The 71,394-nt window shown below is 30.2% G+C and overlaps 9 protein-coding genes across 11 annotated transcripts in view; 3 read left to right on the forward strand and 6 right to left on the reverse strand.

The window, feature by feature from the left end:
• Nucleotides 1–7,302: 7,302 nt before the first annotated feature.
• Nucleotides 7,303–10,066, reverse strand: LOC107016278 (omega-hydroxypalmitate O-feruloyl transferase). The gene is made up of 2 exons (XM_015216771.2): nt 9,592–10,066; nt 7,303–8,394 (listed from the first exon to the last, which is right to left on the reverse strand). The coding sequence occupies exons 1-2, from the start codon at nt 10,018–10,020 to the stop codon at nt 7,444–7,446; spliced, it is 1,380 nt and encodes a 459-aa protein (XP_015072257.1). The 5' UTR covers nt 10,021–10,066; the 3' UTR covers nt 7,303–7,443.
• A 4,684-nt stretch (nt 10,067–14,750) lies between these two features.
• On the forward strand, nt 14,751–21,531 carry LOC107017974 (mitogen-activated protein kinase homolog NTF3). The gene is made up of 3 exons (XM_015218291.2): nt 14,751–15,303; nt 16,295–16,721; nt 20,565–21,531. Exons 2-3 carry the CDS (start codon nt 16,299–16,301, stop codon nt 21,258–21,260), a joined length of 1,119 nt encoding a protein of 372 aa, XP_015073777.1. The 5' UTR covers nt 14,751–15,303; nt 16,295–16,298; the 3' UTR covers nt 21,261–21,531.
• A 9,971-nt stretch (nt 21,532–31,502) lies between these two features.
• Nucleotides 31,503–32,857, forward strand: LOC107018332 (bZIP transcription factor 11-like). The gene has a single exon (XM_015218793.2). It carries the CDS (start codon nt 32,165–32,167, stop codon nt 32,603–32,605), a length of 441 nt encoding a protein of 146 aa, XP_015074279.1. The 5' UTR covers nt 31,503–32,164; the 3' UTR covers nt 32,606–32,857.
• A 6,683-nt stretch (nt 32,858–39,540) lies between these two features.
• On the forward strand, nt 39,541–41,528 carry LOC107015878 (transmembrane protein 136). Its single transcript, XM_015216299.2, has 5 exons — nt 39,541–39,812; nt 39,918–40,058; nt 40,644–40,763; nt 41,005–41,100; nt 41,223–41,528. Exons 1-5 carry the CDS (start codon nt 39,594–39,596, stop codon nt 41,337–41,339), a joined length of 693 nt encoding a protein of 230 aa, XP_015071785.1. The 5' UTR covers nt 39,541–39,593; the 3' UTR covers nt 41,340–41,528.
• Nucleotides 41,529–45,323: 3,795 nt separating this feature from the next.
• LOC107015877 (peroxidase 9) lies at nt 45,324–47,446 on the reverse strand. Its single transcript, XM_015216298.2, has 4 exons — nt 47,175–47,446; nt 46,719–46,910; nt 45,976–46,141; nt 45,324–45,872 (listed from the first exon to the last, which is right to left on the reverse strand). The coding sequence occupies exons 1-4, from the start codon at nt 47,397–47,399 to the stop codon at nt 45,460–45,462; spliced, it is 996 nt and encodes a 331-aa protein (XP_015071784.1). The 5' UTR covers nt 47,400–47,446; the 3' UTR covers nt 45,324–45,459.
• A 960-nt stretch (nt 47,447–48,406) lies between these two features.
• On the reverse strand, nt 48,407–54,658 carry LOC107018011 (GTPase HflX). Its single transcript, XM_015218345.2, has 13 exons — nt 54,242–54,658; nt 53,446–53,588; nt 52,950–53,066; nt 52,574–52,688; nt 52,361–52,498; nt 51,379–51,474; nt 51,182–51,295; nt 50,909–50,977; nt 50,704–50,774; nt 50,527–50,620; nt 49,859–49,987; nt 49,639–49,728; nt 48,407–49,107 (listed from the first exon to the last, which is right to left on the reverse strand). The coding sequence occupies exons 1-13, from the start codon at nt 54,614–54,616 to the stop codon at nt 49,015–49,017; spliced, it is 1,644 nt and encodes a 547-aa protein (XP_015073831.1). The 5' UTR covers nt 54,617–54,658; the 3' UTR covers nt 48,407–49,014.
• A 332-nt stretch (nt 54,659–54,990) lies between these two features.
• Nucleotides 54,991–57,291, reverse strand: LOC107016351 (BEL1-like homeodomain protein 11). Its single transcript, XM_015216843.2, has 5 exons — nt 56,386–57,291; nt 55,855–56,234; nt 55,708–55,768; nt 55,482–55,626; nt 54,991–55,252 (listed from the first exon to the last, which is right to left on the reverse strand). The coding sequence occupies exons 1-4, from the start codon at nt 57,073–57,075 to the stop codon at nt 55,483–55,485; spliced, it is 1,275 nt and encodes a 424-aa protein (XP_015072329.1). The 5' UTR covers nt 57,076–57,291; the 3' UTR covers nt 54,991–55,252; nt 55,482.
• A 1,964-nt stretch (nt 57,292–59,255) lies between these two features.
• LOC107018193 (BEL1-like homeodomain protein 3) lies at nt 59,256–63,972 on the reverse strand. 3 transcript variants are annotated; one of them, XM_015218610.2, is made up of 6 exons: nt 63,866–63,972; nt 63,242–63,291; nt 61,746–62,758; nt 60,612–60,979; nt 60,458–60,518; nt 59,526–60,173 (listed from the first exon to the last, which is right to left on the reverse strand). In XM_015218610.2, exons 3-6 carry the CDS (start codon nt 62,652–62,654, stop codon nt 59,526–59,528), a joined length of 1,986 nt encoding a protein of 661 aa, XP_015074096.1. In that variant the 5' UTR covers nt 62,655–62,758; nt 63,242–63,291; nt 63,866–63,972. The 3 variants fall into 3 exon arrangements, with proteins under 3 accessions (XP_015074094.1, XP_015074096.1, XP_015074095.1); XM_015218609.2 differs by having other exon boundaries at nt 63,502–63,954; XM_015218608.2 differs by having other exon boundaries at nt 59,256–60,173; nt 63,242–63,954.
• Nucleotides 63,973–66,677: 2,705 nt separating this feature from the next.
• LOC107015799 (ribosomal RNA small subunit methyltransferase I) overlaps nt 66,678–71,394 on the reverse strand; it is a 5,689-nt gene continuing 972 nt past the window's right edge. Inside the window, exons 3-9 of the mRNA XM_015216211.1 lie at nt 70,914–71,010; nt 70,708–70,836; nt 70,338–70,446; nt 70,097–70,241; nt 69,659–69,701; nt 68,745–68,918; nt 66,678–67,326 (exon numbers count right to left, since the gene is read on the reverse strand). Of these exons, the coding sequence (XP_015071697.1) occupies nt 67,225–67,326; nt 68,745–68,918; nt 69,659–69,701; nt 70,097–70,241; nt 70,338–70,446; nt 70,708–70,836; nt 70,914–71,010 (799 nt within the window). The 3' untranslated portion in view covers nt 66,678–67,224. The remainder of the gene's footprint in view (nt 67,327–68,744; nt 68,919–69,658; nt 69,702–70,096; nt 70,242–70,337; nt 70,447–70,707; nt 70,837–70,913; nt 71,011–71,394) is intronic.

Below are 71,394 nucleotides of genomic sequence, written 5' to 3' on the forward strand. Positions count from 1 at the left end.
ATTAATAATTTGGACGGTTCAAAATGTAGGATTAGTAACCTCACCCAAATTTTGGTTGGTCATTTTCATATAATAATTTTTCCACCACTAACTATATATAAAGAAAGCAATATGATCGCATACAAAATTTTAATACTATTTTATAAGTCATTTAAGTTCGATTAAATATATAACGAGAAATTCACACAAAATGATTTCAAAACTATAGTATATAAGAAGAGTTAAATAAAAGAGATTTGACATATTTTTGAAGATGAGATTGTTGCAAATTAAGAAGGAAAAAATGTTGTCGAGTAAATTGTCTAGTGGTGTCAAAAGCCTGAAACCCTGCGGAAATATACTGTTGTTCTCTGTGGATTATTTTCCTGTTGTAGCTACACATTAACATATTGCACGCACTAAGGTACTACGATGGGCGAAAAATTATATTTTGATGAATAGATTTATCAAATATAATATACTTTATAAATGAAGTCATTGTACCGGAATGTCATGAAGTTGCCCTCGTAGAAGTTGAATAAGTGGTTATAAAAAATTGTTTCGAACAATATCACCTTAAAAGTGGAGTGTATTTAATTTGAAGTCAATCTTTTACATAATTAGGATGATTTCCTTTCTAAATACGATGAGTAAAAGGACATTTGAATTCTTGTAATCGACTATTTTCTTTTTGTCTTCATAAGTGTCTATTATCTATTTTAAAATCTGATAAAATTTGAATACGTGTCGGGAAGTTTCATATTGGAGGAAAAGCAAAGACGATTTGTACTCGAAAAAACTTCTGGTTAAAGATGAGAGAATATTTTTACAATCATTATTCACTTCACCACAACCCCGTTGGTATACTCGACTATTTCCATGTTTGGTTATGCATGATTGAATAATGAAAAGTTTCTCTGTTGGCTATGATTTGTGAAATGGGCCTTTCTTAACTTATTAATAGAAACTTACATAAATATACTATAATAAAAAAATATTTATTATTTATAGCAATGATATTTTTTTTTATTTGATCACTTTTAATTTATTTATAATACAAGTTTAATACATATACAAAGATAAATTTAATATTCAAATATAATACAAATTTTAATGATGGATAATGCATTTGTCACACGTACTTATAATACAATGTGACAGTTTTTTACCAAACAAACAAAATATATTTCAAAAACAATTATAATTCAAATATATTGCATACATAATTCACTTTTAATACATATTAAATATTTATCACAATATTGCTATAAATGGTAATAAACAAAAAGTATCGCTAAAACCAGTAATTATTTTTAAAAATGTATTAAGTCATGTAATTTTTCCTTTCTTAATTTCAACAAGGGAAGATTCGATATAATCCTTTACAATTTGATTTTTTTTTAAATGACCTTGCAGAATATTGGTACATAAAAAGCAAAAATTACAATGGATTAATATGCTAAATTTGCTCTTCCACCTGGTTAAAATTTTTAAGTTGGCTAATTTGGAATCGTTAAATTTACTTTAAATTGATTTTAAAACCGGATTATAATGCAAAAAAAATAGAAATTGTCGGATTTAGCATACAATGGACATCACAGTCATAAGATCCTATTTAGAATTTAACCACTTGTAAAAATATATTTAAAATTTAGCCAAATATTCGTCGTCCTCCTTTTCGGGTCCAATGACGAATGGACTTGAATAAACCTAAAACTAAAGGTAATGGTAATAGGAAACTTACGTAACAAAATATTTTCCGTTTATAGTAACAATATTTTTTTTCACTTAATCAGTATTAATTCATTTATAATAAAAGTTTAATACATTACAAATCACATATAATACAAGTTTTAATGATGTACGATAAATTTATCACACATTATAATACAATGTGTCAAATTTTAACTAAACAAATATAATATATTTCAAAAAACAATTATAATTCATATATATTGCATACATAATTCACTTTTAATTCATATTGCAGATTTATCATAATATTGCTATAAATGGTAATGAATTGTTAAAATCAGTAATTATTTATTAAAATGTACCAATTTATGTAATTTTTCCTTGGTAATATCTGCGAACTGAACTATTATGGGCTTTGTTTTATAAAGCCCATTTTATGCTATGATCTAAAACCCATGGGCCGAGGAATACAACAGCCCACAAATGGTCTTTCTTTAGACTCCTATGAAGTCCACAGAAAACGGGCCTAGATAACAAATCTCAAGGCCCAATCAAGCCCTCTTTAGGGTTACTTCAAAGACAAAATGATAGAGTATTCATTTGTTTTACAAGATTTGTCAAAAAAAAGAAAAAACAATAATTCTTCTTAGATCTTAATAAGTTTCTCAAGCAACTTCTACATTTTCTCTTTTTTTTTAATATAACCCTTTCACTTTTACTCATTGAATGTTAAGATTATAATTTCATTGAAATACATATAAGATGATCGAAACATCGATATCGAAGAAAACAATTCTCATTCATGTGCTTGGAAATTTGAATTTTATAGCGATACTTTGTCTACCAATCAAATATGTATGAGTACCAAAGATAGAAAGGTTAGGACCAGAGTTAGTTTTCCCAATCTCAAAGTAAAAGGTAAAAATGATTACTATAATATAAATTCTAAACTCAGTGATATATAATTTAAAAAATTTATGTAATATATTTTAATTATTCAATCGAGTATCTGCTATCTTCTGTCGATAAAATTGAAATGCAAGGAATGTCAAATCACACTAAAAAAAATGAGAGCATGCGTGAATGTCAGCACAATAAGCCATACGTTTTGGAATCCTAGATTTTGACAAATGTATAATTTATGAGTATCTTTCATGTGGATCTAAAAAGTAAGTCTAGTTGTGGACTCGTGGCCTAGTAGATATGATATTATATTCTATTATATTATATAGTATAATATACATCATGCTCATTATAATGCATTTTAAAACTATATAGTATAATTCATTGTGACATTTTTCTTTTATATATATATCTCACAATTGTACTAGCATAATATTCCTTTTAAAATAACTTCCCACCCACTATTGAAACACTAGACTCCCATGCATCATTGTTTTCTACTTTTTCTCATCATGCCATTGACTTTTTAACTCAAATCTAATTGGTTTTCCCTTAATTAACTAAGCAAAAAGATTAGAAGGAATTTTATCTTTGATTAGCCAATTATAAAAGAGCATTGATTCTTTTGACATCTTGAACATAAAAGCATATCTTTTTGGACAAGATAATTTGTTCGTTTTGCATAATTTGGGTGAAACATCTTGAAATATTTTGAGGATTAAAACTATGATTAAGTTGATTGGTTTATTCAATGGGTTAAGATTTTGGCTAATTTTCTTTTAACCAATCAATGACATTACAAGCGTCTAATTTTCCAAATCATTCATTATTAAGGGTCAAGGGATCATGATATTTCTAATCAATTGAATCCACTATAGTTTGTAAATATAGTTATGTAGTTGGTTGTACAATCAAATATATAATAAATGTATACAATAAAATTATGTATGATCATATAGGCTTGCTGCTGCAATTTTTTTTTTCATTTTGCTTTGAGTCGTGCATTTTTATTTTTTTTTAGTCGAGAATCTTTAAGAAACAATATTTTTATTTTATTTCATGGTATGAACAACGTTTTTCAAACTTCACTTATGAAATTACATTAAATTTGGTGTTGATGATGATAATTTTGTTGGGAAGTTATTGTATCCTTTTTCTTTTAGTATATACTTCATTTATATGGAGATTAGGTATACTTAATATTACATAATTAAATTATTGTTAAAATTTTAAAATTAAAAGAAAAAACAGGTATAGGAATTTATATCTTTCAAGGTGCATAGTTGTCAATTTTGGAAGCTTACTTTTATATTCATAATATTTATACTTATCATTTATGTAATTGTTGAATATGATATAATAGCACTCAACAACAAAGTAATCATGCTTATTTAATTATTGTTATATAAGAGTATAATTGGAACTATATATAATTAATTAAAACTCAATAATCTTTTTATGAACAATTGATCATTGACCAAATATAATGATTCAGCTTGCCACTCAATTCTTTTCCATTCATGCCATTGACATAGTTAAGATTTGAAAAGATAAATTTGAAACATTAATTATAATAAAAGAAAGGCAACTTGTATAAGTGGTGCATCTTAATTATTTTCCAATTAATTCCCTCAATTTTTTTTAAATGGCAGAGATGCATTATATTTACAAGCTACTTTAAAATTAATGATAATGATAATGAATAGGACTATTATATTAATATATCTTCGAGTATTCACACGTTAGTGATAAGTCATAGTACTAAATGTTCTATAATAAATTAAGAATTTAAATCGAAAAAAATAATAATCAAAAGTACTCTTAATAATTATATTCTTAACACGTTCTTTATAAAAACTCAAGTTGTTAGAAAAAATGCTCTTATTTATTTGATTATATTCTCAATATGCTCTTTCTATTCTTTACGTGAATTTAAGTTAATTATATTCTATTAATATGAGTGAAGGTAACATTCAAATTGAGAACTTTTTTTTTACTCTGACATCAAATTAAAATACATAATTATTTTACTTTTAAAATTTTAAACTGTAGATAAGAATACACGTTTTATTTACTCAATTATATTGTCCAAACACTGCACACATTACTTCAAATGTTCTATCAATAAGGACACATCTTTTATTTCGTGTTTGTAAATTGATAGGCCATGTCCATATAAGAACCACTTTTATGCAAAAAATAGTAATAAAATAATAGAGCAAAATAACATAAAATTGTAGTACTAAAATAATAGAGCAAAAAATTTACATAAAATTGTAGTAGTACTAAAATAATAGAGCAAAAAGTAAGGGAAAAAAATATCATTTCCAAAATAATTGACTATGTAGGACAAATTGTTTTCACCTTTTATGCGTAAAACAAGAATCTTGTTACACACTAACTGGAAAAATATACGCCCTGTCTAGCGGAGCTTTGTGTCTCTAAGGTTTTCCCTTTACATAAAAATAGGGAAAATGCTCGAATATGTTATTGAATTTTAAGCTTTCATTTAAGCTATCACTTAAAAGTTTGATTCTTTTATGTCATTATTAAAGAATATGGCAGATTTTGTAAATTCATTTTTGACACGTGACCAATTATAATTCAGTCACATGATCAATTTTTTAAATAAAAAAATCATTATTCTAAAAAAAATTAATTCAATTTTTATTCAGAATTTTAATTTATTTATTTAAAAAATTGATGACGTGGCCAAACTATAATTGACCAAGTCGTCTATTTTTAAAGAGATAATGCACAAGTACCCCTCAATCTATGCCCGAAATCTCAAATAGACACTTATACTATACTAAGGTCCTGTTACCACCCTAAACTTATTTTATTAATAATTTTTTACCCTTTTTCAGCCTACTGGCACTATCTTGTGGGGCAATGCTAGTTGACTCTTTTTTTTTCAAGTTAGTACCGCGTAAGCCGAAAAGGATAGAAAATTACTTATAAAATAAGTTCAGGGGGTAATAGGACCTTAGTAAAGTTAAAGTGTGTCTGTGAGATTTCGGGCATAGCTTGAGGGGGTACTTGTGCATTTTCGCATTTTTTAAATAAGAAAATAAAAAAAATCAATTCAATTTTTTTTAGAATTATGATTTTTTTTATTAAAACAATTGATGACTTTGCCGAATTATAATTGGTCACGTGTCAAAAATGGTTTTATAAAATCATCATTAAAAATAATGGCATGAATGAGCCTTTTCTTTAACGGTAATGGCATAAATGAGTCAAACTTTTAACTGATGGCATAAATGAGTCATTTCTGAAAGTTCGATGACATATTTGAGCCTTTTCCCATAAAAATATATCTAAAATATTTCAATTTTTAAAACTTTTTTATTGATCTATCAGGTGTATGCTTTTTTACGTAAAGTATCATAAATTTTTTTTAAAATACATTTTAATTGTCAGTTGATCACTTTTCTAATTCAAATAGAAAACTCGTATAACCAAACTTATAATTTATTTATGAAATTAATAAAAACTTTAGATATATTTTCGATCTTTTAAGTATTGTTTTCTTGGATAACTTATTTATAAAGTTACAAAATATACCTTGTTTCCTAAACGATCTTATATACCTTGTTCCATTCCACAAGGAAATATATGTTAGTACTATATATATAAAATAATCAAGAAAGAAATAGCATCATCGAAAGTTTAATAGGTCACAAATGACCCTCATCTATGCCTCGCATAATTCACACTAAGTTTTTGGTATGAGTAAGTAAATTAAAAAAATACTATCCAAAAAAATATATAATTAATTTAGCAAAATATTACTAGGGGTGGATGAGAGTAGCGGTGAGCAAAAATTGAATTGACCAATAAATCGAACGAAAAAAATATTATTGTGTAATTGGTTTTTAATGGGTTTATAAAAAAATTTATTGGGTTATTAGTTCGATAACGATTTTTATTATTAGGTAAATCGATAACTCAATAAGACGATAATAATTTATTATTTTACCTTTCATAATTATTAAATATTAATAATTTAATGTATAATAGACACTATAACTATATCAAATTATTAGTACTTTACCAACTTCACACTAGGTTGTTTTACTAGTTTTTACTGTATACTCAAAACCTAAAGATTAAAGTAATGGGTTCACAATGTAGCTATTTCATTTTAGTTTAGTTTTAGTTTTAGTCTATTGGACTATTTATTTTAGTTTAGTTTGTAATTGTAGGTTGTAGCTTTTGCAAGTTTGTAAAGGTCCGTAATTTATGATTAACATAAAAAATTTCATACTATATTTTAATTGCAACATGTAATATAGCCTTCGTACTATATTTTCTCTTATTGATGCAATTTCTCATTATATTTTTTGTTTCACTATATCAAAACATTTAGAAAAGTGAGAAGACATATAATATTTTATGGACATTTTCTTATTGGGTAAATCGAACCGATAATAATAATAAAAACGATAAACCGAAAGTCGATAAAAAATATCGTATTGATTTGTTATTGGGTTAGTATATTTAAAAATAAAAATCAATAAACTAAACCGATAATATATAAAATCGAACTGAACCAACAGACGCACACCCTAGATGAGAGTTTGATAGCGGAGTTTCAGGTTGTTGGGCGAATAAAGATAAAATAATAAACTTAAAATATCATTTATAAAACTTATTTTTATTAGAAAAGTCAAATTTTCTCTAATACATAAAAGTATTGGCGAAATATTTTGACCAATTAAATTTGAAAAAAATTTAAAATATTATTGCATTCACAATTTCTTGTAATACACATTACATGAAAACACATACAAAAAAACAAAACAAAAAAAGGAAAATCAAAATTAGAAACTAAAATATACTTCTTTTCCTAAATAATTAAATTCAAGCAGAAATCATTTTTTGATTTTCATATTGAAGATGTCCTTTGATAATATCTCCATTAACATCATTTACCTCCCAAAGTTCCTTCATATAATATTCAAATTTCTTCACAACATTTTCTGGCACAGAAACCAATACTCTAATTCCATCAATTTCACCCAATGACGGTAAAAACAAGCAGTAAATATCACTTGTTAATGGACCCATTTGAATTGGTTTACCTTCTCCAAAATTTACCTCTTCTAAGCTCAATCTTGACCACTGTGAAATTACCAAACTAGTCGATAAATCCGTTTTTACAGTTTTATCCTCTAATAAATCGACGATTGATTTTACCGTATCGTTCGTTAATTCAGACTTAGCATGTTGCACTAATTTTACCGTGTCTTGTAAGTTACCATTCACCACTTGCTTAACTGGTGCCTCGGCGCACCCTAGCACAAATCCATTCCCATAATACCCTTGTGGTAATTCTGGTTTTACCGTCTTCCTAATGTTAACGGAAAATAATAATTTCACGTTAACAGAAGACGGTAAATCCAATGATTTTACCCAACACCGCCACGTGTGAGATGCTAGGACTTCGAAGCTCGTGGATTTTACCGAGGGAGAACATTGTCTTTTCAAGTGTAGAATTTGGGACTCTGAAAAGGTAATAGAAGTAGGGGTAACAGGTTGTGATTGTAAATATTGGTGAAGGTTGAGGTCAAATTGGGGATTTTGATCATCAAGGGGTATTTTCGTAAATGCAGGATGTATAGAGGTTATTTGTGTCGGATCATGGGGTTTTAACACGTCGCGAGAGTGGAACGGTTTGATTGATAAACTGACTGTGGGGTCCACGGTATAGTGGGCCCATGCATGTAAAAATTGAGCGGTCCCGATGCCGTCACAGAGACAATGGTTGATTGCGGTGCAGAGGATCATGCCCCCACAACGGAGATTTGTTACCTGTAACGGGAAACAAATGTGGTTACGAAGGGGTATTTTTGTCATTTCAACATAAAAATATTAAGCTAAAATAAAATTAAAAAAAAACAAATAAAATAAAGTAAAAGAAACAAAAGGGAGAAAGCCATTGAATGAGGGAGTAGGGTCATGACTTTAAGTCATTTTCCATGGTGCATTTAAAGAATTATTCATTAAAATATAATTTTTCAATATAGTTTAGATTTATAATACAATATAATTTTTCGATAATAAAGATTTGTGTGTTCCCTCTTTGCTTCTACTAGCAATGCTACTCAAAATACAAAGGTAATTATATCGTTACTTCACACATGAACCCTAACACGAATCAATTGTTAAACGTTATATATATAGCTAATCATCTTTGAAAAGTAAGGTTTTAGTATGAATTCGATAAAATATAGTAGTTTTTAGTCAAATTTTATATGTGTTGAAAATTTAATTTATTTAAATCTTTTTAAAATTCAGAACATGTATTTAAAATCTTACTTTCAATTTTGACGTGTCTTCACATGTTATGTTTGTCATTCGATACTATCATTCGAAATATTAATTTAGATACACTTATTAAAGTGAGCATAAAAATATATTAGTAATTTAAGCGCATAATGGGGTATATATGTTTCACTGTTTTTCCTAGTTAATACTATTTGAATATACAAAGAACTTGACCAAAGTTAATTATCAAATCAAATTAAAGCATGTAAACCTTTATATTAGTGTTAATGGGTAAGATTAGAAGAAAATGTGAGATGATGGTGAAAAGGGAACCATACATGTTGTCTTGGGAACATCACTCACAAGAAAGTCATATTGAAATACAAATTTAACCTTTAGCCATATTCTTAATGTTACATCTTTAAGTAATGTTCACTTGTTGTAATTAAAAACGTGAAAACTCTAACTAGCTAAGTTGAATCAAGTAACTGTATCGAGATATTTCAAAAACTAAATGAAAAAAAAAATCTACTAATTTATAAACATAGATATAGTGCAAAAATTCAGAGTAGAATCACGCAAGTATGTTGATAGTGTACTTCATGCTCGTAAGGAAAGAAAGAAGAGTGATATTAATAATATTTGTACTCTATATTATTTTTAATGTATAAATATTATATTTCATTTTTTTTGTTAGGTAATATGATTATCAACGTATAGAACTTAAACTCAGAAACTTACCTGCACAACTAGAGGAGGAATATCCAAGAAACTTTGAGCTTCATCTTTATATAATAATTTTCTCCAAGATTTATCAGGTTTATTAGAAACAACAAGAAGTTCATCAGCACTTAAATCCAAAAATGCTTCAGCAAAAATAGCACCTTTTCCATTACAATCCACTTGAAGTTTATGATTATTTTGTGGACATTTTAATAATCTCCCTGCTAAAGGATAATAATCCACTAAAACTCTTGATAGTGAATATTTAAGTTTTTCCAAATTTATGGACTTAGTAAAAATATAAAGATACTTAATTGAAAATCTAAGGAACATTTGATCATCAAGATTTGATAAATAAAGGGTGTGATTTGGTGTTGGACTAATTGGACTTATGAAAGTAGGCTCTTTTGAATAAACACAATCTGGTAGATCTATTGAGCCTAACATGTTTTTTTTAAAAAAAAAAGTATATGGAGAAATAGTTCTAATTGGAATGACTAAGGTTTTTGGAGAAGAAGTAAAGGATATATAGAGCTTTATAAAATGGAACTATAGTTAAAGATCTATGGTTGGATATGGTTGTTGGGGTTTGGGTGGTTTAGAGGGTGGCACTACGTAAAAAATAATTTTTAGCGGCAATTAATTAACAGTAATAGCTTAATTTTTACTAAAAATATATTTTAGCTTTCTTAATATTCTTTATAAATGTCCCTAAAGAATATAGCGACACTGGATTCAATGACATTTAATTAATGCTAGTTAAAGTTTTATATTGTTAAAGACTTTAGAGACTTATACAAAGAGTGACAATTGTCACTAAAAATATATATTTAGCGGTAATTAAAAATTAAATGCCACTAATAACATTTTTGTCGTAAAAGAGAGGGGAGTATATATAAGAGATTCCCCAAGAGTAAGACTACAACATAAAGAAAAAATAAATGAAGCTCTCATTAGTCTTGCTATGTGAGTTGAACCCTTTTGAAATTTTTTACTATTGTTTGCATACTTTTATGGAATTTACATGTGCTTCCCATATCCCCCACCCCCACCACACCTTTTCTATCTTCATCACATAAGGTTAAAAAAAAAAAAAAACTTATATACAATATTTTTCATGGTTTGTCCCTTTTTTGAGATATGTTTGGTAAAGTTCCTATTTATGTTTTAACTTATAGACCTTTTTAGATTTTAGTTTAAATATATATATATTTTGAGTAAATTGAATATCTAAATGAGAAGGCGTTAGATAATAATTTAAAAGTTTACAAGTTATTCGTAAACGTTCATTACAAGAAGATATTACTTTAATATATTATTTGTAAAGTTGAGTAATTATACGAATAAATATTAGATTCAAATTTGACATTATCACAAAGGGTGATTGCAAGGGCTATATTTGCACTTTTTTTTTTGGAAAAAAAAATAATCTAAATGGTGACCTAAAAATAGAGATTTGCTTAGTGAGCCATGTCAAATATAGAGTATATTTAAACTCAACATAATCCACTAAGAAGTAGGTACTTGTAAATTCAAATTATACCAACTTAGAATATTGCACATAATAATTAAATATAAAAATTTGTGGCTATATATGTCCTAATTGTTATGTATATGATTTATGAGTCATATATATTTATCCATAGTTGAATTATGTAATGAGTGAGCAATCTAGGTTTCTACATATATGATGGCTAGCTAGTGACTTTGCTGATGGAGTGCAAATCTAATGTGTAAACCACAAGTTATACATATATGTTATACTTTAATTAAAAAATATTATATTGTAGCATGCTATTAGTCAAAATTACTATCGAAAAAAATTATAGGATAATAAATATTTTTTTCTTTTTAATCAAAGATTTAAAGTTTCAATTCTGAATATAAAATTATTTCTATCTCTAAATAAAATTTTTCGATATAAATTCAGATTAGTTGAATTTTAGCCTGATTAATACGACGAACACATTTTCATGATGAGTTCATGTTGTGTTCGATTAATTATTTATTAGGTCTTCCCCTTTCGGTCCTTTTTTCTTCCTTATTTTTGTCAAATTTAAAATAAAGTATCTTTTTATTTTTTAAATTACATGAAGTGGCAAAAGGAATTTTATCCTAGTTCAATAGTCAATATTATCTGTTGGCTAAGCTTACACAAATTTATTTAATCTCTCTCTCTCCAAAAAGTTTTCCCACTACATTTTTTTTATGATTTGTTATCGCATAGACATATTTAAAATTTAAAATTTATGAGTTTTAGAATTTTGAAATAACACATACAATTTTTAGTCCTGGTGTCTATGATATCATTGTTATATTAATATCCACTTTAAAAAATAAATACGTGACAAGTTAATTCCAAATAAGAACAAAGAAGAAAATCTCCAGAGGGAAAACATAGGCACAAATCTTTAATGATATTGACCTCACCTGATTTAATATTTAATTTCTGTTTTATTCAGAAAAAAAAATCCTTTTTTTTTTGGTGGTATAAGATGCAAGAAGGAACTAGAAACTATATGAAAAGACATTATAATTTCAATATGTTTGACTACATTAGATAATACCAAAGTAGTGCATTCATGAAAGGAAAAAAAAAAAGAAATACTCCTTAATTATAACATATTGTTCTTGACCACAATGATTAATATCACAAAAAGATGTGGTGCATCGAATAGGATCACAATTTTTTTAATCAGAGATTTTGAGTTTGGGTCTTACATATAAAAAAATATTTTTAAAAAAATAAATTTTCACGTCATATTCAATTCAATAACTCACAACACAAAATATCTACATTCATTTTTTATTTTATTCGTATACAAAATTTTTCTAGTATGTTACCCATGTATATTCAGTATATAATTACTATATAATCAAGAGCTCCCTATAACCAGTGTCCAAATTAATTAATACATTAAATATACAGTTATTCACTATTAAAAATAAAAGTTTTTCTATGTTATGATAAATGCTTTTTTCACTCATTTTTTATTGAACCAATTGAAAACGCATAGTGAAAATCAAATTGTCCTTGAAATAGTGAGAAATTTCCTAATTTTTTTCTTATTTTTTCATTTCTCATTACTTCAATCAAAATATCAATATAACTAGCTTGAACAGAAACATTAGTAGTGACTTCTTTTGTTTTAATTTATGTGGCAACAATTTAACTCAAAACAAAAACAACTTTTAGAAATATATACTCGTACTAAATTACTAGTCTTAGACATTTGTGCGGCAACGAATTGATTCATTAACAATAAAAAATAAATTTTAAAGTCAAATTCTTTTCAATATAAAGAACATAATATATTTTTTCTGAAACGAACTAAAATAAAAAATATGTTACATAAATTGAAACAGAAAACGGGATGTAAGATAATAGCAGCCACAAGGCCCACGAAAAACAGAAAATGATGACAAAAATAAGGTACTACTGTTGAATATGCCAGTATATGAGCTCAAAAGAAATGGTCCAATTTTCCAACTTGCTACTACTTTTTTGAAAAGAAAATAACCCTTTTTATTTTAATTTTTACTTTAGAGGTAAAAAATAATAATATTAATAATAACAAAAAGAATAACCTCTTTTTTCTAAGTTCAAAGCTTGGGAATATTGGAATAAGATATGATTTTGACTAAACTTCCATTAAGAATTTGATATATTCTGAATTGGTTCACTCATCTTTCTCCAAAATATTCTGAACTATAAAGAGAGGATCAATATGTCTCTTCAACTATATTAAAATTCATACTATAGCTTAAAAAAGTATATAGCACCAAATCAATTAATATCCCTTTATGATATATCAACAAATATACAAAATTTTATATGCTAATTCCTAGTCCTAGTGCTAAGTGCTAACTAGTGCCAAAGTCCAAGCTATATAACCCATTAATCCAAGGTTTAAGGCCCATATAATTGGGCTTTGGGTGAGGGCTCAACTAGAACTCATTAGCCTGCCTAGGCCCATTTTGAACTTCAAATTTTAGTAATATATAATGGTATATATTACACTCTTGACGTGATATGATATTGTCTGTTTTGAGTCAAGTCTCACGGTTTTCAACCAAAAAAACTGACACCATTAAGAGCAGCTAACACCTTATTAATAGCTTTTTTCTTATTTTTCTTCTTGATTTATATCGAGACTTTAGTTTACGCAACCCGAATAACGATACGGTTTATTTTATGAATAAATTTTCTATAGGGTGATAACAATTGTGTTATGTTTGACAGGAGTGTGATACCTACTCTATGGCCAACTGAGGAAATCCAAATGATAGAATTTGACACACTTTATGAGTTTAAAGCCCATTTGTAAATTGACTAGTGGGCTTGCTTTACTAACGCATATGGGCCTTGTTGACACTTTATAGGGCCTCAAAAGCCCAAAATAACTAGCTAGATGGGGAAGTAAAATCAATCCTTGTTCATACATAGGCTTCTCGGGTACGAAATGGGCCACTTCAAATAGACAAGAAGAGTGTCGAACTATTTCATTAGCTCATGTTTGATCATAAATTTTAAAGTTGAAACTTAAAATTTAAATTTTTGAGATTTTTGAAATTTTATTTGAACGTGTATGTTTACTTGAAAGTTTTTTTTGAGTGGAAGTCTAATCAAATTTCAGAGCCAAATAAATAATTGAATATAAATTTTTTAAAATCTAATCTTAAATCTATGATCAAAATCCTAGCTTAGAGTGAGGGATATAAATGATTTGATCTTAATTCCATGATCAAAATTACTCATATCTGTTTTATTCTTTTAAGTTTAATATATGATTATGAAGATTAAAATGCTACTTTTGTTACCATGTATATACTATCATTCAAAATTGAGGGTTCTAAACAAAAATATATTTATCTTATTTTCTCTTATTTCCAACTTATTTTGCCTTTTATTAAGGAAGACCTGTCTTTTTTATTTCAACAAGTATATATAATATAGTTCTTCAATTTTTTTTTAAAAATAGAGCACTTCCACTCCATTTTAACAAAATTAATTCATTTATAAACGGAGTTGGCCACTTACTTTTCACATGATTCACTATTTTTATTAACAAAAATAAATTCTAAATTTGTCGCTTATCTTTGGAAGCATGTTTATAAAGTATCTCTTAAAAATACAAAAACTAATAATCTGAAATTATATGCTATTTTTAAAGTATAGTTTACTTCATCACTCTGTATGAGACAATTTACACTCTGATCACGACAAGATAACGGATCAACAGTTAGTGTGTGTGTGAGAGAGAAATAGAATATACCAAAAATCTTTTTTTTTTTTGGGTTGACACAGATATTTATAATATGTTATCATCAATTTTCCCTGAAATTTATGAGGAAAACAAAGAAATGTGAGATTAATTAATCTGGATCTTTCTCGATCTGATTGTTGTTTAGGTATTTTCAGAACGAATCTACTTTCTAGGTGACCTTTTTAGGGTTTATTTTCAGCCAGAGTACTTGTTTTGCTCGACCCGACTTGAATGTAAATGGGGTTTTATTTGTAAAGCTGAAGCTGAAGTGAACAGGGATTTCCTAAAAAGTTTGGATTTTGATGAGATGGGGTTTTCTTGAAAAGGGGTTCTATTTAGTTTCTGAAGCTGAATTGGGTAGAAATTTTGTAAAATGTTTGGATTTTTATGAGATGGGGTTGTTGAAGATGAGCTTTTTGCAGTGAAGAGTGAGTTTGGGTATAAGCAGAGTATAAATTTAAAGGTGAGTTTTTTTTTTTATATATATAGTTTCTTTGTTTCCATTTTTGTTTTGTGAGATCAGTGAAATTATGCATCATGAATTTTCAATTATTTGCTATATAAAGCTTTCTTTGTTCTTTTGAGTGTACTTTATTTAGTTTACTTGATATAGAGAATTTGATATGGTCAGCAACATTTACTTTCTTGTTTATCTTTATGTAGAAAGCTTCTATCTCTGTCATAATTGATCCACTTTGATTACAATAACATACCTTGGGTGAAGGGGGAGTAGTGTGTGCAGACCTTAATCCTACCTTGGGAGATATAGAGAGGTTATTTTCGATAGACCCTCGGCTCAAAATGGTCCAATTTGATTCAGCAGAAACAGAACTACTTCAGAAAAAATGTTGTTGGAATTGGAAATTATTCCTTGAGTTAATGGAAGTGTTGAAGTGTGACATTAATCAATAAGGTGTCTTTGAGGAAAGAACTTTTAACGATTTTGCTGGTATTGAATTGATTGAACTACCTTATCTACAAGCTAAAGTTGTTAAAGAGGAGACAGTTTTATTAGTTTAGGTCTGCAATAGGTTGTGCTCTGCTATCAGGGAAATCTATTAGTGGGGAATGATTTTAAGGATTGTTATTTGCAAATTGTATATTCCAGTTCAAACACAATTGCTCATTTGAATAAGCATATAGATGATGTGTAGTGCTTAGGCGCATTTCAAACTATTGTGAGCAAAGTCGGGCTTGTGAAGCATGGTAGGCTTCAGAATTAGGGAGGTTGCGGTGCAAAGTTTTCGACCAACCAGTAAAATTTAGTTCGTTTGAGTTGGATTGTTTATCTAGAACTTCAGTTTGCTCGCAAATTTTTGTTATCAGGTTGTATGCGCATTTTTTTTTGGAGTTTATAAGTGATTAATATTTTTGTAACAGAATACTGTATATCATTTATTTCCTAAAAGATTATGCGTAAAATAGTTTCCTAACTTACTATGGCATAATTTCAGGAATATGGCAACTCCAGTTGAGCCACCAAATGGGATAAGGTCCCCAGGGAAGCATTACTATTCTATGTGGCAATCCCTTTTTGAAATTGATACTAAATATGTACCTATTAAGCCTATTGGGCGAGGGGCATATGGAATTGTTTGTTCTTCTGTTAACAGGGAATCCAATGAGAAGGTTGCAATCAAGAAAATAAACAATGCTTTTGAGAATCGTGTTGATGCTCTCAGGACATTGCGTGAACTAAAGCTCCTTCGCCATCTTAGACATGAAAATGTGATTGCTCTGAAAGATGTTATGATGCCAATCCACAGGCGAAGTTTCAAAGATGTTTATCTGGTATATGAACTAATGGATACAGATTTACATCAAATAGTCAAATCCTCTCAAACACTCACGAATGATCATTGCCAGTATTTCCTATTCCAGGTACTTCCGATGGAGAGCGCTATCTATGCTCACAAACAATTGTATGATAGTTAGCAGCTCCATTATGCAGTTGTCTCTTTGGTTCTGTTTTTTTTTTTAAAAAAAAAGAAAACTAAATTTGACTACTCTCTTCTCTCTTAAACATAAATTCCTGTTCTGACCTCTATGCTTGAAGGGAATATTCTTTCATCGATCATCAACGTGATTGTCTTCGTCCTACAATTATAGTGAGTTATACCATAACGAGGGTACAATTCATAGACCTTGACTTTTGTGTTCTGACTTGCACAATAGTGATACATTTTACGCTTCAGTCATCCAAGGAAGGCGGTGGTTTTAGTAGGAGTATAGTAATATGGTTACTGCTGTGCATCCAAGGGTATGGCCTAGTGGTCAATGAAGTGCGAGAAGAACCATGAGGTCTTAGGTTCAAATCTAAGCAGAGACAAAAACACTAGGTGATTTTTTCAGGTGCTGGTGGGAGGTAGCATGTGTCCCTTGGAAATAATATTTTTTAGTGATGCGAGCCAAATCCACTCAATGGATGCTATTTGGCTGCCTCCTGATCTTCTTTCCTTTGTTTATCTTTTATGATCTTCTGTACTTAATAGCTCTACCATCTAATCAGTTGCATAAATTACCAAGTGGCCTTTCAGATTAGTAGAAGAGAGCGCCAACATCTTTCCTGTTTTTATGTGAATATTGTGCATTTTTATGTTCTAAATCATTTGGTCAGTGAATGTTGTCCATGTAAATGACAATCATGGAGGCGCTATCTTCTCTGCTTGGAAATCCAATGTCAATATCATAGTAAATTAGTGATGCGCATTTTGTCTTAAATAAAATTTTGATTCTTTGAAGGCTGTCTACTGAAGAAGGGGAAAGATAACTTCCATCCATTGCTAGTAAGGTGTATGTTTTGTTAGATTGTGGTCATCCTAGTTTTTAAGTTGTTTTCAACATCTGTAAAGGTGCATCTATCTTGTTTTTAAGTAAGCTGGTTGTTGTCTAGGTCCATATATAGGCATCTATGTACATTACATGTTCTTTGTGCTCCTTACCAAAATGATTTAAAAAATTACATGACTTGTTGTTTCAATGTCCATGTTCAAGCACAGTAGAAGCTCAAGATTTACATAGCATCTATGTATTTACGAAGTATGCTCATTTCCTACTGTTTTCAATCAACAGTGGAGCTGCTGTGAAAAATGATTCTGTACTATTCTCCTTCCTGTTTACTATATATTTATGAAACTTTGTCAAGTGATAAAGTGAAAAATACCGAAATAACACAAAGTAGGCTAACTTCCTCAATTCATTCAACCATAGAATGATATATAGCAATAATTGCCAGCTGAAGGGGGATAAAGTTTGAACAAGAATGAAGTATGACCCATGTATCATCATTCTACCATCCCTTTTTTGACTTGGTCTTTTCAATATTCAGAACGACAAATTGAAACACTTGATAGTTGATACCATGCTTTATATTCAGTATAACAGCGTTAGTAAAAATTTAGCCTGGAGAGTACCTTTTTTTGCAGATTATGAAACGATCTGATTAAACTTATGCATAGAACATGGTTCTCAAGTTTAATCTTGATATTGCGTGAGCAGGCTTTATAACTTTTTTCTTGGAAGGTTTTGCATTATTACTGAAATTTAAGCAGATATCTGCAGTTAGTGCAAGAGATAATGCTTTATACAGGTTCCGGTCTCATTTAGTCTCTACTTTGGTGGAATAGGCAATATCAAATCATCCTTCGATAGGAAGTAGTAGGAAGCGGAATCATGTTTGTGATCACACATATATAGCTGCTGTGAGTTATGAGTCTACTTCAATACATAAAGTTGGCTCTAGTTGCTAAACTAGCACTTCTCGTCTCTTATTAAAGAATAATAATGTAACAAGAACTAGACATTTGCCCAGATTAGTTGGGTTGACTATGTCATATTATTGTTAGATAAATCAAAAATCATTCTGGATCGAACCCTTGCCATTTGGATGAGATTGTTTTGAGAACTGGTGCTGAACCTGGATGCTATGGTTGGTTATGTCACTAATGAATATTTTTAATAATATAAAACGAAATACTATAGCATGCACTAAATTGTCTTCGTCATATGAGAACTTCTCAATATCTTTGTTGAATTTGATAAATGGCTGCATTCAGACACTACTTATATCAACATGAGCCTTGATATGTAACTAGTGGTTGTGTATCAGATTATTCCTATCTTCTAAAACAGGAGGTTATGACATGTTTTCTGCTCTCTACAAGCCCATCAAACTCTTTGATACTTACGTTCTACTCCTTTATAGTTTCTACCCCCTGCATGTCATCCTTTCCTTCCTCAAAATACCTACTCTCTCCATCGGACAGCAAGCTAAGTATTATGGTACAACTTGCACTTTGAATCTTGATGTTAGGTTCACTAAAAGACGTATATTTTATTTTTAATGAAGTCTAGAAGTTGTATATTTGGAAATCACTTTTTCCATTCTTATGTAAACCAATCCATTGTACAGCTTAATTCTTATAAAAGTATATTGATGCACATTTTGTTTTGGGAATTTAGTTGTCTTTCTCATTGTATATGCCTGGAAGATTATTTCACTTGTTGTGGTCTTGTGGATGGTAAAAAGAATAAAGGAAAATTCGAATCTACATCTTATCTGAAGTGATACGCATCTTGCAGCATCTTTTTTCAATACTGGAAAGAATTAGTTCCTTAATAACATGTCTCTGTGAAGAACATCGTGGAACTATGAACCTATATGCAGACATACCTTTTCCTTTTCTTGCTTTGGGTTAAAATATGTTTGAAATCTGTGTGACAGCATGAACTTACTACTTGAATCAATTCAGCCTATAGTATCTCTCTGTTTTTTCAGTTATCCTAATATTTCCATTTTCTTTCTAAATGAAATGAAATTATTATAGTTGGCCATCAATTTAAGAATTCGTAAAGTTGTTATCTTGATGAGCTCTTATTTTCAGCTTGTGCTAGTTTTTCAGATGCTCATATCCTCATCCAGGTCAAAATTAAGCCACCACTTTAAAATCGGCATATTATCCGTGTTTCCCAGTTTCTCTCTTCAAGACAAGACTGTGCTGAAGTGTTGTGCAGCTTCACTTTAGGAGTTTTTCCTCCTCCACACCTTCAAGAAGTCAAGACACGTCCTTATGTTGCTTGGACTCTTCAATAATGCTGCCCCAACTGTGTCGGATCCTCCAAAATGCATTACTTTGGAGGATCCGACATGCACCTGTTGGCATCTTTGAAGAGTCCAAGAAACATACTCCTACATTGATCATGATTTCCTTGTTGGTTGATCCATCAACTCGTGCAAATTAGTCTAATCCATTTTCTAGAATGCTGTCTTTGCCCCTTTTCCAAAATCCACCATTAACAAGCTTGGGACCTCGGTTTAGTTGGTTATGGTTTTCCCGTGTCTAATTTGGTTTCTGTTTATAGAATAGAATTTTGCTAGTTATCCAGAAGTGTGACACATCTTTATGGGAAATGGCTTTACCCTTCATATTTTGTCCCCGCACGCCTAAAATGTCATGTAATGGACGTCATTATCTGATGACGCCTAAACATACTGTGTAATGGACATCGTCATCTGATGGTGATTTCTAGACTAAGGATGCTTTCCTTTTTCTTTAAAAATCACGTAAAGGAGGAATGCTCAAACTGCTACTTCTAAGAACTGAAAAAAGGAGCTAAAAAGATAATAAAACTAAACAGAAGTGAGATATCTAATTTGCATGCATACTGTACAGACTTGCTGATTTAACTGTTTTCACTGCTGAAGCCGATCTGATTTGTGTGCAGTTGCTTCGAGGTCTAAAGTATCTCCATTCAGCGAATATTCTTCATCGTGACTTGAAGCCCGGGAACCTGCTCATCAACGCTAACTGTGATCTGAAAATATGTGATTTCGGGCTTGCACGTACAAGCAGTGGCAAGGACCAGTTTATGACTGAATATGTTGTTACACGCTGGTACAGGGCGCCGGAACTTCTCCTTTGTTGTGACAACTACGGGACATCCATTGATGTATGGTCTGTTGGTTGCATTTTTGCGGAGCTCTTAGGGAGGAAACCTGTCTTTCCAGGTACGGAATGCCTTAACCAACTGAAATTGATTATCAACATCCTTGGTAGCCAAAGGGAAGAAGATTTAGAATTTATCGACAATCCAAAGGCGAGGAAGTACATCAAATCACTTCCATACTCTCCTGGAACACCATTTTCCCGCCTCTATCCCCAAGCTCATCCATTGGCGATTGATCTCCTGCAGAGGATGCTTGTGTTTGACCCTTCCAAAAGAATTAGTGTTATGGAAGCACTTCAACACCCATACATGTCTCCTTTGTATGATCCGAACACTGATCCCCCAGCGCAGGTTCCTATCAATCTTGACATAGACGAGGACTTGGGAGAAGAGACGATAAGGGACATGATGTGGACGGAAATACTTCATTACCATCCTGAAGCTGCCACAGCTGCTATGGAAGAAGTTATGTGAGCTTATGTTAGAGCTTTTTGTAACTTATCTTTTTCCCCTGCTTTCAATAAATATCGAGTCTTGATTCATCGACAGTTTGAGCTGCGATGCATAAAAAGAACTGCTCAACTACATAAGCTTGAACTTTTTGAGCATGTACTTCTTCTTAATCTGTATATAGGTGTGGTTTTGTACGTCTAATTAAGGACCTTTACTCTTCATGAATGTACTGACAGTTTAATTGTTGTACCACTGCTTGTAATGTCTATCAGAAGCTGTATCTCTACCTTTACATCGTAGAGGGTAAGGCTACGTATAGGCCACCCTCAGATTTTATTTGTAGAATTACACTAGATATGCTATTGTTGTTATTGGTACCGACTGCTTGTGATGATTGTTGATGCTTTCTAGTGGTAACAATCTAAGATGAGGTTTATGTAATATGCTATATGAAGCCACTAAGCATCTTGAAAAAGGAAATTAAAGTTAAAACGCCGTATGATAGGTGGTAACCATCTTGTAATGGTATGTGGATAAATAACATACTTCGATCGATGGGGTATCGTTGATCGGAGTATTTAGCCTAGATGCATACAGTATTCCATGTGTCTCATGCTACTGGAGACAGAAAATAAGATATGTAATCTGCTACTACGATTGAACTATGTTGATATAGTTAAATGTTTTTACATTAACTTGTAAAAGTAAATTCCATTTTCCTTCTCAAATAATTGAACACCAACCAAGTGATTACTTAATTATGTATTATTAAGTCCAAATACCAAGTACAATACTAAAACAAACTATATTCCAAATCTAAAGAAATGCTCCAAGTGATTGCTTCTTGGTCTTAGTCCCATGTTAAAAATTAAACAAAGGTCCATACCATCCCCACATGGAAATAAAGTGTAGAATTTCCCCACATACTTACACGGTTCGGTATTCATATCGAAACTCAATTAATTTTGATTTGTGCTTTATAGGGCTCGATCATTTCTAAGTGTGACACTCTCAATATTTTTTTTCTTTTCATTTTTAAGGCTCGAACTTGAGACTTCCGATTAAATGCGGAGGAATTTTAATCATTTTGTTACGATCCATGTCGGTTAGTGTAGAATTATTGGGTCCATTTTGCATGATTAATTGAGTGAATTTGGGTTTTAATATTGTCTAATTAGCCCCACATGTTCCCCATCAAACCACACCTATAACATGTATATGAATAAAATTATCCTGATTTTGCGGTCTATATATATTCACCAATTTTCTTTAACTTACTTTTGCCTCATCAGTCCATGTGCATATTAAAAAAATATTTTATACTATTGTTTTACTTGTTTTTGAAGTGATTTTTTTTTTTAGGTTGGAGATCGATAAGAGTATATACTTATAACTTATGAAAGCACGTTAATTTTGTTGATTTTTTTTTTTAATTTTCAATACTAATTTTGATAGATCCTTTTTTTTATTATTTCTCATCCTACATTTAGAGTTTATATTGAAATTTCGATTATATCCGATACATCATCTAGCTAGGATTTATAAGTGAAGAATGGGTTGACATTGATGGAACTAGTGTAATAATAACGAAATTTTAATGTAACTTTTGTTGACAAATTGAATTGACTGACCGTACAATCAACTTGTCAAGTTTGTCACGTGTATACACATGTTGCTAATTATTTTTCTAAATTTTCTACTTTCGTTCATTTTTTTTTTAACGAAATTCATCTTGAAAAATATCTCAATTTACATCATTAGCAATTTCGAAATTTAAATTGTGAAACATGTGAAACTTTAAAAGTTAAACATTCACTCAATCATCTATTCGAACTCTTCTGAAAAAATGATCATTTTTTAAGATTCTTTTGATAATTTAAATTGATGAAAAATATTATTGATCGAATATGAGCTTAGGTAATACGTCGAAGAAAAAATTGACGTTACTTTAGACTTTAGTATTAGAATATTCTTAAATTGTAATGTTTGTGAGATTTTTCAAATATTCTCCATATAGTAGTAGGTGAAATTATGTATAGCTAGCAATGGTTGCTGTATATTAATTCATTGAATTTAGTCATAGTAAGACATGTCATTATTTTAAAAAAATCAATTTGTTCACGCACAATGACGGCTCCAGACAGACAAAAATATTAAAGTATATTATCATAAACAAAAAAGTAAAAAAAAAAGTCTAAATTTTTGCTATATTTTTGTCTGATAGAATTAAGGATCAAATTGATCTATTAATTGAGAGGGAAGCTTCCTAGCTAAAAGTTTGAGTTAATGGGAAGGGCTTGTAAAAATATCACTATTTGAGTCAAAGTTTTTTTTGTAAAAAGAAAAAATTAAAAAAAAAAAGTTAGTGTATAGATGTCGATAGAAGTATTGAAAATATCTTTGAATTTGACGCAAATTATTAGTTTCCTTTTTAAAGTATTGACATTTTTACACATATTCAACTACTTAACTGGCTAAATTAACTAAAGTTAATACAATTCTGACACTCTCCATCTGCTAAATGCCATAACAAGTGATCTCGAACTCTTGTAATAACATAAAACTCTTAATAAAAAGGTGAGTAAAGTGTTGAAAACACTCCTAAACTTAGTGATGTATTTTACTCATGTTGCAAGATTGGAGTTATATATAAATTCAATTAGTAAAATTTTTTTTAAGATAATCAACATTTTAGAGATGAAACCAATTACTATTTTATGTCGAATTTAAAAATATTTTCAAATACTTTTTATCTCATTAAGTTAAATTGATTTATAACTAGCTTGCTATGTGATAGTTTGAAAAATAGAGTAATAATTTTTCACAAGCTGTGAAAACAAAGTTAATAATATAAATATTTTATATTCATGTAACTTAAATCTTTTTCTTTTCTTTTCATATTTAGACAAGTGACTACAGTATTAAAGTTGAAAAAATGATTTATGTGGATTCTTTGTCAGCTTCTAGTTTGGAGGCTTCTTTGATATTATCACACGTGCTTCCATTTTACACTATTAAAAAAAATAAACTATGAGTAATAAACTCTGTTTAAGCTATGTAAATCAGATTAATTTTAATCACTTTATGTTTAGTGGGTTAACTCTTTTTTTCTTTGAATATGACAGAAACAAGGTAATGGGGAATGAACCTAGTCCTTAGTCAATAGATGGATTATTATTTGTCGTATTTTTTTTTTATCTATAATTAATTTTAAAAATTTCGATTTGTTTAACATATAATTAAATATTATTTTATTAAAATGTTTATAATCTTTGAAAATAATAAATTACTAAGGATAAAATGAAAAAAATCTATTATATTTTGAATTTCTGAAATGATAGATGATTTAAAAAATTTATAATAAATAATTTGAGATAACATATACATATATAGTCAATGTTTATCTCATTTTCATGGGTCGTACAATATTGACGAAATTTCTGAAAAATGAAAAGGAATTTATATTGGCAGTCATTATTTAGTAGTCAACCTTTGTATTTTTCTTTGTAAAAGCAAAAATTATTTTATCTGAGAATAACGTAACTGAAAGATATAAATATTATTTAGACTTTGAAATAGCATCTAGAACGAGCTCTCCTCATTATTATATTTGCAAATTATCCATTATTTCAAGTAAGTGGAGCTAATGCATAACTTCTTTTTATAATTAATAGACTCTTATAACCATTAGACATATGCTTAATTGAGGGTTCTTAAGTACATAATAATGTGATGAAATTGTTGTTCCATAAACAACTCAAGGTCACTTGTAATTTTTTTATGATTACGGAGTTTAAAAAAGATTTTGTGCTACTTCAATTGATTTTATGAGATATTTTATCTCTCACTAAGAGGCGGATCCACAATTATATGTTGAGGGTGCATGTGCACCTGTTAACTTTGAAAAAATTATGTATATATATATGTATATTGATCATGAGAAACTGACAAAAAATACGATATAACTAACGGTGCACCATGAAGACTAGTATGTAGCTGAACAATAAATTTCATTGCTAAAGCCACTTAGCGATGAATTAGCAATTAGTTTTTGTTAGCAACGAACAAAATAGCAACAGACTAGCAACGACGTTTATTGCTAAATGCAGTGTTTTTAAGTAGTGATATTCATTAATCAGACCATTAAAACAATAACTAATCTGTTAAGATAGATTGAATTTAAAGTTTAAATTACATACATCGATAGATATATTAATCTTTTATATTATCAATATATACATTGTATTAATATCCAAATTCAGAAATATAAATTAAAATAGGAAAAAGCAGAAGAAGTAAAAGATCGATTTGTCTTGACAGATGACAATGTGCTAACAACAGTAACTCAACGAGTACAAAAGCTAGCTCCTAACAGTCTTGAAGAACTTTTAGGTACATAAAAAAGTAAAATAAAAATATTATTTTTTATATATAATAATAATAATAAAAAGAGAAAGATTCCTTCTTAATTAAGATAATTACATGACTAGTTAAAATATCTTCAACGTTGTGATGGCTACTCCACTTATTTCTCATGCTTTGTAATTTATTTATTTATTGGTCGTGTTTTCCATTAATTCACGGGCTCAGCACTTATACTATTAATATAATTAATATAAACGTATAAATATATTAAGATTGCGATATAGTGGTAAGTTAATATTTTAATCAGATGTCTCAAGTTTCAATTTAAATAATCTCAAATAAATCATGCAACGCAATTCAAATAAAAAATTATAATTAAAAACTTAACCTTCTCATTTAAAAGTAAGAAACAAGAGTTCTTCAAAATTCAATAATTTCAATTCATAGTTGATATATTTGTTGAAAAATTCATTGAATAGATACTTATAACAAATTTCAAGAATTTCATATTTATCTTCAAATATTAAATTCTCGGAAATTAAATTATTAAAAAAATAAATATTAATAAGTTTGTTAGTTTTTATGTTACCTTTTTTTTATGATGCATACGTAATGCCTTACGTGTGTCTCAACTCTCAAACATATATAGACCTAATTGCCATATATTTAAATTTGGAATGTGTGAAGTGTCTTTTACGTTGTTACCTTATTTAGTTTTGTGTTTTGGCGAATATTTATTTCATTATTATTAATATAATGTTTGATTAAACCGATCTACATTTAATTATAATTAAAACTGTAAATAGAGGATCAGTTTTCGTCATAGGAATCATTCAGGAGAAAGAAAAAAAACTAACATACATTATTGTTACTTTATATCACTTTATCAAACTTAATTTACATAATTTGATCTAAATACACGATATATATCACCAATAGTTCATCCCATTCAAAATAATAATAATAATATCACATTCAGTGAAATTTGACAAAATAAAATTTGAAGAAGATATAACATATGTATATCATCATATCGTGGAGGTAGAGATACTATTTTTAAGAAAGCAAAAAAAAGTGTGACAATTTCACTATTGATGAGTGCGCAAAAATAAGAGAAAAAACATAAAGTTATAATATCTTAGATGCTTCAAGTTGCAGAGAAGAAGCAAAACCAAAAATAATACTCTATCCTTTTCACAAATATTTGATCTGATTTAACTTGGCATGGAGGTTAAGAGTATAAAGAAGACTTTTGAATTTTATGATCTTAAAATTATAGTTAGGTTAAATTTACATATTTTTTCTTTAATCTTGTGATTTAAACATGTCACGTGAAAAACTTAAATTAAAATATTAACAAAAAAAAGGTTTTTTTTTTTTTGAAACAGAATAAAAAGAAAAGAAGGTTATTTTTTTTAAACCGACTAAGTAATAATAATATAATAAATGATGAGAAAGAAAGTGAAAGTTTATAAAAGTTACGATATATCTTTTGGGGACCCCCCTATTTACGAAATAGTGCTTTTTAGGCCCATGTGAAATCCGTATAAGTACCATATTTATACTAATGTTACTATTGGAGGGATCAATTTGCAAAAAATGTACACTTGAAACCCAATATTTCTCTCTCTTATTATCTTTTCAGGTAGGTCCTTTATTGACCCCACAAACCGACCATTTTGTACTTGCTCTACAAAAAGCAATTACTACTCCCCACCCCCCTACCCTATGTGTTTTAAATTTTGTTGAAGAATTAATCGGTAATAGTGGCAAAACTAGAATTTTTAATAAAGAATTTGATATTTAAAAAACTTGACACACAAATTAATTGAAGGATTTTAATATTTATAATATATATAACAAATAATTTCAATCATATATAGATAGTAAAATTTTCCGTCGAAGGAGATTCAGATGAACCCCTAGTAGAAGGCTGACTCCGCCCCTGATTAGTAATATATGCGAATCAAACTCAATAAATAACTTATGCTTTCATATTGTCACCCTTCCACCCCTCGGTGATCGTTTAATCATGTTTTATTGTGAAATTTTTTTAAGAAATAATAATTATGTTTGATTGTAACTTCCGAAAATTGGAGTAAAGTTTTCTCATGAATACAAATTGTAGTTTTTCCCCCAACTTTGGGTGGGTAATTTGGAACGTAAAACTATTGTTATTTTTCAAATTTTTGAAAATTTTAGCAAGTCGAGTTCAAGTTGAATTTGAAAATCGTATGACGGAAATATATTTGAAAAAAGAGAACTTTTCATGGCCAAACGTCTAACTAAGTAGGTGGTGGTTATAAATTCTAATCGAAAGTTTCAATTCAAGTGAAGTTTTAAAATTTTATTTTTATTTTCATGGTTAAACACAATTTCTTAAATAATATACAAAATTATTTCGAGTGGGATAATTATTATGGGTGAATATTTAAAAGTTATACATACTACGCTATCGTAATGAGTTATTTATAACAAACGTAAAAGAAATTAATCATGGCAACTCTAAAAATATGATAATTTGAAAAGTAGAGCAAAAACTAATTTGAAGATTACTATATTTTGATCACATAAAGTTTCTTCACAAAGTCGTTATTACATGTTAGATTTGTTATGAAATTTGCAAATAATCTATCTATCTAGAAAAATCGAAAAACAAATTGTTTACGTGAATTTAAAATTTAAATTCTGCGAGATTAATTTCTTAAAATTATAAGTTCATGCCTATTGATAATGGTATATCTACGCCGTTTATAAGTCAAATTTAATTAATCTCATATCGTAATAGTATGTAGTACATATACCTTCGTTCTGTTTACAAGATAAAATTATGAATTCAATTGATTCTGTACAGATAATGATACATTCGCCCCTTTGAAAAGTAGTTGTAGCTTATACACCTAATATATAGTTGGCATTATGGAATATTAAACTGAATTAACGCTAAGCAAAAAAGAAAACTTAGGCATTGAAGCATATTCCTTTGAAAAACATAGGTATCTATGCTTTTTAGTGTTTCGATTTCATATTCTTCTTCAACTTTTAATATGAATTTTGATGCCAAAAAATGCGTTGTTAAGTATATTTTCTAATTTGTGCAAAAAATTTGTTTTAACAAAGTTATTCAAGTCATTTGTAAAATGATATGTTTGCCTACATTTGGTTGTCTTAATTAGCTATATGTATGTACTCCCACTATATAATTACTTTTTCCATGTTTGTCCTCATTAATTAAGTGCTTTATCATTATTACCTAATCCCCTATAAAACAAGGACTTGTATATAAATTAAAGAGGTTCATTTTCTAATTTCTACCAAATATGATCGTAATTAATCAATAATCATTCATTAACTTGTGAAATTTCACAAGTAACATCTCGAGATAGTAAAATATAAGTAAATTTTATCTCTATTTCATAAAAATTAAAATATTATTTTCGAATAATCCTCGACTGAAACATGAAAAAGAAGGAAACAATTTAAGATCTCATAAATATATATATGAAAATTATTAGTAATACATTTGAGGTCGTAATTAAACTTGAAACTATAATAATGACAAAGAAAGACCAACTGTCTTAGAAAACGAAATGCAATCATGAGACATATATTATCAAATATAATTCCAAAATTAAGAGGGGAAATTGAAAAAGAAAAGAGAAATGTTAGAAGGGTAAAATAGGAATTCAAAACGAATATTTATAGCCAACCATAAACTTTTAAGTCATAGTATCACTAGCATTTAAAAGCAATAAAATTTCAATCAAGACTTAGGGCTAAGGGCAAAATGGAGGTCCCCTACCCCCAAATAAAAAAACACGTTTTAATTTGATAAGTTACACTAATATATTTTCACCGTTTACTTTAAAATCACACGATTCAAATACTATAAACAAAATTACTAATATCTAATATACGCTCCATTAAAATATGATTCGTTGATAAGATTTTATCAATTACTGACAAATCTTTGTTCAGAATTAAAATTTTATGAAAGTAAAATTTTTATTTTTTTAATTTTATATAAATTTATGAATCGTATCGAGTTAAATTAAGAAAGTTAAATTAAAACGAAAAGAATATTAATCATCAACAACTAATATAACGTGACTTCTCATCATAAACAGGACCTTTCACCAACATAGCTGAATGGTGGGACTCTCTATTTTTATTTCATTGATCTTCATAAATCTTAAATAGTTATGAATGGTCTCTAAAAGTTCCCACTCAAGGGCTTTCATTTTTTATTTTTATATTTTTTTGTATTTTCATTAATGTATTTATTGAACTTCATATAAATTAAAATCGAATAGATAAAAAGAAAAAAAAGGTAAAAAAGAAGTGCATGTTTACGATTTAAATTTGATCGATTTAATATTTAAAGATCTTAGTACTGAAATTATGAAATTTTGAATTTAGAAGACACAAATCCCTTGAACGAACTATATAGTTAACTTGTAATCTTTATTCATTTCGATCTTTAGATGTTCCTTAAAAAATAAAATAGACGTAAACAAACTGAATATTAAGGACACAAATCCCACTAATTTACTTTTTAATACTTTGATGCATGTAAATAAAAATATTATAATTGCAGGAATCCAACTAATGACGGTCTAAACTCTAATTGTATTAAAATAATTTGATTCTCTCAGTTGCATTGTTATGGCACTATAAGATTTTTCAAATAATTAAATAAATAGGGTGTATTAATTTATTCTATGGTCGTCCTTGCCAAACTGTATTAACGACTAATATACAATTATTTAAGTTGTTTATTAACTACTGTAAATTTTCAATTAGTACTTAGCTTAACTGTCACTTTGTTAACACGAGGGTATGTCTGATAAAAATTATAGGTTAAAACTCAATTAATAAGATTAATTTAATAAAATAAATAAGGTGGGAGGTATCACGTTAACGAGGGCTAAATAAAATAAAATTGAGAGAATATATATGAAACCGATTTAACATTTAATTTTATGTTGAATTTCACTATCGTATATGCTTATATTCTTTAAAGACGTAAATTATTAATAGAAAAATATATTTATTGCATTTAATTCATATACTTATACTTTCCATATATAAGGTAGAAGGTTTATAAAAAATCAAACTCAACCCGTTTGATAAGTTCAATTTATATTTTAAAGAAATTATTAATCCACTTATTTATTAATTTTATTTATTTTAGTTCACTTTATTTTAATTGAAAAAAATAAAATAAATATTTATTATTTTATCACGAATTTTTGACTCTATCCTCCTAACATTCAGTTAACTCATGAAAGTTAGTTAAAGTAAAAAAAAAAAAAGTAATTCCCATAACAGTAAAAATGAAAAAGAGACAAGGGGTGTGGGGGTGATGAAAACAAGGTAAAATAAAATTAAAATACGTCAGATTCTGCACTACTTTTACACTCATTGATTTCATAAATAGACAACACACACAGCTGGAATTGTACATTTGTGTCTCATCTTTCATCTCCGCAACTATATAGTTTGAGATTATTTTATTTTTAATTATAAATTATAAATTATAAATTTAAATTTAAATATAAAAATATATCAATGAATAGCGTTTCCTATCAAATGAGGGTTATATAATGCAAAATTTAAATTAATCAACTTTTAATATTGATATGTAAAATTATTAAAAAAAAAAAGAAAACAAAAACTTTTATCTCCACCTTACAAATTTCAGTTAAAAATAATAAATATACAATCAATCAAACTCTCCTTGAAGATTCCTTCACTTTTTTCCCACCCACCCCCTTAATCCTCCCCACCCACTAACCCCCTTACCCCACCAACCCACTTGTTAATTATTTTCTTCTTGATTTTTTTTTTCTCTTGCTTACCTTTTTGTGCCTTTAAATTAACCCACAATCTCAATGATAATTCCTTCCTCTTCTTCTTCTTTTCCCATTTGCTTACTCTGTTTTTGAGTTTTTCTCCTTCTGTTGTTCTGTTTCTTGTTTTTCTCCTCTTTTTTAGCCCTTTTGATTTCTGTGTTCTTTGTCTTTGTGGCTAAAATCCATCAAAGATCCAATCTTTTTTCACAAATTCTGTTCCTTTTAACCTCTGATTTCTGGGTTTTTTGCTGAAACCCATTATAGATCCAACCTTTTTCTGTTCTGAGTTGAAACCCATTAAAGATCTAACCTTTTCTCTTCTGGGGTTTTCAATCTTTGTGGCTAAAAGATCCAATTTTTTTCTCCATTTTTCCTGCTCTGTTTTCTGGGTTTTTACTCTTTTCTTGCTGAAACCCATTAAAGATCTGTGAAAAAAGAAGAAAAAATTAATGCTAATTAGAAATATTTATTGATGTACCAGATTCATGTCTCCAGTTCTTAGTGAAATCCTTCGTTCTGGTTATATAATCAGTTCATCACTTAGACGCAGAACTCATCTTGTTCAATCTTTCTCTGTTTCTTTCCTCTACTGGTTTTATACTTTCTCAGAATATTAAAAAAATAATAATCTTCATCTATAATTTTGCTAGCCTACCTTAAAAAACTTAAAAAATTAGTACTTCTTTCATCTTCTGTACATAAAAAATGGCTACTTCTAGTGGTAATTCATCTCAGATTCCAAACAATTCAGCTTCTGATGAAGTTTTCATGGTGGTTGATGAAAGGAAAAGAAAGAGAATGCAATCGAATCGCGAATCAGCAAGAAGATCAAGAATGAGAAAACAGAAACATTTGGATGATTTGATGTGTCAAGTTACACAATTGAAGAAAGAAAACAGCAACATTCTGAGCAGCATCACTATGACAACACAACAATATGGTAATGTTGAAGCAGAGAACTCTGTTTTAAGAGCACAAATGATGGAATTAACTCAAAGGTTGCAATCTCTTAATGAAATCCTCACTTACATCAATAATTCAAATATTAATACTTATTATCAAGAGGATTTTCAGATGAATCCATGGAATTTGATGTATGTTAATCAGCCAATTATGGCTTCTTCTGATATGTTATATCAGTATTAGTGTTTAATTAAGGCTTGGTATTGGGTTATTTTATTAGTGTTTTATTATTAATAGTAAGATTTGAGTATTAGAATGAGTTTAATGTGAAATTTGAGCAGTCAAAGAGGATTAGTTGACTGTTATTTGGGCAATGTAAAAAAAAAAAGGGGATCATGTGATGATGATATATTGGAATGAATGGTTGTGATTGCATTATGTTTTTTCTATTTATTATATTTTTAATAAATGCAAGTTGTTTTTATTGTACTACAATTAATATATTCTCTGTTTTTTTCTTGATTTTATTTCATACTTATATTATTTTTGCAAAAAATTCTCCAAATAATCCAAATGCACTTCTTAAAAATCTTCATTGAAAAGATCTCATTCAATAAAGAAACAGAAAAATAATTAATTTATGAGCTATATATTGTTCAAACATCATATAATATATGATCAAATATTTAGGTCTCGCTCTTATTTCTTTTATATATTCATTTTTGAATCGTATTGACAACATTTTTTCATTCATTATTAAATGTATTATTCAAAAGCCTTTTTAATAGCACTTGCTTAAGCAAATATCAAATATCTTACTCGATTTTGTCCTGATTAATGGAGCATATTTTATTATTAGTATGTTCAAAACATATGTCATAACTTTATAATTGCAAATAAATTATAATTTTATAAATATTAAGTTAAAGATCTAAAATATTTCTCTACTTTCATTTTCTTTTTAACAAATTAAACGAAAAGAATATATCAAATCAATATAATGTCACATAAATCGAAATAAGGTAAATAATAATACTTTGAGATTCAAACAAATACCGCTACAAGCCCCTTTAATATTTTTGCTAAGGAAAAGTACAAAGATGAAGATTGACAAAATATACCTACACTCTATGTTCCCATCAAATTGAAGATAATTTGGCATGTGTTTTATTTGTACTTTTGTCACTTAATAATAATAATTAAAATCAAAGATATAAGTTGATGCTTTTTATAAATCATTAAAAAATGTGATGTAATATTTTTTTTGATAAAAAATTTTGAATTTAAATCTTCAATATAATTTTTCAATAAAAAATACTTTACTGAAAATAAAAATTTATATTATACGATATAAAATAATCGAACTTAATTACGATAGAGCTTGATAGTATTATTTAAAGGTTTTTGCTGGTACTTTTTTCATTCAATAAATTAAGTTAATATAGAACTCCTGGATACCAAAACCATGTGCTATAATAAATGAAAGATAATATGTTTAATTCAAAATCTTGCAGAACCTTGTCCATCATTAATAGGAGTCAGAAAGAGTACCACATGAACTCGACATCATTTTTTTTTGAAAAAAAAAATTATATTGATTTCAACAATTTTTACATTAAAAATTATAAAATATATCGTTCGAGATTTTTGAATAAAGATGAAAAAATAGTTACTGCTTGGATGCAAACCTCATTGGATGCATCAATTATTTTCTCAAATCAAATGTTGAATTATCATATTTATCAAATTAATTATTTTCTTTGCTTAAAAATGACCTAATTTAATTTGGAACCGTATTTAAGAAAAGAAAAAACTTTTTAATTCTAAATTAAACTTCTGCTAAATGTACCAAAATAACCTTTAATTTTGTGACCTTAAATATATCATACGAAAAGTTAAAATTAAAATATTACTAAAACATTATTTTTATTAAAAATAAACTAAAAAAAATAGGTTGTTCTTTTGAAATAGTAGAAGTAATTTTTTAGTTTTCACTTGGGTTGTAGAATTATTTATAAACTAATCAATATATGTCAATTAAAATCATATAAAAAAAGAAAAAAAATATTTTCCTTGAGTTATAATGATTCTTTGGTTTCAGTGATTGAGTATGTGTTTTAAAATGAATTTAATTTCTAAATAAGTCCTTTTGCATTTTAATTTATTTCTTTTTTCATCTTAATTGAGTAGTCATGAAGATGCATTATTAGTGCACAAGTTATGATATTAAGTCTAATCTACTTTTAGAGAAATTTAATTAGCTGCTTTCCAGCTTCTAATTACCATCATTAAAGGGATGCCAAAGTAAAGCAAAAGTTAATTGATCCTTCTTTTTTTTAACATTGCTTCTCCCTAATGGAAAATTAGTAATGATGATTAATGACTTAAAAGATGCACTTAGCATGCATAATTGCTCATATTTAGTTGAGATCACTTTTACTTGTACACTATTATAGTACAAATAAAATTTACAACTTTTTCTATTTATTTTACCTTTAACATTAACTACACATTTCTAATTTTTTCAATCAATTCTTATATTATATATCGTAGATTTTGAAGTTTAATTTCTTTTACGTTGCATCGTCAATTTTCTTCTTTGAGTGACCTATTGAAATTAAAGAAGTTGAACGTAACACAAATGTATAGCACATCATCTTGAATTTCTTCTTAATATAACCTTATCTCCTTAGACAAAAATGATTCAATTATTATTCTAATCGATCATATCATATCATTAATATTGAGAACCAACAACATTACGCCACGTAAATTGGAATATATTCAACATAATATTATGTGATAATGCATGAAAAAGACAATCTTCAAGTGTTAGGTAATTTGATTGTGAAATGTTTAACTTATGATTTTTTGAAAATATTTTGATGAAATTTTTTGTTGCCTTTCATGCTATTTATTCTGAATTAGTTGGTGGGATGTGAAAAAAATCTTTTAATTCCCCAAACCAAACACAAGCATATTCCTTTTTTCACTTTAAATTCCGTTTACTTCTTAATCCATTAGTTGTCTTTTAGATTAGAAAATTGTTTTGATCTTTATTAGTGTCTAGATTAAATTAATGAAGATCATTTGTTTTTAAAATTTATTTTTAGGTGATCAATGTGGGGTCCATGGTTTTGAGCTTCAAAGAAATTAAATTTCTATACGGCATGTCAAGTCTGGATAAGATTCAGGCATCAATCAATTCTTTTGAATTTCACTCCTGTGAATGTACTCCCCAAACAGAATGATAACACGTTTGTTATAATACTGTACATATCGATACACAAATCGCATAGTATACATTTATGACTACGACTATGGAGGTATTTAATCTCATTCCCTTTCCTAATTTTCATTTGTGAGTGTCAATATCGACTAGGACTAGGCTTTTGGAATTTGATTCATTGAAGTATTATATTTTACATTATTGCTTATAAATCTAAAAAAAAAAAAAAAAACTAGGTTAGGGGTTATAAAGTTGAACTAAAATGGAGATTATTGTCAAATCCAATTTATGATCAAATGAACACAAATTTTATTGGTTCAAAAAAATGAAATGCAAATTCAAGTGTTGTTTAATTAAATAATGACAAATCAGCTCCAATAGATGTAGGAGCTAATTAGTTGGAATTATATCATGATTACAACAATTTGATTAAAATGAAAGTTGGAAACATAGTTTATAATACTAGAGGGTTTACTAATAATTGTTGGATTTTAAAAAGGTGTGAATGGAAAATGAAGAGTTGCGATTTTTATGAAGAGTTGTGACTTTTATGAAAATGTTGCGACTTTTATGAAGAGTTGTGACTTTTATGAAATGTTGCGACTTTAATGAAAAGTTGTGACTTTTATGGAAAGTTGCGACTTTTATGAAAGGTGACGATCTTTCTGTAAGATTGTGACTTTCCAAAGGTTTGTGACCTTTCCGGTAAGGCACAATAAGAACCTTTCCACACTACCCTTTGTTTTCTATAAATTGAGGGATTTCCTCTCATTTTAATATAGAATTCATGGACTTCTTCTTCAACTACTAAATCTAGTATTCTAAGTGTACTTTACTGCCGTTGAGTGGTTCGCTGACACCGGAGTTTTTGGTATCTATACTCTGGTGATTGAGATCATTTTACCCTGGGAGGTCATATTCCAAATCAAACCTCGGATACTAGAGGGGAATAATTTCCTTAAGGGGACACTGTGAATTCAGTGGACTTGATCTTTTTCCTATTAAAATTTTTCCAGATTCTGGTACGTGTTTTACAAACTTTAGATTTGTGAATTAATTTCAGTTCTTCTATTCTTTTGTTCTTCACTGGTTCATTAAACCTGGTAACTTCGTGTTTCTGCAAAGTTTGTTGGAATCAGTAAGATTCTTTAGATACATATTAACAACAATTCTTCTTTAAGAAAAATATTTTGTATATATTTTTTTAAAAGCTGTTTCTGATTCTAGTTTCGCTACTAGTTTTAATTTTCTAGTTGTGAAAATGTTCTTAAACTTTGTTTTCTTACAAATATGTTCAAAGTTTTGTTTTAAATATGTTTGGAATACAAAATGAACGACAATAATGACACTTGGCCCATACATGTTTAGTCTAAATTGACTATGACCTAAGCACTTTTATGAAAGACAAAAAAGATTATGTTTTAGATGAAAAGTATATAAAGTGAAGAAATTATCCTCTATAATCGTGGATATTTTATCACTATATCACAAAGATGTTACTATATTATTAAGAGTATGATCCTTTTAATATGAGTATTATCATTAAGCAAAATGAAAAATTATGAAGAGTGTGGGCAGTCTATAAAGGTAGGCTCATTAGTTCGCTATGAAAAAACTTTGATTGTCATTTTGTTGTCAGACAACATCATTAATGAAGCCCTAATTAGACTTTAGAAAAGATTAAAACAACTTTGGAGAGTTATTAAATATGAAATGTTATAAAGGATAATATTTGAAATCAACAAACATTTAATTAAGCTAAAGTAATACTTCTTGTTCAAGTTATTTTTGTGGTTGGAAGGCGCTATATAGACATGCAACTAGAGTTAATTATTTATTTAGTTTTTAAAAGCGGTTTTTATATTCTAAAGAATAGAAATGAACGACAATCATCAATAGATATGGTGCACCAGATAAAGTTTTTTTTCCTTTTAATCAAATATTTCGAGTTTGAATCCTAAATATAGTACAATCTTTCTCTCGTTGATCCCTAAAAATGTTTACTACTCCCTCTATATCATTTTAATTAATCTTTTTAGTTTTTTCATATCCATTAAAAAAATAGAATTACTCTACTAAATTACCTCTATTAGTTAGAGGTAAAAATTATCTTAAATTCTTCTCACTCTAATCATAATTCTATAGATCACACGAGTGGTCCAATATAATTTTAATATAATTAATATGATATCATTGTTATTGAGGACAAATTGCAGTATGACACGTAGAAGTTGAAATGATGTAATTGTGACTTTAATTAAAAGAGTCTAATCTTCATAAGTACCATTAGGTACAATAATATATATATATGTTGATAAGTGAAATGTTTAAATCAAATCCCAATAGTGAAAATCCCTTTATGCCTTTCTTGCTACACTAATGGAGTGTGATTAATTAGGTAGTGACCTCACTATATCTTCTTATTGCTAAAATCGTAGATAGAGTTATGTATATTATGAATTCGATCAAACTTAATAACTTTATTTCAAATTTTATATTACTTATATTAGCAATTTCATCGAATGTGTCAAATTGTTAATTTAGAATTTATAACAAAAAAAAATAAAATTCCAAACACACAGACTCCACACTTAAAACGAAATCCAAAGTACAATTTGCTCCTTTTCACTTTGCTTTTCAATTTTACTTTTTAATAAAATCTTTTAGCAATTTGCTATGTGACGTTACTAGACACAACTTTCTTTTCTACTAAAACAAGTCTTATTTCACTTAGTACTTTAGAAATCGAGATCGAGGATCAAATTGAAATTATACATTGTCTTGAAGTTTAATTATATGAAAATTTTGATATTATATTTAAATTTAGATTTTGTTAAATTAACTTCAGACATTAAAATATGTGAATATATATATATCGAATTTTTTTAAAAATAAACACAAATTAAATAACGATGTCAAAATTAAATATGAATACGCTTTGCTCCCTTAAAAAGCTTGAGGGTTCAATTGACTAATGACCCTTTTTAATTATGAAGAAACTTTGTCTTGATAAAGGTTTCGTCGAAATTGACCATCACCTATGCCCTTTACGTTTTCTCTTTATATATATACAAGTAGTAAATGTCTCTTTCATAAATTTTCAAATATTTATGACAATTAAATACATATTTTGGTTCAAAATCTTTAAAATATGTTATATATTTGACTAAAAGTCTTCTTTATTATCTTTTTGGATAAATTACGGAAATACATAACTTTTGTTTTACTTATTTATATTATTTTTAAAATCCCTTATTTCTTTAGTCCGAGCCAATATTTAATGTATCCGAGTTACATATTATGTATCTGATCTAGTTTTTAATGTATGTGAGCTATATAATAATGTATTTGGGCCAATATTTAATGTACCTGAGCTAGTTTTTAATGTATTCAAACTACATATTAATGTATCCGAGACAGTACTTAATGTATCCGAACTTCAATTATTGTATCCTGATTTTTTAATTTTTAATGGATTAATGTAATTAGAAACTTATTAGGGATCAATTATAATTTCATTATCAAAACTATGTGATTTATGTAATTTACATTTTTTTTCCTATGTAAATTGCTATCTTGGGCCTGTTAGTGTATCCTATTATGGGCCTGTTTGTTCTTACTAGCTAATAATTGGGTCAATAACATAGTGACACAAATAGACACAATTACAAACTTTGAACAATAACCAACTCCCCCTTTGAATATTTTTTTGAAATTGAATAATTTTTAGTAATAGTAGGTAACCAATATTTTCTCAAAATTGAAAAAAAATAAAAATTCTTAGCTAGAAGTAGGTTAACATACATTAACATTAGAACATTAATGCATTAAATTTCAACCGTCTACTTATACCGTCCAACTTTTAATATACATTTAATGAATTTTGTTGCCGACATTTAATTTCTCGTGTTTTTTCCCCCTTATTCATATCTATTTTTATTATTATATTTTATATATTAGTATATCTATTTTTATTCCAAGAGAATTAATTTTCTCCTTTAGATGGATGATTCAATACTAAATTTGATAGTGTTTGGAGTTATATCATGGACGACATTATTTTTATTAACAAGAAAGTTATTCCCAAATCGTTCTTTCGATTTTTGCAATCGTTTAGTTTCAACTATTCATGCAATTTTAGCAGTAATTTTAAGTTCAATTTCTGTTCAGGATTGGAATTGTCCACTTTGTCCTTTGGCTTCAAGATCTTCTCACAAGCAGGTATGTTTTTTTTTTTTTTTTCTAAAAATATATATTTTATTTTAACTCAAGAATTTGCTAAATGTTGTTCTAATTATGTTGATTTTTGAAAAACTTAATGAACAGATGAGGGCATTGGCAGTGACAGTAGGGTACCTTATTTATGATTTTGTATGTTGTCTTTTTGACAAACAAGTGAAGATTGATAACTCGATTCATCATTTGGTGAGTGTTGTTGGACTTGGAGCTGGCCTTGCCTATGAATGGGTGAGTAATAGTTTTAATATTTCTTCATGTTTAACTACTTTGAGATTTAGAGTCGCGAAGTATAAGGTATAATAATTTCAGGATTAATTGTAATTAGGGACGGACCCACACTTAGTCGAGGGGTGTCGCTCGCTGGAAAATTACATAGTATATAGAAGTTAAATTTTGGTTTAAATGGTATATATATAAGTATTAACACCTCTTGACACAAGTGAAAAGTTTAATCTAGTGATTAAAAGGTTTCAAAAATTTCTTTAAGGTTTTGTGTTTACCTATTGACCTCGTAATTATTTTTTTTTATTTTCTTACTATAGCTATTGACACCCCTTCATGAGATTCCTACGTCCGTCATTAAATGATTATTTTATCATATAATTAATAGGAAGTATTAGGCTGTCCTGGAATTATTTGTCCCACTATATAACCTTAGTCATAAGATAAAATTATTTGTCCCACTAATTAGGAGATTAAATTATTTAAGGACACAAGCAAATTATGGGCTTCGAAAAACTCTTTCATTTTATTATTTTTTTAGTGTTTTGAATACATGAATCCTTACCTTTAATAGATTTTTGTGATGTGCAGTGTGGTTCAGAAATGGTAGCAGCATTGTGTGTGACAGAAATTTCTAGTCCATTTTTACACATGAGAGAAATTCTCAAAGAGCTTGGATACAAAGACACTGACTTTAATCTTGCAGCTGATGTTAGTTTCTCAATTAAGTTTCTCGGACTTTTCACTTTCGATGTCTTATTCGTGTCAGATTCTTTAAAAAGTACACTATTTTTAAAAAATCGGACTCTAACAACATAGCTTCTCATATACTTACTTATTTTCTTTCCAGTTTAAAGATTTTTTTTTTTAAAATTCATATATGATACATTAATTAGTGGACACAAAGTTTAATTAAGTTATAAATTTATGGTTGATTTGTTTTAATTTGCAGGTTTTATTTGCAGTGATTTTTAGTTGTGCTAGGATGATAGGGGGCCCATATCTAACTTATGTGACTCTTTCTGCTGATAATCCAATTCTCATTAAGGTAACTTAATTGATTCAAATAGTTATTTACTAGTAATACACAGTTTCTTCTACTTAATTAAGAAAAAATTTGATTCAAAACAATAAATTGGTGATATTATAATTCTTTAAATGATTTTACAGGCCATGGCTTTGGGATTGCAACTTGTTAGTGCTTTTTGGTTCTACAAAATTGCTAGGATGATTATGTACAAATTTTCTAAGAGAAATAAAGCTAAAATAGTTCGTTCGATTAGGTAATTTGCGCACTTGTGTATCGAAAATTCATATATGCAAGTTCATTCTTATTTGTTAAGTGAGAAAAGTTCTTTATAGGCACTGCATAAATTTTAATCAAAATGAGAACCACTACACTTATGAGATGTATTTTTGCTGGCACAAATGTAAGCCGTGGTGTGTCTTTTGATATATTTTTTGTCTATCTTTTTATTCGTGGTCTTTCGAAGTGTATTTTGCTAGCTTTCGTATGACACCTAATTATTTTCGATCCTAACAATTTCATGCGATATGAATAGATTAGCAATGACTTGTTTATTGTTTTTGATATTGTTAGAGTGAGTTAAAAGTAGTCTCCATTATTTAGGGAATGAATTGTCCGTTTGCGTATATGGTCTTAGACATTCATCTTCTCGTGACCTAATTTTTGGGTTGAGTTAGATCCAGATGTGATTCTTTTTTTAATAGCAAAGCATCTCATAATATTATTATACTCTACAAAATTAAAAAAAGAGTGAACTCACTAATATATATCTCCAAAGGTTAAAAGAGTACTAATTAATATGACTTGGACACACATATAGATCATATTTTACTATTATTTATCAAATATTATACAATAATATATCAACAATAGAGAAATATTTCAAACAATATATCTTGTTTTAACATTATAAAGATTATAAAACCTACAAGAAATCACAAAAAAAAAACTTTAAATAGCTCTAAAATTAAGTATTTTTTGTATTATCTTTTTTGTAGAGATGATATCAAGAATCTGAAGCTACTAATTCAATCGACTCATTGGATTTAAATATATGTTTTTAAGATTTTTTTTTAATTGTACAATAATATTAAGCCTCAATTGGCTTTAAAATCACACATTTCTTGTGATTTTGTGGATTTATTTCATTCTGGTTTGATTTAAATATGGATTTTAAGAAAAAAATGATTTTTAAGGTAAACATTGATATGAAATAATAATTGACATCAAATTCTTGCAAAACTTGTAATTTTATGGCTTCGTATGTTTTTGAATTTGAAATGAAATGTTAGACTTCTTCCTAAGTTATTTGATATGTTGTAGCAACTCTTTTAATAATAATAATTTAACGAAATTTTTATGTCAATAATTATTTTCTTTAATCATTTATATATCATATAACAATTATTTAGTGTAGGTTTATTACTTTATTAATTCAAGATGACGTTGAATGAGCAAATTTATAATAGAAGTTGAGAGAACAAAAAGAAAAAAACAACTTGAAGGGGACTTAGAATATACATGCATGTAAACATGAAGATGAAAAAGAACCCTGTTTCGAGTTACTGATTTTTGTCGTCATATGTCTTCTTTTATAGTTTTGTTAATTTTAACTTATTTATTTTTTCGCGCTTTATAGAGAAGTGGTTTGTACCTATTGATATAATCAATATTTACAGTGCTTGTGGTCAACAGACTGATTGGTCATATGAGTATAACCCTCATTTTCATAGATTCTCAAGAAAATGTAAACGACATATTTAGAATGTGCATTCATGTAAAAATGAAGATGAAGACGAACCTTGTTCAGAGTTATTGATTTTTTTTGGTCATATGTGTTCTTCAGCTTTAACATATTTATTTTTCGCGCATTATAGAGAGGTGGTTTGTACCTAGTTATACCATCAATATTCTTACTCCTTTTGGTCAACGGATTGATTGGCCATATGAGTATAACGTTGATTTTCATAGATTCTCGAGAAAATTTAAATGACATATTGCTAAAAGGAACGATGTAAATATTTTTATAGGTCATATATGCCTATTTTGTTGGTCTTTGGCACAATTTATTATAGATCATCGTAGGACAAATAACAATTTAATAAGAAATTCAATGTAGACTAAGATTACGAATGTAGTACAATTGCCCTCGAGAACAAATAGTAGTTGAATTACAACCATAAATAAATAGTAATATATAATACAAGGAACCAAATTAACATTTAATAAAAAAATAAATCATGTATTAGAATTCCCACAAAACAACCTTCGCATAACAATTCAGTTCTTTACTAAAAATATTTGCATAACTTGTATGTCAATTGAATATAACGACCCTAATTTTGTGTGTATTTAAATAATAAAGAGTAATATATATAGATAGACATTGTAATTTAATCGACTCAACTAATAACTAAAAAGCTTTACTCTTTGAATACACACTCAGTTTATCTTCAACTTTCAAAATGATCATTTTAACGTGCATTTCATTTTCATCTTAGAATGATTGGATGAACAGAGATCCACAAAATTTGATTCCAGCACGATTAAATTAAAAAAAATAAAGAAATTTTAAACGCACTTAAAAACTATTAAAGACTTTGAGAGAAAGCCACGAGAAAATTTGGATGTTAATTTCTTGAGAGATCGACTCTTCTTCTATATGCATCGCCTAATTGAAGTAAATTTATATTTTATGTTAAATTGATTTTTCCACCATAGTATTTAATATGAGTTATTTTGAGTCGACACATAATTTAAGAAATAAAGAAACACTTTTAATATTTGTGTGACTATAATTTATTTCGTTATGCGAAAAATAGACATTTGCACTAAAATTATTACTAAACATAGAAATGTGTGATTTGGAGTCCGGAGCCTAAAGGGTGAAAAATATTAACAAAAATTTCAAAACAGTATATGAAATTTTTTTTTAGCCAAAACGGCAAGTAAAATCGCTACTATAATAGCAATTTGTTAAATTTGATTTTTTTTTTTAAAAAAAAATTAAACAAAAAAAATCGCTCCCAAAGGAGCAATTTTTATCAAAATAAAAATATTTTTTAAGAATTTTTTTCATATGTCGCTGCCAGCAGCGACTTAAAGTGATTTTTTTAAAATTATTTTTTGCTCCTTTTTTTAAAAAAATGGTTTAAATCAATTTTTTTATTTTTAAAAATCATTTTAGTTAAATTTTTTTTAAAAAATCAAATAAATTAAAAAAAAAGATTTAGCGATTTAATTAATTTTTTTTTTAATAAAGCAAAAAATAATAATAATAAAAAATTTAAACTTAAGCGACATATTAAAAAAATTATTTTGAAAATTGCTCCCTTGGGAGCGATTTTGTTTAAATATTTTTTTTTAAAAAAAAAATCAAATTTAACAAATCGCTGCTATTTTACTTTTTCTCGGATACTTCACCAGCGATTTTATCGTTTTGATTTACAAAAATTTCATATATCATTTTAAAATTTTTGTCAACATTTTCACCCTTTAGACTCCGGACTCGGGTTATTTGAACTTCCATCTTTCTATAATTAAACTTACATAAGAAAAGGTTTGCTATCTCAATACATATATGTATATAAACTTATATGATCAACCAAACATGATATAAATTTTATTTCAAAAATATTGCTATCACATTATTCAACTAGCCCTAATTAAATTACAAGTATGGATATCGATAGGGTAAAGTTTTTAGCAGTAAGCTTGTCATATTATGTACAACGAAAAAGTTGTTAATAACGGTAATATTCTTGATTACCAATCAATGGATTAGGAGATGGGCAGAAGTTAATGAAGTAATCAACCAAACCAATGTGTTTTTTAATTTTAAACTATAATATGATTTAGTAAATATAAATTAGAATCAGGTTAATTTCCCTTGTTATATATAATCCATAACTTATATTTTTCTACAATATAATATGTTTAATATTTATTTTTTCTTCAATTTTCTTTTTCTATGTTTATAATAATAAATATATATTAGTATAAGTGATATTTATAAATTTTAATAATTGGATTATCACTAAACCTATGTTCAATAAAAACTTACATTATCTTTAATTGATTTATCATTTATTTTGTTTTGCACACACTCAACTTAACAAATTTACAATGGTACAATCAAGTGGAAATAAATGGCGCTGGTCATTTGATGATGAAAAAACAAATCCCTTTCAAATCTTAATTAAAAATGGTTTCGTAACTTTTTTTCATAAAAAAAAAAAGCAAAATTCAAGACATATAAATAAACCACTTAGCATATAACATTTTACAACAACAATAAACATCTTACAAATTCATAATCCATAGTTCCAAACATGAATATATTCACTTCATGATTAATACATTCGTAAATAACTAAAATTTTCAGTTGATTCTACGACAGTTCTTTCTAATTTCGCCCTTCAACTCAGTCAGAGGATTAATATTTCCCATTTTCACCATAGACTTAGCAAAATGACGAAAAAAAATCGCCTCATTTTCAGCATAACTCTTCACCAATTCCTTAGTCTTTTTTACATTTCCAGTTAGAAGCACTTCATCTGAGTTCAAAAGACCTTTGCCCCATAGCAATAATTTGAAATATGTGTTATCAAATCTGATTGGTGATGCAAAATCTAGAGGAGAAATATTATTGTCTCCACCACTTGTTGGACAAATTGATTTTAATCCATTGTAATAAGTTTTCTCTAGAGTTACATCTGGTAAATTGTCACCTTTTTGATTGTATAGTCTTTGTTTAAATGACACACATCTTGCCATACCTATAGTGTGCCCTCCTGTTTAGGCATTAAAAAAAATAAACATATATAAATGTTTTCGAAAAAAAATGAATGATTTTCATGTATCGAATACAATTTGTATAAAATTGATGTAACTTACCAGAAAGTGCAACAAGGTCTTGTTCATTAAGACCTTGTTTGTTGAAGAGGTTTATAAGATTTTGGATTGTTGAGTTTGGTGCTGGAATGTTTACATTTGCTTTGTTAAAACTTGCTGTCTTTGAGTCTCTTCTTCCTAGTGGTACTTCCCAATATGGTCCACCACTCTATTCCAACATATTAAGTAACACACATTATTATAAGCAAAAATCTTGATTTGACTAGTACTAAATTATTATATTCTACTATATAGTCAAGTGAATTTTATTTTTTAGATAAAGTTCAGTTACGATATATGAGAGTAACCTGATAAATTTTTGCAAAAGTTTTGTGTAAAGACAAAATAATTGCAATTTATGTAAAAAAAAAGTACTAAATTTGAAAGATTCGACATGTACACAAATATTTTCAGTAGTATCACACATATATAAGATTCTAAAAAAAACACTAATTTTGGAGAATCCATATATACACACATGTTGCCAGACTTCAAAAATATTGCGATATCCGTGTAAAATCATTCAAAAATGTACTTGCTTAATAAGATCCGACACACATATGTTACTCAGATTTTTGAAAAATGTTATTGCATAGGGGGTTAATATAAGATCCTCTAAAAATGCATTAACGTTAAAGGATCAAACACGTATATATCGAAATTTTTTAAGAATTCGAGCAACCTAATTTGTGATCGTTTTCATGATGAAATGAGAAAGAAATGTTGGAGTTTAGAGTTATGCTTACTAGTACAACAGAGTCACGAGCAGCTAGGGCTAGAATGTCAGCACAAGAGACAGTGTGAGGACAAACTTGCTCTAATTTAGCTTTGATTTCATCAATTACTTCATATCCCCTTAGAGAATTCTTGTTTGGTCCTGCTTCCTTTTCACTTTTGAATGCACTATTTTTATCCAATAATATCGATGCATCACAACCCTACAACACAAGTTAAAAAAAAAAAATTATCGAGGAGCTAGAAAGGTCCAAATTTAGCATCTTAAACATTTCAATTTACCATTCATTATATTTTGGAGTCATTCATACCCTAATCGTCTCGTATTTGTCCTTGACTTTAATAGATCTTTAGTAGTGAACGGGACGTATTAGGGAGATAAATATGAAACGAATTACCAAAGACATGATATGAATGACCCCAAAATATAATGTATCGTATAGGAAAATGTGTATAAAAGTTTATACCTGAACGAAGCAATCATGGAAATGAAGTCTAAGCAAAGAAGCAGCCATTCTTGGATCTTTAGCAATTGCCTCTTCTAAAACAGCCATTACAATTTCATTTGCTTGAGGACATGAGAATTGGTACAAATCTGGGAATAGACCACCATAATTATTCGAACTAGAAACTGGAAAGGATTGGAAAAACGCACAAGATAAAATGAACATTACTAGACCAAGAGAAGCCATATTATAAATTGGTAACTGAGGAATTGAAATATCAAATTGGTGTATGATGATTTTAATTACAAATGCATGGGAATATTTATAGAGAGATAATGTGACCAAATCAACTAACCAAATCCTCTAATAATAGTAAGTTAGATTACTTTTCATGATAGTCAACTCAACTTTTTACATACTTTATAGGAAATAAATATCTCTTTTATTAGGTGATTGAAGTGAGTCTTGGAGCAACAGTAAAGTTGTCTTTGTGTGACCTATAGGCAATAGGTTCGAGACGTGAAAATAGACACTTTAGGTTAGGCTTTCTATATCACACTTCTTAGCATCCGAGCCTTTTCCAAACCGTGCTTACGACGCGAAATGATTTTTGCACCAAATTTTTGTTGAAGTGTTTTTAGTTTGAGTTGTAGTTCTACCTGCTCCAATGAACAAAATATGTAATAAGTATAATACGTCAACCACGTTATAGAGTTTGAACAACTTTTGAACTTTTCTTGTCTTGTCTTGGCTATTTCTTCAAAAGGTTACAATTGCAATTCCAATTCATTCATTAAATAATGTCTTGTAAAAATGAGGATTAGTTCGAGTTTGTAATTAAGAAATTAAGTAAACAAATTTGGATAAATTTATAGGTTCTTGCTAATCCACTCAAATCGCACATTCTTCATTAAATAAAGTAATTAGCTACTAATGATTCTTAATCACTAATACATTAACGGCTTGTTCAGGTCTATGTGATAAATTGGGTTATCACATAAAGTAACGACTTGTTTACCGTTTCAAATACTACTACTCAAACCATTTGTGAGTTGAATTTGATATTACTCCATGCCAACCAAAAAGAAAGAAACGGAGTTCGATAAAATTCAATAATTTTACCTGATTCTTGTAAGATGTATAAATAATTTTTACAGAGAAATGTATGATATTCAAACCACAGAAAAAATGCATTGATCAAACAAGCTAGAATCGACTATATCACTTCATTTAGCTCATATCACACTGCTATATATTATACAAAGTAAAGTAGTGAGTAAACGAAGTACATTATAAATCTGGGACAAGACTTGGTAAAAGAAATATGAGCTAAAGTAAATGTACTAACATGACTTTTAGACACAGAAGAAAGCTACAACTACAAAGAAAATCATCTTGCTGATAAAACAGAACATTCTCTACAGCTCACATAGACAAGCCAGGTCAAACTGCGCATGTCACGCGATCAACTGTTTAGGAATATTAGGTCAATTTGTACAATGGGGAGAAGGAACAGTGTAACAAAGTAGTTACGTGTGTGACGAGACATTTATATGTACAGAAGCAGCAATTGGTGAGTACAGAAGTACGAATAATGTAAACCAATTAAGCAAAAATTCCTTTGAACAAGCATACCGGCTTTTTCTTCAGTCAACGGATTGCTGATGTGAGGAGATGGATGACTTCTAGTGATTCTTGTTTACTATTGTTATGCATGTTCGTCAGAAGCCACAATCTGGAGATTCTTGTGTTGGGAGTTTCACATTCATCATCTACTTGAGTTACAATTTATGTTCGCCGTAATCATGATGTGCTTGTGTTGTTGCACTTCAAGTATACGTACTTTGGTGACTTGAAGCAATTATGATACACACATTTGCCTCATAGGAGTTAGAAGCCTTGCAAATCGGAGGGGAACATGTGCTCTCACCAGAGTTCCTTTCTCAGAGTATTCCTATAAAATCAAAAAGAAAATAAAGGATGAAAATTATGTCTTTATAATCTGGGATAGTAGGCAATGTTAGTAACATTTTGTCAAAATTATCTTCGTATTGCTTAAACCAATGCAGGAAACGAAAGAAGAAATGGATCTGTCTCACTATCGGTATGCTTGTCTTGCTCATGTAGTTTGTGGCTAGGTTGTTGGCACACAAATCTTCCATTCTAAACCAGAATTCTAGAGCTTTTTGTAGAAAACTATGGAGTGAGTTCATGGTGATACAACAGCCACGCCTCAATCACAAGCTAGTTTCATAGCGATAATAGTGAAAAAGAAAACAAACTATCTCATGAACAAGGACACTTTAAAATTTCAGCACAAGTGACAAGATAGGTGGGGATTCGTTACTCTCACTTCCCTTAAAGTTTATAGAAGTGCAAAGAGTGTGTAGGTGGAGGGGGTGGGGGACAAGTGAGGCGCTAAATGCAATGGGAAGACATTTGAAAATGACTAGAACTTTTAAATTACTAAGAATATGCGGCTTACAGTTCTCTCAACCATTCCAACTTGATGTATAGTACTGAGGAGTTCCCCTTTATCAAAAGGGATCAAGGCTTCCACCCATACCATTGCATCCTGTCAAACGAGTAAAGCTCTATCCATCAAAATCAACCCTTCCGAAAACAACTGATTAATCAGTACCCTCTATCTAGACAGCAATGTAAAGCCTTATTTTCTTTTGGTGAAAATAAAACAAGTCATATACCTTTAGTCTATTCTGGATTTCATTGCAGAATTCATCTAACCCTTCACCAGTTAAAGCAGAGACGCAAACCACATCGTTTCTCATCTTGGCTTCTAACTTGATTTTCTCTGGATCTTCAGCTTTATCAACCTGTCAAAAGATAGTTGTCTGATTACATAGAAGTTTCACACTTCAGAAGTCAGGTTGATCACATACCAACCGTCTTTATCAGCAAAGTTATCTATGGTGGTAAATGGGAAAGATAGGGAAAATGATACCAGTTTAAGTTTATCCATAGAAGACGCTCATCTATGCCACATCCAAACCTAGACCATCTAGTTTAGGCAGGAAAAACAATACTTTTCAATGTGCACTGAGGTCAGTGAGGAAAGGACAAACAACACATATGTTACACGAAGGATTTTCTTTAAAAGTAAATTGACAATTCTTGTACAGTAAGCATCATTAAACAGTAGCCAGCAGACAATAAACCAACAACATTCAACATTAACAGGGAACGATATAAAAAGAAAGGGTTGCAGGTTCAACACAAGAATCTAGCAAAAAATATCATGATCAGTTGGAGGAAGAACAAACTAATCAACAAGAAGATGGCTTAGGATTAAGGAAGTAGAGTGCTCACTGCAAATAAAACAGTATTCAAACTAAATGACATGCAACACTAATACCTTGTTCCACAACATCAACTTTGGTATTGATGATGTATCCAGTTCTGAAAGAACTTTCTCAACAGCCTCTATCTGTTGCTCTGCTAGTGGGTGACTAAACAAGATGGCAAAAGAAGATAAGGAGCTTATGTTGGACATTGTATTAACAACTCACTCTATCAAATGGATTTACTTTACCTGATGTCCACAACATGCACTAAAATTGAAGACTCAGCGATTTCTTCAAGTGTTGCCCTAAAGGCTGCAACCTATTGTAAGAAGAACCATATAAAAGACCAATTTCGCAATATCTTAACTTATTAAATGAGCGAATGTTGAAACTTGTCTTTAGCAAGAAGATGTAAAAGATGAGCTATCTGTTCAAAGTTGCCAAGGTATTTACCAGAGTTGTCGGTAATTTTTGGATGAAGCCAACAGTATCTGTAAGCAGGAACTCCTTCCCATTCTTCATCTGACTCAGAAGAGTTGACAACAAGCACAATACATTACAACCATACAGATAACTAATTATACTTATAATGCAGATATGATCCAGATGCACATAATTTTCAGCCAATGAGGATTTATGTGCTTGAAAAGGGCACCAAATATAGGAAACATGTCCAAGCAGTGAGTTGAGCTGACATGAGGGTTAATCCTCAGTCATTATCCTCACCTGCACCCTTCTTGTAGTAGGATCAAGTGTAGCGAATAATCGATCCTCGGCAAGAACATCAGCCCCAGTCAACTGGTTAAGAAGTGTACTTTTTCCGGCATTTGTGTATCCAACCTAAAACAATAAGCACTTATAAATAAATTATCCATTCTTTCGAGCATGGTGTACAAACATTCTACAAAAGACAAATTCCATACCAAAGATACAACAGGGACAGGTACAGAGACACGACGGTTCCTGTATTGTTTTCGATGCTTCCGAACAGATTCTAGCTCTTTTTTTAGTACACCAATCTGCAAAAGGTTATAGTAAAATCTAAAGTTAGTCATAGAAAGGTGAAAACAACATACACAGAGTGATCTCATCCCACATGAGAAAGGTGCAAACAACATACCCCGTGTGATCCCATCCCACATGAGAAAGGTGCAAACAACATACCCTGTGTAATCCCATCCCACAGAAGAAGGTGCAAACAACAACATACTAAGCGTGATCCCACAAGAGAAAGGTGCAAAAGTGACCCAAAAAAACTGTACCTCACATTTACACATTATTAAAATGAAAGAAAGAGTAGAGAAATCCAAAAACAAATGGAACTAGAACTATGACAAAGAGGGTTATAAATAAAAGGAAAAAGCAGGTTCATCCACTTCTCCAGGTAATAATCGATACAAATCAGGAGCTCTGACAGAGGAAAGGCAATCATGACTTATTGGTTTGATCTTAAAAGCACGGTCATCACCACGAGACCTGGTGCAACTAAGCCAAGGAATTTCACTATCATAGAGGTCTCATTAACTTTTTGCATGGTCAGATAAGCAACAAGATGGAAAAACAAGACAGAGAGCTCAGTTCAACATTAACACACATGTTTGCAAAGAAAGGACAAGATCTGTTATCAATTAAAGTTCCGGCAGTGCAACAGTGAACTTTTTATATACCATCTCGTTAAAATTTGATGCAAGCTGGTGCTAGCACGAAGCATTTTGCTGTTGAAATTTGGAAGATGCCAAAAGCATGCCACTGAAAGGCCACTAGAATATGACTAATGCCAGTAGCGAATTGAAAATTAACAAATAAAGAGGGTTAATATCTAGCTCTAGTTCAATTTGGATGGACCAAAAGTTACTTACAATACACACATAAATAATTTATGCTAAATCGGTAAAAATTGCTTACTTGAGTACGTAAAATTCTCTTGTCTACTTCGATCTGTTTTTCACCCATACCCTTGACCTGCCCTCCAGCTTGACGCTCAAGGTGAGTCCACATACGGGTTAACCGTGGTAATTGGTATTCCATTTGTGCCAATGACACCTGAACAAATTCAACCGGTTATGTAAAAGTGCAAAAACTTTCAGGATGCAATACTGATAACAATAGTGGACTTGCCTGTAAAGATGCTTCACGGGTTGCTGCACGCTGGTTGAAAATATCCAGTATGAGAGCAGTGCGATCACACACTCTAACATCTCCACCAAAAGCCTTCTCCAAATTACGCAATTGTCTAAAAAGAGCATCATTAAACAATCAGCCTATTGACTGCCACAAGTTGAATTTACCCTTTTTCAAGTATAGAAATCGATGAAGCACACTACCAATTAGAATAAAAAATAACCAATTACAAGTAGCCAGAGTGGATAAAAACTGCATAGGACCAAAAGCATTGCAGGAAAAAAGGAAAATTACAAAACAGAAAATTACAGAATATAAAGCAACGTCCCTGCAAGAATAATAATGTAATAGGAAAAAAATTGCTGAGAAATACCCTGGTGAAAGTTCATCATCAAATATAACAGTCTCAACATCAAATGCACGAATTGCGCTTTTGATTTCTGAAACCTTTCCAGATCCTATGTAAGTCCTCGGATTGGGAGAAGATAGCCTATAAGAAAAGAAAAGAGTAAGCTGAGCCAAAAGAAATTTAACAGGAAAAGAAAATAATGTATCCGTTGCATCTTGACAGTACCACCATCCCAGCAAGTGTCAAGAATAAATAAATGAGATAATGTGGAAAAAAAATTCTATGATTACACAACCCAGATCCCACGCCGTAACCAAGGTAATAATATTTTTGTGACAACTCCAAGTTAAACAACTGTAAGAAAAACATGTCTATGCAGTTAAAGTGAGCTCTATGATTAGCGGACCTTAAACTATTTACATTTTGATCTATATAGGACTATACTAACCAGGACTTATGAAGCAAAGGTCAAACAAACCATCACTGGTATATCAGAAATGACTATAGTACCAATACTTACTTCTGATATGTAGAATCAACAACCAGTAGTCCGGCAGTATCAGCCAGCTGAGCCAATTCCTTGAGTGATTCCTCTATACCAAATGAATCTTCTGTATCACCTTTGCACGCAACACCCACTAGGTAGGCTTTCTCTTCAAAAACCTAAAGCAGCAAAAATTAAGTCCAAGAATAGAAAGGCAGAGTACAAAAAAATTTGGTTGGCATTGCTAAAACTGTTTTTTGCATTGGAAAATCAACAAAAGGAACAAAGAAAGTCATATGTCATATCGAAAAACTTATGCATACCAATAAATACATAACATTCATCATTCTGTTCACTTAAACTTGAATGGATATATCATGGTTAATTTTGCACACAATGTAAAATTTAAAAATGAAAATCTATCAATGCATATTCACTTACCCTTATACTCCACAAAAAAGATTAGCACCATTTATGTTTGCAGACTAGCATCACACGAAAGACTCATTTACTATAGGAATTACAAAAGAAAAGAAAACATATCACAGCTTGTTTTGTGATTAATGCTCTTCCTAGTGTTTTTTTCTTTTGATTCTCATCCGGTGTCCAGTATTAGTATTGGAGCCCAACTAATCCAGATAAATTAACTAAACTTAGTGTATGCATAGGGCTGCTGATAATTTTTTCTCTATGTAAATATTATAAGCTCATTAAATCAACTTATTCATACAAAGCAGAGGGAAATAGCAAATACAATACAATACAATACTTCAACCTGCTAAGATTTAGCCCTAGAAATTAGAAAATAATGAAATTCGAGAAATAAACTCACCTCTTTACCATTACGTAGCTTGAATCTACTAGCATTTTCATCTTCCTCATCCAATTTTTCCTTGTTCTCACTCTTACTTATCCAAGTTTGAGCTTTTTCTTCAGCTACAACACTAGCAACTCCATTTTCTACTTCATTCACCTCGGTCTCCGGTACCGATTCCTCTTCAATTACCGGATTTCGCTCCGATAAGCTGTCGTCCGGCGATAGAACTCCGATTTCTTCTCCGACAGCTTTAATGCACCCACGGTAACTGTACTTTGTTTGGATTAGCTTAGTGAAGGAAACGGGTCGGGTACGGGTCTGAATCCATCGGAAATCGGACTCCGGGAAGAGAATTGATGGTTTCAAATTGGAGCAGAAGCATAAACTCATGATTAAAGCGATTTTTTTGTGGATATTATGCCGTATTCTATTTTAAGCTTTAATATCTTGAGTCGTATTTTTATTTTTGTTTAAAAATCAATAATTTATTATTTTTATCAGATATTATTAATAGTGACCAAAAAAAATTAGAACTTATTATTACTACTACATGTTCCATTAATAACATTACCTAGAGATGTGCGGATTTTGTCTTTTTCGTTTTATCATAAATTAATTAGTTTTATGTTATTTTACTGATAATATGAACAAGGTCACGAGAATCGAGCGAAGGTTAGTAATTTTCTTCTCTTTTTGGTTTGGGAGTGTAGTACTTTTCTAGTAATGTTTGTGAATTTGTTAACAATGCATGCAAAAGCTTAAACTTTTAACGTGAAATAAAGCTACCACATAAAGGCTATATATATGCTAAACATAAAAATTTCAGACCATATAGTAAAAAGCATTACACTCAGAAACTATTACTATTTCTTAACATCATCAAGTACTAAAAAGTACATGAAATGCCTTCCATTTCAAGCTACATTTGTTTGTTTTTTGTAACATGTTTCCAATTGTCACCTAACTTGTACTTCTTCAACTTTTACATCAAATAAAATGTATTCTTCATTCTTCTCACTTCAACCCCTAACATCACAGAAAAAAAAACATTCAATCGATTATGACAAAAGCCGTGACTATAAACAGACTCGTAACTAAAGACTAAAGATTGTTACGATCGAGAGTTTTTGCCTTTTGAGTACCTAATGGTACTCACAATAGTTTTGACTAAAGCTAGAAAATGACAGATTACATCAAATTAGAAAAAAGATTAAAATTTAAAATTGTTTTTTGAGCTTAAGTTTGCTTTGCTTACTTCATTCTTCTGCAGAATCAGTAACAGCTTCTCTGTTCAACAAATTATCTGATTCAACTGAAGATTCTGCAAATTCTTCCTTATACATTTCCTCAATCATAGGCTTCCATAGCCTAACTCGCGCGTTGATAAACCAGTTGGAAACCTTATAACAAGATCATCATAATGCTAAATTAAATTATGAATATTGACTATTCGAAATGTTATGTCAAACTATCATAATTACCTGATTTTTTGATAAGCCTGTTTGAGATGATAACATAAGCTTTTCAGAGTCATTTGGATATCTGCTTAAAGTACAAGCATTTAATAGAATACAAATGTTGCAAGACATACATACTAAGTTTTTAGATGAGATGATCAGAGTACATACGGATGGAGAAAGTGTTCGAATAGCCAAGAGCGAAGAATTGCCACTGATGTCTCTGGCAATCCTCTAATTGGTCGCCAAGCTTGTCGATTACTTTGAATGATTCCAAGTTGCTGAAGAGATATTCTGTTCTGCAGAGTTTCTTTCTCAAAAAGACTCAAATGTGACAAGCCACTACTGATTTTCGGAACGTCTCGTGGCATTTTTTGTCTAATGACATTAATTTGAGCTATGATGGAATCTCTTAAACAGCAAAAATGTCTAGACATTGCTTGAAGTGCAAGTGCTGTGTAAGCCTTTCCTGCTCCAAACCCTGCTATTACCTCAAATGTTGAAGTAACTTCTTCCATATGTTGATAATATTGCTCATATCTCCTTTCCACCTGAAATATCAGCAGCATTATTAATTTAAGAGTCGTTTAGTAGAGTGTATAAGAATATTACTGAATAGCGCGTATATTAATAATGATGAGATTAGTCATACATAACTAGATACATCCTACCATCAAGAATTCGGTTGTTATATTCACTAACCTCCTCCAACAAGGCTATGAGCTTCATGATTTTAACATAAAGTTCATGTCTTTCATTGAACAATTCATTGCTTGGTGGGATTTCTCCTTTCAACATAGCGCGAAGGCTTAAAGATCCTTTCTTGCTATTACGCGATAATCGCCTAATAAACTTCTCATTACTTGAATCAATAGTCTTGCCACCAATACAAACCAATTCCTCCAAGAGGGACTGAGTTGGTTTCAAGTACTTTGAGTTACCAATAGCAGAAACAAAAGATTCAGTTCCACAAACATTCGAAAAAGATTGATTCATTGCAGCTGCAGAAAAGGAAAACTCATTGTTCCTTTGATCAATTTCTTGGTTCATATAACTAGGATTATTAGTAAAAGTTGAAACAAGTGAATGTGAACCTAAAGAAAGTGAGAGTCTTTGTGCTTGTTGGTTAGTATTAGCATCATGTGAAGCTCCAAGAAGATCCATCAAATGTCTACTATGATTAACATCATGTGAATCAGTAGTAAAATCAGGATGATTAACAAACTCTATGGATCTGGACAGTCCACCATGAGGCTGATAGGCAGTAGTAGTATCAGATTGATACATGTCAAAATGTTGGCTACCAATTTGACTAGTCATGATGGAGTCTGAGTTTATAAATTGATGTAAAATGCTTGAGTGTGAAGGTGGGGGTGACTCTTTTGAAACCATTTTAGCTATAAAGTTCACAAAAATCAATGATCAAGAAATGTTGAACACTAGTAACCTATGCATTGCAAAGTATTCATTCAAACAAGTACTTGTATATAGTTGTATTATATACTCCCTCCGAGCACGGAGTTTAAGAAATAAAGATAAACTTGTTGTCGACTTGAAAAACAAGAGTTAGTAAAAGTAAGACACTTAAATTGAGACGATCGACGAAAGAAAAAAAAAACACATACTTCATTGAATGAAGAAAGCAAAGATTCCCCTGCATGCGCTCTGAAGTTTAGCATACCCTATACACTTGCAGCTGAAAGCTATAGAACCTATAGTACAATAGACCTTCTTTCAAGTTCATAAAAAAACAAGTAAAAGTGTGGAACTATCCAAGCAAAAAATGCTGAAAATGACATGAAATTTATGGTCCCCCACACTTAATTTTTTTTTCCCTTGGCTAGTGAAAAAAATAAAAAAGTACATAACTGTTGCATTTCTTTGGGACACTCAAAAAGCACATTGAGAGGGGGTTAGATAGAAAGGAAACAAAAGCAAATATAGATGATAGCAGTTTTGTGCTGAATAGATTTGTGTCATATGGGAGAAAAAAAGAAGGAAAAAAGTAAAGTGTCTTTTGCACACTCCCAGTCTTAAGATTGTCTACTTGTGAATCTGTGATAATATATATATATATATATATATATATAAATATATTGGAACATTTAACTTCTTTTTCCTGTTTTTATTTTGTTATATTTTATTTTACATAAAGATGTTGAAAGGACAGTGAATGCAGAATCCTTCCAATGGAAAGTGTGTCTATTAAACCAATGCCTCTTATACTTAACTTTCTCTTTATTTTCTTTTAAAATGAGTGATGAGAGCGTTGGTGTAACTAGTAAAGTTATTATCATGTGATCATAAGGTCATAAGAGATTCAAGTTGTGAAAACAATTTTAAGAGTGCGTAAAAATCTATCATTTGTCCCATACTCCCATTTGATTGACCTATATATTAGAAAATCTATCCTTTTGTCTCAATAATGATGTACAAATCTTATTAAATGGGGTTTTTGAAGATTTGATTGAGATTGTATCACTATGGATAAGTAAGTAAATTGATATTTGGTATGGTGTGCTTATGTGATTGATTGGTTTTGGACAGTTTGATTGAATTCCTTTGTCAAAATTTAAATTTTTTTAAAAAAATCTGTTTGAAAAAGAGTATCTCTTTATTTTTTTGTAACTCTTTAATTTTGATTTCTCACATGACATGTTTAAAACTACAAAATTAAAAGACATTTTGATACATTCTATCTATCCTTAGTTTAAGATTCACAAGATTCAAGATCAAGTCAAAACCTGATGAATGTGCTCAACAACTTGAGCAAACCTCACTTGTCGGCAAAGCTAATTAAGAAAAAAGATGCTTTTAAGTGGCATATATATTAAAAATTCTGGCTCGACCGCTGATTTTGAGAGGGTGAGTAGTTGTGAAATTGTGATGGTGGTGTAATGATTACTATCTTTGTTCTAATTGGCCTTTCCAGTTGTCACTCTCTCATTCCTTAATTATATTGGTTGCTAGAAAACCTACTAAAGGCCCACTCACTGATTAAAGTGCCTGCAACAAATCTGAATAGCTGAATGAATTTTATCAGCAGAAAGTTGTGCTTCATTGTAATCTTCTTTGGTGAATATTAACATCATCAAAAAGATTCACTTTTTACCCTTTGAATCATAATGACAAGTTACATAATAAAGATATAGTGACAAAAATTAACACCACACCAAAATATGAGTGTGCTAGAGAGTAGTAGTGTACAGGCACAAATCTAAATGTTACAGAAAAAATTGTCAATCTTAAAACTCAGAGCCCATAGCCTCCACAATCTACAAGTCATCAAAACCTGTACAAACTCTGAATAGAGGAATCAAACAAGTGCAATCAACAACAGCAAATGTAGTATAGTCTCCTGAGGGTAGAAGTGTGCATAGACCTAATAATCTCTCCCCGAAATAAAGTAAAGTAGAAGAGAAAAAAATCTTTTCTTTTAATCTGAACTGCAACTCCAAGTATCTCTCTACACTTATGTCTGAGTTTTTCTTACTTGACTCGAGGGCTGAAATGAAGTGTCTCTTGAACAAGGGATGTGTTTCAGATTGATCATGACGAAGAATGTCTCCTTATAACTCAAAATTCAAGAATCGATACACTAATGGTGGAACAGAAACTTACAATTTCATATTCTCTGCAAGCTTTATTCTCATATTCAAATACAAAATTACAATATATGTATATCAATTGAGGATTCTATGTCTAGACTAACATTCACAATGTCCTCACTATGATACAGATGGATTATCCAATAGTATATTTACATAATTGGTAACCCACTTCTCGTTGATACAATAAGTGGAAAAAAGTCTTGTAACCAATATATGCAAGATATCATTTTTTTACACTACAAAATCGGATAGAAGATGAGAACCTGAGAACCTTTCTTGCTGGTTTACTGGATCGATATAGTAGTACTCACCTTTACTAATGTCCACATGAGTAGAATCTGTCTTCTCGTCCTGTCTCAACTGTGGCCTACCAGAGATTGGCTGCTGGTCCATTTGACTGTTTTGTAGACGCAGAGCGAGTGATACTTGATTGCCCATTATGTCACCTAACATGGAAGGATGGTATGTATTGACAGGACCAATGATGCTTCCATCACTAGTCGGTTTAGGACCAAAGCCGTGAGCAATAGGAATTTGTTCGCTCTGCAACTTATTTGATCCACAATCAATCCTATCATGTTCGTAATCACCGTCTTGGAAGCTAAATTTGGTTGTAAATGAATTGTTGTGTACATTAGTAACAATATTACTTGACTCGTCAGATGGGTCGAGATGACTGCAGTTAGCAGCTGGAATAGTAAAGCTTTCCGGAATATCTTCTCCTGTGTTTTCAGCTATTGACTTCTCTTTGGAGTCTACCGGTACTCGTTCTGGTGAAGCTCCAGAACCTGCTTCTGCCACACCAAACTCTTCCTTGTACATATCTTCAATCATGGGCTTCCAAAGACGCACTCGAGCATTTATGAACCAGTTTGCTACCTGACTCAAGCACAAGTTTCATTAGTTAGATAGCTGACTATCACTTGAGCATTAAGATGTCTCCTTAAATTCAATGCCAAGTTCAATACTGAACTAACAATTAAGATAGACAGTTAGAATGTTATATGAAAATACACGGACATAGGTTGTCCGAGAATCTTTATACAGTGTAATTGGAACAAATCTTTGATCCAAAATCAATAATAGATTTGTCAGTTCCACTCAAAGAAGAGTGTTAAGTAACTTTTATGCTTCAAAGTGGAAAAAGCCATGGAATAACATACCTGACTTCTCGTTAAACCTGTCTGCCTCGCCAACATGATTTTCTCGGAATCTTTTGGGTAGCTGAAGAAACACCAAAACTAAAATGTATCAGAATGTATGTTTACAGATGACATGTCACTCGGAAAAACGAAGAGGAGAGAATGAGAGACGTACGGATGGAGGAAATGTTCAAAAAGCCAAGCACGAAGGACTGAAACAGCAGTCTCTGGAAGGCCCCTCTGTGGCCTCCAAGGCTGGCGCATCATACCAAATTGCTGCAGAGACCTTTGCTGCCTCAATTGCTGGTCCACATAACGGAGACGATATAACCTTTCCCCTTGACTATCACCCTGCTCCCCCAAGCTTCGACGAGTAACTTGTATCTGCTTCTTGATTGCATCCCTCAAGCAGCGAAACTGGCGAGATATGGTTTTAAGGGCAAGTGATGTGTACGGTTTAGCTGCACCAAGTCCAGCAACCATCTCAAATGAAGATACCACTACTTGCATCTGCTGGTAATATTCTTTGTATCTTCTATCCACCTACAACAAAATTATAATCACAATTGACAAGGTAGCTTTTAGACAACTTATCCGCGTCAATATAAAAGATAGAGGTCAAGTGGAAACTGAATTAGTCCAAGAATGTACAAAGAATTCATATAACAAGTACTAAAGTGGCACAACAAAGGGAAACTTTGAAACAAAACCTATGTATGAGTTCAATATTGGGAATGAAATATTTCAAGTCCTCGGAATTTCATTTCAGCAAAAGACACAAACAAATCCTCTTAAAAAAAGAAATATTATTTTGGAGATTTAATTCTTCTGAAGACTATTTCCAGTAAAGTTATTTGGAGCTGATGTTAAGAAAGACTTGCAAAGCACAAAAGCAATGGCTTTGGACATGCTCTGTGTTCAACATCTGCGAAAGAACAACAATTTTCAGATAAGTCCTTTGTCAATATATGACAAATTTACCAATAATGCAAATGCTTTATGGATATTTAGGAGCAACGGAAGATTAGAGGAACATACTTATTGTGCAATTCAACCAGATGTTAAAGTCTATAGGTGAGGAATACAAAGTTAAAAAAGAGGGAATGTAGAGCCTCAGTAGTCATATAGAAGGAATTTATGTCAAGGCTAGAGCCGAGCGAATTCCTAGTTCACTCTCCTAGGCAGTTAGTTTTACCTCTTAACACATTATTTGTCAAAACCAAAATACATATAAATCAGCTTGCACATGGATCCATGCTAAGAGATCAGTGTGACATGTATCTATAGGCATTACAAGCAAGAAATTTACCTCATCTAACATCGAAAAGAGCTTTGTCATCTTGCTCTCAAGATCGTGTCGTTCTGTAGCTGAAAGTTCACCTTTAGTTAAAGTATTATGATCATCAGATATACCAGTAGCTGAACTACTAGATTTAAAATCAGCTTCTTCTGAGCGATCATGGCTGAGCAAATTGAAGTTACGTAATTTATCTGATTGTTTCAGAGCTTCTTGAACATTAACTACTTCATCAAGCAAATCTTGAGCAGCCTTTAGATATTTGGAATTGTAAATAGCTGCTGCAGCTCCTGATCCTACATGAGAATGTACACCAGAGTTCAATTCTCTAAGGGTCATGGAGCTTTGGGGATTATTTGCAGCTCTACTTCCTCCAGCTAGATCAAATGACAAGTACTCAGCAACTTTAGATTCCTTGTTTTCCGATCCTTGCTCCGAGTGCAAAACATGGGTACCCACCAGAGAAGATAGACTAGAATTCGTATAGTCATCTTGATATGAATACACATGAAGCGAAGGAGGAACTTGTGTACCCAAACTAAGAGATAATCCTTGATTTTGAAGGCTTTGTTCACCGTTAGGCACAAGAAGCTGTTTTATTGGAAAAGAATGAGGATCCATCATAACTGAATTCTCCAAAAAGTTTGGTACAGCATTCACCGCCCTACCGATTGGTTGCATACCTCCTGATTCACTGGTTGGTGGAATGAATAGCATCTCATCTTTGCCTTTCATTGTTTGAACTTCACCATAGTTTTGACTAGGCAACTCCGAATATGAGACTGACGCAGAATGCTGGTTTAGATGAACAGGACTATCAGAAAGACCAGTTGACTGATAAGAAGCAAATTTCTGGTCCGGCAAAAAAGACATTGGCAAAACCTCTCTTTGATTGGACAAATTTGAATAGTAAGCAGACATTATATCTATTCCCTATTTATGTCTCGATAATCACAGGTTTCTCCTCGAATGACTCGCTTGAACTACAAATCATTAGCCTCTTGCCGGAAGAAATTCTTTACGAACTGTCAATGAAGACGAAAACAGAATTCAGCCAACATATTCCTCATCGCAACGAAAACCAAGTTTCGAAGAAACAGTATCATCAATTAACCATTTTGAATTACTACTTAATATCAGAAACAACATCGAAACATGTTTAAGACAAGTGAGGCTTGCTCAAGCGTTTTAACACCTCCACTGATTCTAGTCGTGTAAGTCGGAACATTATTGACCCTCTTGGGGGTAGGGAAACACAAAGAATCATCAAAAGAATGTTTCTTTTCCATCAGATTATCATAAAGATTAAGTTAATGAAATATGATCAACCACCACTACAACAACAGAAGGTATAGAAATTCCACCATATTAAAAAAACAACAAAATCAAATTCCATCATCATCATCATAATAATAATCAAGAAAAGAACTTCATAACATTACTTAACTACACAAGTACTAACAGTAAAATATAGAAATGAAAAGGATAGGGCAAAGAATTGAAATTACCTGGAAAGTGAAAGAACAAATCTTTGTGCTTTCAATAGAGGGAGCACACACTGCACAGAGAAAAAGAAAGAGAGTGATTGAAAAAAAACACAACCCCTAATTGGCTCAAAACCAAAGCTTCCCAATATGGAGACAAAAGATAATCTCAAAGATCCTAAATCCAACAACCCCTCCTTATCATTGAAACAATGACACCAACCAAAAAAATATTGATAAAACAAACAACAATCATGAAAAAAACAAGAAAAAGCAACTCCAACCTTCCATTCTTGAAATTACATCAAAACCAACAACAATAATAATACTATATTCCTTTTCAATAATACCAAACTTTTCTCAAGTGGGGTCTCAAAGTACCACCTCAAAACTCAAAAAAATAAAACCCCAGAAGTTTCTTTTTTATATATATATATTTTTTTTGAGGGGTTTTTCCTAAGAACAAAAAATTGGTATTGTGATTGAAGTTGTTTTTATCTTGGTGAGGAGAATATTGTGATTTTTTTTTTTGATGGTTAAGGGTCTGAATCAGTAACCACCAGTTGGTAGACCTAAACCAAGAAAATAAAAATTTGATCTTTAGTCTTAAAACTAAACTATTAAACAAAGTTTGTTCTTAGTAGTTACCAAAGTGTTGTTAAACAGTTTGATGATACAGCTTGCTTTGGTTAGGTAGTTGCTTCTTTTTTTTTCTATTTTCTACACATAATAATATTATATTATAAACCAATGTATAGGTGTGATACACACCATACACTATATATTTCTATATATCTCTAAATTCCTTAAGGTGGGTCCCACCTTTAAATTTTTTTTATATATATAAAAAAAAGTGGGTCCATTAGAACCCACCTGTTGTTCAGTGTTTGGAGGAGAAAGGTCTAGGAGAAAGAATATAATGGAAATAATCATTGATATATTATTTTAATTTAAGTTTGATTTTACTTTTATTTTAGATATATAAATAGAGAACTATAGAAAGGTATAATTTGATATTGGATTCTTGTTATACTTTTATACAACATCAAATGTGGGGCATCAATACCAAAATAAAATAAGTAAAATGAGTAATTTTATTGCTTCAATTTATGCGTTAAATTTCTTTAATAATCAATATACCAAAAAAGAATGTTATTTATTTATATATCATATTTTTATTTTTAAAAAAATCTTAATAGCTCGATTGATAAGCTACCTACCATCTAGTTGGTGAGGATTCGACTCCTCATTGTAATCTTCTCTTGTTTCTCTTATATATATCTTCATTTTTAATACTCTATAAATGATCCAAGAGATTTTTTTAAGTACTAAATAATCCATGGACTATTAATTCCTTTTATCCTATCCTTACATTTTAATTTTCAATTTAAGAAGGAAAAAAATTATCTACCTATGCATATTTTTAAAACACACAATTTCTCAAGTGTGGGGCCCTCATTATCCAGCTGTTGTTCACTGAGTGGAAAAGAGATTTTGAAAAAAAGTGGTAATGAAGAAAACAATGAAAAATGTCACAAGTCTAAATTAAAGAGACGTGTATACAAAGGTATGGCTATAGACTCGAGTTCGAGCTTTCTCGATGAAGTTGTTTTTATTAAAAAATATTTTTATATTTTAAAAAAATAATTTTAATTTTTAAATTAATATAATTTAAATTCAATCGAGCTTTAATTTGATGGCTATCAAACTAACGGACGATATCTTATGTGCATATTTCGGAAAATACAAAGCAGGTTACGTGTCTTTTTCAACTTTTCTATTTAATATAATAATAATGATTTGGAATTTAATGGTAGAAACTAGAAAAAATGTTATTCAAACGTTAAATTGTTTAAGTAGTATATTTACACATCAGTTTAGTACCACTGCACGTAATTATTTTTTTTAAGTTATAGGTATATATAATTCAAATTTTGTGATTGAATACTTAATAATTTTCATATTTAATAATTTTGAGACTTTTGATCTGTGTGATAGAAATCTAAATATTGTATATCATTATTATTAAATTTTTAACTTGTCATATAAGTCTTGAATTGAAAATTGCATGTTGTGAGATAAGTTAACCTAATGGTAATTTTTTTATTATATAAAATATTCATAATTTATTAAGGAGATTATTAATTTATTATTACAAAGTACACATCATCAGAATACATTTGATTAATTTATATAGTGACCAGCCGACCAGTTTGGTTGTTTCCTTGGATCATGTTAATAGAAATATCTTTTTAGTTTTTTTTGTGTGTTTATTTATTTTAATGTGTTAAGTTATGGATAATCAGTAAATTATATCTAGATTGCCAAATATTATGATGCAGCGGTACGTTTTTTTTCATGTCTTGATATAATCACAAGTTTAAATTATTAGATGAAGTTATCTTAAGCCGAGAATATATTATCGCTCGTAAATTAAGATTTTAATAGTATAAATTTAAAATGATCGATCTCAAAATAATATCGATATCGCGTAACAAATAAAGAGAATATTCTAAAGGCTACAATAATAGCTTAACTTTTTAAAGCAGTTGCCGACTTATTATTCCTCAAAGAAGCGTAATAACAAAGTTCTCAATAGTCAGCTTTTCCATTCTTATTGTAAAAGAGATGATTTTTAATTAAATAAAAAACAAAAGTGTTTTGACTTTAAAATAGAAAAAAAACCAAAGGATATTCTAAGAGAAACTTTAATTTAATTTCTAAGAGAATTTTATTTTAGTGAAAAGGAAATGTTTGACTTTAGGAATAAACAAACCCCTAAGATTTTTTTATTTTTTATTTTTTGCTAAGAGAAATAATTAAAAGGATATGTTTTAGAATTAATTTAGCAAATGACTGCTTGGAAAAATATTTTTAAATGGTTTTTGTTACTTGCAAAAAGTCTAACACCAAAAGTGAAAAGTTGGTATAAAGAAAACTTGTAATTTTGCCACTTTCTGTTTGGTATAATGAAATAAAATGTCTCTCACACAAATATATCTTAAGTTAGGTCTGTATTTATTTTTTTTGGTTAAATATATACTAAAGGTAGGTAACTTCTTCTAGTAGAACAAAATGGAGATAACTTTTCAGTATTAAAAACATATTTTTATGTGAATACATATACAAGTTGCTCAAACATGAGTTGAAACTGATTACAACGTATCCAGTATAACCCCACAAGTAACGTCCGAAAAGAGTAGAGTGTTCTGATAGACCCTCGGCTCAAGAAAAAATATATAAAAACATATGCAAAGAGACATGACGGAAGTAAAGAAATCATGATACTACCAAAAGCATGACAAAGCCTCCGGGGGAAAAAGGAACAGTAACTACAATAAATAGCGCAATAATTGAAGCACAAGAGCAATAAATTGAAGACAACAAAAATACAGGAGATGTGTTTAAAACTGATTGTTCACTAATAATTCAATAACCAAAAATGGCACCTGACAAAGACTAACATAAAACTACTTGATCTGCCTCAAATAAGCGCGATTTTTGTACAAAAACTAATCGGAAAATGTTGACAGATACAAAATTGCAGCTCCAAGTACAATAAGAATAAAAATCTAATCAGATGTGATATATGTGACTGCTTAACAAAGAATTGTTTGCTACACATGTTGCTCTCTTACCAAATTTCATGTCATTTTCCTATAACAAGAAAGTTTTTAGCTCCATGGTATCCACATTAGTATAAAAATTCAGTCAAAACACATACTAAACAGTCATAGATAGTGTGCTGAACTCTATTTGCCTTAACTTTTACTCTGGTAATCATTCGGACATGGAAGATAGCGGAAAACCTCTTTCCAAATCAAAGCAGTTGGAGAAAATATCAAACTGGTCAATATCAAAGCAACCATAAACATAAGTTGTTACTTAAATTACAATGAAAGCAACAGAGTTATCTTTCCGTTTTCTTAATTTTGGGAGGATGGTGGGGTAGTGGTTGGGAGAGAGAAGGTAACAGACAGACAAGACACTCACCGGATAGAGTTAGTCTAGTCGTCCTCTGATTCTAGTTGTCCTCCGAATTTCCTCAATGCAAGAGAATATATTGCTTTCCGTTTCATCAACTTTCCACTTGCTACCAACTTGACTGCCTGTGATCAAATGATATCTTTTAGGTAGTGAAGATCAAGATTCAAATCATACAAAGACTAAGTGTTGCAATGAAAAACTTCTGTGACGTAAATACAAGTTGCATCTCAATGAACCGTTACAGAGAGTTATTAGGTAAACTCAGCCATGTCCATCAATTTGTTGCTAAATATTGTAAGATCCAGTATCATTGTCAAGTATATATCTATATCATTCTAGTTACATCCACTTAATGATATTTAGTTTCCTCCTTGCAGAAAAGAATATAAAACGACGTGCAAGGAAACCCATGCCTGAGCAGCAAAACTGCTCTTGTAACTATAGACTTAAATCATCAGTAAAATGAGATATCAGAGAGGTGTTTTGAGACAAATTTTCCATATAACAGCAATAGCATTTACATGTTTACTTGAAAGGTGTTTTGATTTAATCAAGTTAACCACGAAAGTGAGTAAAAAATAGGATTTACAACAAATTGATGTGACGCAGCTTCTGAATCTTTAATCAAGTGAATTTGCAGACATGGTTCTTTCATGGAATTAACCACCAAATTTTGATGGTAAAATGTAACTAAAGTAAACATCAAGAGAATGGGATGGTAGGTGGAGAGTTCTTATTAAACAAGACCATAAGTTACTGAAATTTCGATTAGTATAAGAAAGTAGAAACAAAAATTGTGCTTAGAAAACAAAAAGTAAGTATCAATGTTTGGCGACCCAAGAGAACTTTATTAACATCTCCAGACAAGTTATTTATAAAGACATAGTAGAAGGATCTTTTCAGTAATATCGAAGGTGCCTCCTCAATAGATTTTAAATCAATACAGGATCATACTTCAAAGGTACTGAAATTTTGTATGGTAAAAAAATATAGAAGTAAGGAAAACTAGAAAGAAAACTCATGCTTATAGAACAAAATGAAAGTCTAACAATATGGCTGACCCATAAGATTCCATTACATCTCCAGAAAAGTTATTTTTACGCAGAACGGATCTTTTCAGTAATATCCAAGGTGCCTACTCAATGTATTTTAACTCAATTAGTCCTCATGTGTGGGTTTTCTGTTCTCAGATATATTATAAGATATTGGAAACTGGATGGACTATAATCCTTCAAAACCTAGAACAAGAGAGCCAGCAAAAAAACCTTCCAAACCTTTACCAGAAATCAGAACGACCAAATAAATTTAAGAAAGTTGATCAAAATAAGTATGTAATTGACTCCTTAAGTCTCTCTGAACAACTTCAAATTAAGTGCTTTTCAAGATAAGTGTGATAACTATTAATCTTAACTAAACTATGTGTTTGAATAGGTATATACAATCCTATTCTAACACTATGTAAACACTCGGAAAAAATTCGATTTCTCTACAGAGTAAGATCTGAAGAAACAAAATCTGCACATTGGGAAAAGTTAACTACCATTGAAAGAGAATGTCCCTCCGCAATCAGCTCTCTCAACTCGTTCTCCAGCTGGGACTCTGATGGGCCCTCATCTGTACTGGTCGATTTGCCTTCAATCAAGAAAGTAATTTCACCCTTCGGTTGGTGCGCCAAGAATGCCACTTTTGCTTTGTCAATGGTGCCACGCCAGAACTAATCAATTTGAATAACAATACTTAAGTTAAGACATCAGGAACAACATGCAGTAAGTACAATAGTGATTGATTTCTTCCCTTTGTCCTTTTGGAATGAGTTAGTTCTTGTCAATTGAACAGCTTAAAAAGATTTTTTAAAATCACTAACAAGGTTGCAGCGTTATATGCGAAGATGCTTCACTAATCTAAACATCAGACTATCAGAGCATTAATTCAGCAGAGGAAGATGTGTGTGTACTCAATCACAAAGTCTCAAATACTTAGTATAGTTATGATGCATAAAATGACTGGTAGCCTGGTCAGTGAGATGATCAATTTTTTATGTCTATAATGAGATTAGTTTCTTTCTTGAGGAGAGTGTTCCACCCCCTTTCTGTATCTTTTAAAACTCTGTTTACAGTGTAGGTAGCTACTTTTTTAAATAATTCAAATCAATTGTACTAACTATACGAGCCAGTGCTGACATACAACAAGAGAGTACACCTGAATACATGAATGCTTAACCAACATATGAACTATTTTATAGTGTTGAAACATACAATACACAGAGGAAAATCCAACCCGGTATTCTTCCAGAAGAAACAAATATTTCGGTCTACCCCTCTTCGAAATATCTGTGAGCTCACTTATTCCTCTTCCAGTTTAGATAGTTTCTTATGCACTAGCTTCTAGATTTAACAAACATGATAATGAAAAACGGAAACTTCCTGGGATAGAAAGCTTAAATCATAAACTTACCTCCTCATGAACTTTGGTCATCTCCCTAGCCATGACACACTGCCTACATTGAAGCATAAAATGTAAAAGAGTAACATGTGAAAGTAACTGAATTGTAAAAGTGGAAGAATGCATTCTTCTTCCCTAATTTACTTTTATATTTTTTTGAGAAGGGTTTAAGGGGGAGCTCGGAGGGAGGGTGAGGAAATGTTTACACCCTCTCCCCCGCATGTTGAGGTCCCTCCACCAACTTAAGGAAGCAAAATTACTACAGCAAATTTCTGAAATTTAGCAAAGAGGAACAAAACAATTGCATTTCCATGCCATGCAGCTAACCAAGATATGATGAGGATATTAAAGTGTACGTGCCAGTTCTTATTTGATACAAGCAGTGTCAGGGCACTCTTAGATTTGTGCACACTATAGTTGAGTATAAAAGCATGAACAAAAGAGATTTACCTACTCTCACCAAATATAGCAGCAGCCTCTTCAAGAAATTGAGAAAGCTTGTGAGGCGGAATGAAGAAGATTTGTGTGGCTGATTCATTTGCTGAAAGTATCAGCCTTTCCTTCCTCGAAGAATTATGTTTTGGAAGAAAACCAACTGCATAATGAGACAACATATGAATCAATTTTACCTATATTTCACTCAATATCTTGAAATTTAGAAACTAAAAAAGACAGTGTATCAGAGCATTACCAAATGAGAACTCGTTCGTAGGTAAGCCAGAGGCTGAAAGAGCAGTTACCACGGCAGAAGGCCCAGGAATGGGAACAACAGGTATATTTTTATCCGCACACAGCTTAGCCTACAATTTAAAAAATATTTCACAAGCATATCTTTCAATAGACAAGATGTGGGACGTGAAGCCTGAGAACCTAATTACTGCAATTTCCGCAAATATATAGAGAATGTTCACGTCAAAATATTCCGCACTGTATGTCACAACCATGGTTCTAATGGTACACAAACAACCACTAATGATACATAAGATTGAATGATATTCAACACATTTGGAAGTAAGAATCGAATGATACATAAGATCATTATCAAGGATTTACTTGCTCACCAGTTCCATTCCAGGGTCACTGATGCCTGGTGTGCCAGCATCGCTGATCAGGGCGACAATTTCACCATCTTGTAATTTCCTCAGCACCACTTGTGCTCTTTGAGACTCGTTAAACTTGTGATAACTGAGCTGAAACCTCAAGTTTATTCCTTGACACAAACAAGCACTCTAAGAAAAGCACCAAGCATAACCCAAAAGTGACTTACAAGAGGAGTTTTAATGTTATAATAGTGCAGCAATTTTCCAGAATGCCTTGTATCTTCTGAAAGAATCACATCTGCTGATTTCAAGACCCGCAAAGCCCTGTAAGCATCGAAAAAATCACCAAAAAAGCCAAGAATATAGAAGAAAAAAAAATCTTGACGTCCAGATTTCAAGATTAGAGCTTCTAAAACACCAATAATTAATCCATTCCTAAGCAGAGCCAAATACATGTAATGTTCACGAACTTATTCTAAATACATTACATAACTTATTCTAATACAATTCAAATCGTTCAACTATAATATCTATTATACTTTTATCCACACATACAGAGAACCTCTAAAGTTAGAAAACTCATATTAGAATGAAACTAGGTCCAAGTGAACAGAACCTGAATATTCGTTCATATAGCAAACCCTCGACTAGCTCAAGATTGAGATGCAATAGTAGTTGATATATAACATCCACAAAACTTTACAGGTG

This window comes from Solanum pennellii, chromosome 4 (genome assembly GCF_001406875.1).
Source record: "Solanum pennellii chromosome 4, SPENNV200".
NCBI lineage: Eukaryota > Viridiplantae > Streptophyta > Magnoliopsida > Solanales > Solanaceae > Solanum > Solanum pennellii.

Coding starts and splice junctions, on each gene's coding strand:
- LOC107018332 (XM_015218793.2), top strand. CDS start 32,165: ATGGCTACTTCTAGTGGTAATTCATCTCAGATTCCAAACAATTCAGCT.
- LOC107017974 (XM_015218291.2), top strand. CDS start 16,299: ATGGCAACTCCAGTTGAGCCACCAAATGGGATAAGGTCCCCAGGGAAG. Junction 16,722..20,564: donor GCCAGTATTTCCTATTCCAG/GTACTTCCGATG, acceptor ATTTGTGTGCAG/TTGCTTCGAGGTCTAAAGTA.
- LOC107018193 (XM_015218608.2), bottom strand. CDS start 62,654: ATGTCTGCTTACTATTCAAATTTGTCCAATCAAAGAGAGGTTTTGCCA. Junction 60,980..61,745: donor TCTTTTCGATGTTAGATGAG/GTAAATTTCTTG, acceptor ATTTTGTTGTAG/GTGGATAGAAGATACAAAGA. Junction 60,174..60,457: donor CAGGTTTAACGAGAAGTCAG/GTATGTTATTCC, acceptor TGCTTGAGTCAG/GTAGCAAACTGGTTCATAAA.
- LOC107015877 (XM_015216298.2), bottom strand. CDS start 47,399: ATGGCTTCTCTTGGTCTAGTAATGTTCATTTTATCTTGTGCGTTTTTC. Junction 46,142..46,718: donor CTCGTGACTCTGTTGTACTA/GTAAGCATAACT, acceptor ATGTTGGAATAG/AGTGGTGGACCATATTGGGA. Junction 45,873..45,975: donor AGACCTTGTTGCACTTTCTG/GTAAGTTACATC, acceptor ATGCCTAAACAG/GAGGGCACACTATAGGTATG.
- LOC107015878 (XM_015216299.2), top strand. CDS start 39,594: ATGGATGATTCAATACTAAATTTGATAGTGTTTGGAGTTATATCATGG. Junction 39,813..39,917: donor CAAGATCTTCTCACAAGCAG/GTATGTTTTTTT, acceptor CTTAATGAACAG/ATGAGGGCATTGGCAGTGAC. Junction 40,764..41,004: donor ACTTTAATCTTGCAGCTGAT/GTTAGTTTCTCA, acceptor TTTAATTTGCAG/GTTTTATTTGCAGTGATTTT.
- LOC107018011 (XM_015218345.2), bottom strand. CDS start 54,616: ATGAGTTTATGCTTCTGCTCCAATTTGAAACCATCAATTCTCTTCCCG. Junction 52,499..52,573: donor CCCGTGAAGCATCTTTACAG/GCAAGTCCACTA, acceptor GAATTTGTTCAG/GTGTCATTGGCACAAATGGA. Junction 50,621..50,703: donor GTGCATGTTGTGGACATCAG/GTAAAGTAAATC, acceptor CATCTTGTTTAG/TCACCCACTAGCAGAGCAAC.
- LOC107016278 (XM_015216771.2), bottom strand. CDS start 10,020: ATGTTAGGCTCAATAGATCTACCAGATTGTGTTTATTCAAAAGAGCCT. Junction 8,395..9,591: donor TTCCTCCTCTAGTTGTGCAG/GTAAGTTTCTGA, acceptor TTCCCGTTACAG/GTAACAAATCTCCGTTGTGG.
- LOC107016351 (XM_015216843.2), bottom strand. CDS start 57,075: ATGGTTTCAAAAGAGTCACCCCCACCTTCACACTCAAGCATTTTACAT. Junction 55,769..55,854: donor TTCGAACACTTTCTCCATCC/GTATGTACTCTG, acceptor TACTTTAAGCAG/ATATCCAAATGACTCTGAAA. Junction 55,627..55,707: donor CAGGCTTATCAAAAAATCAG/GTAATTATGATA, acceptor TCTTGTTATAAG/GTTTCCAACTGGTTTATCAA.